General features: G+C 56.8%; 7 protein-coding genes and 1 long non-coding RNA gene across 12 annotated transcripts in view; 5 read left to right on the forward strand and 3 right to left on the reverse strand.

Annotated features, from left to right (window-relative positions):
• Nucleotides 1-920: 920 nt before the first annotated feature.
• Nucleotides 921-3,946, forward strand: LRRC8E (leucine rich repeat containing 8 VRAC subunit E; the record flags this gene model as incomplete). The annotated part of the gene is made up of 2 exons (XM_079702379.1): nt 921-1,058; nt 1,697-3,946. 2 exons carry the CDS (start codon nt 921-923, stop codon nt 3,944-3,946), a joined length of 2,388 nt encoding a protein of 795 aa, XP_079558505.1.
• A 2,451-nt stretch (nt 3,947-6,397) lies between these two features.
• On the forward strand, nt 6,398-14,345 carry MAP2K7 (mitogen-activated protein kinase kinase 7; the record flags this gene model as incomplete). 3 transcript variants are annotated; one of them, XM_079701825.1, is made up of 12 exons in its annotated part: nt 6,398-6,521; nt 8,464-8,511; nt 11,519-11,660; nt 11,840-11,906; nt 12,024-12,137; nt 12,210-12,329; nt 12,476-12,583; nt 12,682-12,861; nt 12,962-13,042; nt 13,165-13,307; nt 13,938-13,983; nt 14,105-14,345. In XM_079701825.1, the coding sequence occupies 12 exons, from the start codon at nt 6,398-6,400 to the stop codon at nt 14,237-14,239; spliced, it is 1,308 nt and encodes a 435-aa protein (XP_079557951.1). In that variant the 3' UTR covers nt 14,240-14,345. The 3 variants fall into 3 exon arrangements, with proteins under 3 accessions (XP_079557951.1, XP_079557952.1, XP_079557953.1); XM_079701826.1 differs by lacking the exon at nt 8,464-8,511 and having other exon boundaries at nt 13,144-13,307; XM_079701827.1 differs by lacking the exon at nt 8,464-8,511.
• A 2,401-nt stretch (nt 14,346-16,746) lies between these two features.
• On the forward strand, nt 16,747-19,321 carry TGFBR3L (transforming growth factor beta receptor 3 like; the record flags this gene model as incomplete). Its single annotated transcript, XM_079703166.1, has 6 exons — nt 16,747-16,816; nt 17,822-17,958; nt 18,036-18,344; nt 18,674-18,815; nt 18,918-19,076; nt 19,287-19,321. 6 exons carry the CDS (start codon nt 16,747-16,749, stop codon nt 19,319-19,321), a joined length of 852 nt encoding a protein of 283 aa, XP_079559292.1.
• Nucleotides 19,322-20,830: 1,509 nt separating this feature from the next.
• Nucleotides 20,831-23,574, forward strand: SNAPC2 (small nuclear RNA activating complex polypeptide 2; the record flags this gene model as incomplete). Its single annotated transcript, XM_079702411.1, has 5 exons — nt 20,831-21,013; nt 21,721-21,840; nt 21,990-22,058; nt 22,352-22,682; nt 22,775-23,574. 5 exons carry the CDS (start codon nt 20,831-20,833, stop codon nt 23,104-23,106), a joined length of 1,035 nt encoding a protein of 344 aa, XP_079558537.1. The 3' UTR covers nt 23,107-23,574.
• Nucleotides 23,575-25,953: 2,379 nt separating this feature from the next.
• CTXN1 (cortexin 1) lies at nt 25,954-26,202 on the reverse strand (the record flags this gene model as incomplete). The annotated part of the gene is made up of 1 exon (XM_079702291.1): nt 25,954-26,202. One exon carries the CDS (start codon nt 26,200-26,202, stop codon nt 25,954-25,956), a length of 249 nt encoding a protein of 82 aa, XP_079558417.1.
• Nucleotides 26,203-27,332: 1,130 nt separating this feature from the next.
• TIMM44 (translocase of inner mitochondrial membrane 44) lies at nt 27,333-46,528 on the reverse strand. Of its 3 annotated transcripts, XM_079701807.1 has the most exons (14): nt 46,416-46,528; nt 41,591-41,719; nt 39,476-39,577; nt 36,523-36,693; nt 35,445-35,525; nt 34,590-34,739; nt 33,444-33,583; nt 33,064-33,149; nt 32,417-32,509; nt 32,196-32,320; nt 30,778-30,828; nt 28,931-29,020; nt 28,203-28,313; nt 27,333-27,884 (listed from the first exon to the last, which is right to left on the reverse strand). In XM_079701807.1, exons 2-14 carry the CDS (start codon nt 41,639-41,641, stop codon nt 27,765-27,767), a joined length of 1,371 nt encoding a protein of 456 aa, XP_079557933.1. In that variant the 5' UTR covers nt 41,642-41,719; nt 46,416-46,528; the 3' UTR covers nt 27,333-27,764. The 3 variants fall into 3 exon arrangements, with proteins under 3 accessions (XP_079557933.1, XP_079557934.1, XP_079557935.1); XM_079701808.1 differs by lacking the exon at nt 35,445-35,525; XM_079701809.1 differs by lacking the exon at nt 32,196-32,320 and having other exon boundaries at nt 27,746-27,884.
• On the forward strand, nt 42,045-43,124 carry LOC307052852. The gene is made up of 2 exons (XR_013810877.1): nt 42,045-42,147; nt 43,084-43,124. It is a non-coding gene; the product is annotated as an uncharacterized lncRNA (long non-coding RNA).
• Nucleotides 46,529-66,546: 20,018 nt separating the features above from the next.
• ELAVL1 (ELAV like RNA binding protein 1) overlaps nt 66,547-67,696 on the reverse strand; it is a gene marked incomplete at its 5' end in the record, with an annotated part of 21,149 nt that continues 19,999 nt past the window's right edge. The window contains one exon of the mRNA XM_079702320.1: nt 66,547-66,920. Within this exon, the coding sequence (XP_079558446.1) occupies nt 66,596-66,920 (325 nt within the window). The 3' untranslated portion in view covers nt 66,547-66,595. The remainder of the gene's footprint in view (nt 66,921-67,696) is intronic.

The raw sequence follows: 67,696 nt of genomic DNA on the forward strand, positions 1-67,696 counted from the left end.
GTGGCCCACGCCTCCGTGTGACTTGCGCCTGGCTGTCTGTATCTGGAATAATGATACCTTGGTCTAAAATGAAAGCCTGGGACAGACAGAGTGGGCTGGCCGCCCAGGAGCCTGGCAGCCCAGCCCTGTCCCAGTCGTAGGTGTCACCCTGGCTCTCTCCCTGTGAGTTTTCCATTTCCTGATCCTCTGCCCCGTCCTCGCGCCCCCCTGCCCCTGCCTCTCAGAGGCCAGGTCTCTGTTTTCTGCCGCAGATCCTAGGCACTTGCCCGCTAGAAATCCAGGTGTCCTAGTCACTCCCACCCCCCAGGGCTGACCAGCCATCAGCTTTGCCACTCCCTGCCCCTGGGGCCCGTAACCAGAACCAGGCTCCAGCCGGCTTTTCCGGTTGGAGGTTGGAGGTGGTGCCCGGAGCGCCCCTGAAGGGGGTGCGGGGCCCACGCCCCGGAAGTCCCCGAGTCTCTGGGACTCTCTCTGGTCCAGTGGTGGAGGGAGCCGGGGCTGGCCGCCTGGATACCGGGTACCTGGGGTCAGAGAAGCAGAGCGAAGTGTTTCCAATTGGCGTCAAGGGTGGGAGGAGATGCCTGGGCTCCGGGAGAAGGCTACACGGGCAAGCTGTGGGGCAGCGGCCCCGTGGACTGCCCCTCCTGAGCTCTGAGAGGGCAAGCAGAGTCCGACCGGGACAGGGGCCCCTGGGAGCAGAGGTGGTGAGGACAGTAGCTGCCCGGCTCCAGGAAGGAGGCGAGGTCTGTGGGGGGAGGGGAAGGAAGCGCACAGCTTGTGGGTTCTGCCAGAGTTTGGCAGGGCCGAGCGCGGATTGGGAGCAGATGCGTGTGTCTGGCTCTTCTGGGGACCCGGCACCAGGCGCCCTTTCCTGAGGGTCTCTCTCTGCCCCCTCCACTTCCTGCTCTCCCACAGGCGGGATGATTCCGGTGGCGGAGTTCAAGCAGTTCGCGGAGCACCAGCCCGCCTTCAAGGTGCTCAAACCTTGGTGGGACGTGCTGGCCGAGTACCTCACCGTGGCTATGCTCATGATCGGGGTCTTCGGCTGCACCCTCCAGGTAAGGGGCGGGGCAGGGGCGGGGTCTCTAGGGGCGGGGTCTGGGAGGTTGCGGAAGTCTTCCGTTACCGTCTCTTAGTTCTGGAGACTGAAAGCCTGAAATCAAAGTGTTGACGGGGTTGGTTCCTTCCGAAAGCTGTGAGGGGGAATGAGTTCCACGCCTCCCTTCTAGACTCTGGTGGCCTCAGCTTTCCTTGGTTTATAGATAACGTTCTCCCTGTATCTTCCAAAGCATCTTCCGTGTGTGTACGTCTGTGTGTCTGTGTGTGTCTGTGTCCAGATTTCTCCCTTTTATAAGCCCAAAGTCCTATTGGATTAGGGCCCACCCCCAATGACCTCATCTTAACTTGATTACATCTGCTCTGGAAAGACTATTTCCAAACAAAGCAACATTCACAGGTATTTGGGGGTTAGGACTTCAACATCTTTTCGAAGGACACAAATCAACCCAGCTCTTTTTTTCAGACAAAGTCCGATGCTCAGAGGTTTATTGACTCTTCCAAAGCTGGGGAACAAACTGGAGACAGTTGGGGGTTGATGGAAACCTCTCTTGCCTTCGGCCTGCTGCCTCCCCCACCCCACAACTTCCCAGGCCGCCCCAGATCCTTCACCATCTGTCACCCTCTCTCCCATCCCCAGGTGACACAGGACAAGATCATCTGTCTGCCCAGTCACGAACCCCGGGAGAACTTATCAGAGGCCCCGTGCCAGCAACTGCTGCCGCGGGGGGTCTCCGAGCACATGGGGGACCTCCGGGAGTTGAGCGGCCTCAGGAACAACCTGGACCTGCAGCAATACAGCTTCATTAACCAGCTCTGCTACGAGACGGCCCTCCACTGGTACGCCAAGTACTTCCCCTACCTGGTCGTCATCCACACGCTCATCTTCATGGTCTGCACCAGCTTCTGGTTCAAGTTCCCCGGCACCAGCTCCAAGATTGAGCACTTCATCTCCATCCTGGGCAAGTGTTTCGACTCTCCGTGGACCACGCGGGCCCTATCCGAGGTCTCCGGGGAGAACCACAAGGACCCTGCCGCCGCCGGGCGGGCAATGGTGACCATGGCAGCAGCGGCGGCAGGACCGGGGAAGGCAGGTGAGGGTGAGAAGGGGAAGATGCTGGCGGAGCCCGAGAAGGTGGTGACGGAGCCACCGGCTGTCACCCTGCTGGACAAAAAGGAGGGTGAGCAGGCCAAAGCCCTGTTTGAGAAGGTCAAGAAATTCCGCATGCACGTGGAAGAGGGGGACATCCTGTACACCATGTACATCCGGCAGACGGTGCTCAAGGTCTGCAAGTTCTTGGCCATCCTGGTCTACAACCTCATCTACGTGGGGAAGATCAGCTTCCTGGTGGCCTGTAGGGTGGAGACCTCAGAGGTCACGGGCTATGCCAGCTTCTGCTGCAACCACACCAAGGCCCACCTCTTCTCCAAGCTGGCTTTCTGCTACGTCTCCTTCGTGTGCGTCTACGGGATCACCTGCTTTTACACACTCTGCTGGCTCTTCCACCGGCCCCTCAAGGAGTACTCCTTCCGGTCCGTGCGGGAAGAGACGGGCATGGGCGACATCCCCGACGTCAAGAACGACTTCGCCTTCATGCTGCACCTCATCGACCAGTACGACTCACTCTACTCCAAGCGCTTCGCTGTCTTCCTCTCTGAGGTCAGCGAGAGCCGCCTGAAGCAGCTCAACCTCAACCACGAGTGGACGACTGAGAAGCTGCGGCAGAAGCTGCAGCGCAACGCCTGCGGCCGGCTCGAGCTGGCCCTCTGCATGCTCCCGGGGCTGCCCGACACGGTCTTCGAGCTCAGCGAGGTGGAGGCCCTGCGGCTGGAGGCCATCTGTGACATCACCTTCCCCCCAGGCCTCTCGCAGCTGGTGCACCTGCAGGAGATCAGCCTGCTCCACTCGCCAGCCAGGCTGCCCTTCTCCTTGCAGATCTTCCTGCGGGACCACCTGAAGGTCATCCGGGTCAAGTGCGAGGAGCTCCGAGAGGTGCCCCTCTGGGTGTTCGGGCTGCGCGGCCTGGAGGAGCTGCACCTGGAGGGGGTCTTCCCCCCGGATCTGGCCCGGGCGGCGACCCTCGAGAGCCTCCGGGAGCTGAAGCAGCTGAAGGTGCTGTCTCTGCGGAGCAACGCCGGCAAGGTGCCCGCCAGCGTGACCGACGTGGCCGGTCACCTGCAGCGGCTCAGCCTGCACAATGACGGGGCCCGCCTGCTGGCACTGAACAGCCTCAAGAAGCTGGCGGTGCTTCGGGAGCTGGAGCTGGTGGCCTGCGGGCTGGAGCGCATCCCCCATGCCGTCTTCAGCCTGGGCGCACTGCAGGAACTGGACCTCAAGGACAACCACCTGCGGTCCATCGAGGAGATCCTCAGCTTCCAGCACTGCCGCAAGCTGGTCACACTCCGGCTGTGGCACAACCAGATCGCCTACGTCCCCGAGCACGTACGGAAGCTCCGGGGCCTTGAGCAGCTCTATCTCAGCCACAACAAGCTGGAGACACTGCCCACCCAGCTCGGCATGTGCTCTGGCCTCCGCCTGCTGGACGTCTCCCATAACGGGCTGCACTCCCTGCCGGCCGAGCTGGGCCTCCTCCAGAACCTGCAGCACCTGGCTCTCTCCTACAACGCCCTGGAGCTTCTGCCCGACGAGCTCTTCTTCTGCCGCAAGCTGCGGACGCTGCTCCTTGGCTACAACCACCTGAGCCAGCTCTCGCCCCAGGTGGGGGCCCTTGGGGCCCTCAGCCGCCTGGAGCTCAAGGGCAACCGGCTGGAGGCGCTGCCAGAAGAACTCGGCAACTGTGGGGGACTGAAGAAGTCGGGGCTCCTGGTGGAGGACACCCTTTACGAAGGGCTGCCGGCAGAGGTGCGGGACAGGATGGAGGTGGAGTGAAGCCAGGGAGGGGCGGGTTGCGGTAGAGTCCCTCCAGGATGCTACCACCCTGGAATCTCTACTGTTATCTTCAAGGGAGGGGGCCAAGTGGGCCCAGGCCAGAAGAGGAGGAGCAGACGTGCCAGGCTGGCGGAACCCAGGCAAGATCCTGGGATCGGTTTGCCTGGGAGGCTGTGGATCTGGGGTGGAACATCCTGGAGGGATTAACTCAGTCATAAGACTCTCAGAGCAAAACCACACCTGTGTCTTTGGCTAGCTGGCCTGCCCCCAGCCCTGGGCCAGAGCTGCTGCTCCCCCAACTCACTCCGAACATTCTGGCTCAATCAATGCCACATATGGGGGTGGGGCTCATCCCAATGGGATTTCAACCCTCTCTTCCGGACCAAAACAGCTTATCTCTGGGATTCTCTCCCAAGGAGGGGACACAGACGCAATGGACAAGCTCCCCCCTCCTCCACCCCCAACTTGGATGTTAATCCCCTATTTATAAGTTGTTTGCTATGGACACCTGAACTCAGAAAAATGGTTTTCATATTTGGCTAGGCATCAAAATCAACATCACCAAAACAAAACATCCCAGGCCCCACCCCTGAAAGACTGACTCAGGAGCTTTGCCTGGAGGCCAGGAACTTGCCGGTAAATATAAGCATCCCAGGTAATTCTGACACAGACAGTCCCAGGCCTGTGTGTTGGGAAATGCTGACCTACAAAGTAGATATCTGGGTGCCTAGAGCAGGGATTCTGAACTTTTTTTTAGATCCCTAGATGCTTTGAGAAATCTGACGAAAGCTGGGCACCTCCTTCCTCAGGAAAATGCTCACGTGCACATACATGAAAAGTTCTGCAAACAACTTGAGGCAATCAACAGATTCCCCCAGATCCCCTAGAGGGCTGTTTATGAACATCCTAAGGATCGGGGACCCCAGGTTAAGAACACCTGCTGTGGAGGGTACATTTTTCTGACGACAGGCTGGGACTTTGTCTTTCAAATGTTCCCTATGCAAGGGAGTGTATATCAGTGGTTGCTTAATAAATGATACTATGAGAACTATAATCTTGATCCCTTCTGTCCACTCCTGTCATAGTCTAAGCCTTCGATTCCACCAGACCAAGTACAGGCAAGTGGCGACAGTCACATTCCAGAATCAAGGGTATGAGTCTATCCCGGAAGCAGAGGCAGAGAGAGACCTCAGCTAACCAGGAGAAATCAGGTGGCATCGTCTGCCTCGCTTTTCTCCTGGAGAACTGCTCTTCCTCGACCTTCCCTGTTAGTCTCCCGCCACCACAGTTTTGGATCTGCTCCACCTGTAAGTTGTCACCAGAGGAGTCGCCACAAGCCTTCAACGCCCATCACAGTGTCCCTGTGCTGGAGCGGGCAGGGTACAGCCTGCCCAACCCTGACCTCCTGGGATCACCACCTCCATGGTGTCTGCAAAATGCGAGCCTCCTCCTGGCACCAGAGAGCAGAGGCAAGGTGCTCTCCGGTGGCCCCAGGGTTCCAGATGGGGGCACTTTCCCAGCACTATTCAGACCAGCTAAAGAAAATGTGTAGGCCGCGGAGGCGCCAGGTAGAGGCACCAAACCCCGGGGCCTATCTTCTGCGTTGTCCAGGAGCTGGGCGCAAATTCTGGGGGCAGGGCAGTTGAGGGAAGTCTTAAATGTCCCACGCAAGTCTGACTTGGAACTCTCTGGCCTTGACCTTGGCCCCCCTCCCGGCCCCCTCCCCGCTCCGTCGCCGAGGTCAGGGGTCACGCCACTGGATTCCCAGCGTCCTGACAGTGGCCCGAGCCCTACCCCGCCCATCCTACATGTCCTCGGCCAACCCTGAGCCTGCTGAAATGGAAAGGGCTTGCCCCGGGTGCCTAATTATGGTGAGGAGGCAGCAATTAAGCGTTAACAGGGATCCTAATGAAGCACTGTCCGAGATGAGAAAGGCAGTTCCGAGAGGGAGTGGGTGCCAGCGATGGCCGGGCCGGGAAGAGAAAGAACGAGGCTGAGGACACACAACCATGGCGACCACCGGGGACAGCGACAGGAAAGAAAGAAAAAAAAAAAAAGTCACGAATGCGCATGCGCAGCAGAGGCCACGGGCGTGACCCCGTCTCCTCTGTACGCTTGCGCGCTGCTTTCTCCGCCCACCGCTCTAAGCGGAACGATGAGTGGGTTTCCACACAGCGCCTCTTGCCGGAGCTCTCGGGAACTCACGCATGCGCCTCACACTGAGAGGATTCGCACGTTGCCAGCAGCGAGCTCTAGGCGGCGTCATCCCTCCGGCCGGGACGAAGCACGCACGCGCGGAAGTTCGCACGCGGGAAGGGCGGGTGTGTACCGCGAGCATGCGCCCTGCTGAGCGAGACGGCGGCTCGGCGGGGTCATCCGAGCGCAGGCGCAGTGCGGTGTTTGTCTGCGGGACTGACGGGCGGCCGGCGGTGCGCGGCGGCGGCGGGGAAGATGGCGGCGTCCTCCCTGGAGCAGAAGCTGTCCCGCCTGGAAGCAAAGCTGAAGCAGGAGAACCGCGAGGCCCGGCGGAGGATCGACCTCAACCTGGATATCAGCCCCCAGCGGCCCAGGCCCAGTAAGCACGGCGGCGTGGGGGAGGGGGCGAGCGGGGCGGGGCGCGCGCCGCGGGAGGCCCCGCCCCCGCCTCCAGGCCCCGCCCCCGCTTCCGGGGCGCTCTAGCTCCTCCTCTCCGACCCGCTCCCCGCTATCGGCCAGCGGTGAGAGGGTCACGGTGACCCGGGAGGCGTGGGGCTCCGCGGGTTCCCGGGCAGCCCTCCCCCTGCCTGGAGGTTCCCCCTTAACGGGGCCTGGGAGCCTAGTTACCCGGCTCCAGGCGAGGCCCCCCCACCTGATGACCCGCCCCCAATCACCGGGATCCTCGGAGCCTCTGTCACCTACCCTGAGCCTTGCTTCTCCTACTTCATGCGACCGTGACCACATCCAGGTCCTCCGCTAACATGTACACGTCCCTTTTCACCAGCTGATTCTACTCCCGCCATTTCAGTGATTGTGTCAAGAGGTTCCCCCACCCCCCCACCCCCGCTCCGCACCTGGGTCCTTGTCATCGGGGTTCAGCAGATGATCCACTCACGCTCACACACGCGCACCTGGCCAGGGGACACCTGAGGTCGCTTGACCATATAACCATCCCTGTGGTTGTGTCTGGTGCTCCATTCTCCCCCCTCTGGGATCTTGTCATTGGGCTCAGCGGACTCCCTCCCACATACAGTTTACCCACATACACCAGGCCCCTTCATACTCCTCTGACTCGTTTCACTGTTGCCATCTTTCTGGCTCTTCCAGAAATAAACACGCAACTCCCAAGCGTGGCGACTTTGTCATTTAGAATCAAGTGACTTCCCCATTCTTACCCACACCCACCCAGCCCGGGGACACCTGAGGCCAGTGCGACTCTATCTAGGCATCCCAGGGCACATGCACCTCCTTTCTGATCCCACAATCCCAGTGCCTGTCTCCCTGGTGTCTTGTCATCTGGAGTCAAGAGCTACCCCCCAGCACCCACACCTGGCTTGGAATCACTGTGACCACATCTAGTCTCCTTGTGATTTCCTGCATGATCCCCTCCCCATATCCTTGAAGCTCAGAGGGAGTCAGATTTTTCCCCTCCCTACAGACCTGATGAACAGCAGCCCACACACATGCTTTCTGTTTTTGTTTTTGGACGCACCGCGCGGCATGTGGCATGTTAGTTGCCCCACCGAGGATCGAACCCGTGCCCCCCGCATTGGAAGTGCAGTCTTAACCACTGGACCACCAGAGAATTCCCCTGCCCACACACCCATGCCTTCTGTGACTCTCTTGACCCAGCAAATTGCTCTCCTTTTTCTCCCCTCTGATATGACTCCTGTGGCTTATGTAGCTCCCTGTGGGGTCATCCTGACAGGATGGGGAAGACACCTCCTCATCTGGGTTCCCCCAGCACTGCCTGCTCACGCAGCCTGGCGCCCCCATCCTTGTGTAGGGTCCACTCCCCATCCTCCCTTTCCTGACCTGGGCCCGTGTGGGTTCCTCACTGGATTGGGGGTGTGTGTGTGTGTGTGTCTCTTGGGGCCCAGAAAAAAACCCGAGGTGGCAGTGCTGGCATTGGACACTGCCTGGGGTAGGAAGCCCAGCCAGGACTGGAGGGTCCCTGCTGGGCTCTGCAGTGCTGCTCCCCCTCCAACCCCAGCGTGGACGAGACAGGCCTAGGTACGGGGCCTGGGGTGCCTTGCGGGGTGGCTGTCCCAGATGCAGAGCGAGGCACGGTGAGACCCATGGCGAGCAGGCCCCGGGGAGCCCCCTCTAGGCATCTGTGTCTATGTCAGCTCCATCCCATCCTCCCAGTTCTCCCATCTCTTGTCGGTTTCTACCCATCTCTGCAGTTTGGTTCCGCGTGCCTCCCCCTCCTCTTCGTTATGATTTGATTTGATTTCTTTTCTTTTGGACAAATCGGTTGTTTCCGTTGTGATTTATCGTGGTGTTGTTTTTTTTTTTTTTTCTTCCTTTTCCCCATCCAGTTATTGTGATCACTCTAAGCCCTGCTCCTGCCCCGTCCCAACGAGCAGGTACCAGCCTTTTTATCATCGCTGCTTGGACCTCTGCACCATTGACCTAACCGCTGCCCCGGCCGCAGAATGCCATCCTCCCCTTCCCCCTCCCACGTGCTCCGTGTGTGCGTGTGCGCGTGCGCATCCCCTCTCTCACCCTCACTCTCTGTCCATCCACACTGTCCACGTCCGGCCCACGCGGCCACTTCCTCTGTCTTCTCACCTCCCGCTCCTCCCTTCCTCTCGGGCTCAGGTTTGGACTCCCTGGAGGAGGAGACAGACTCCCTCACCGGCCGGGAGTCTGTCGCCTGCCAAGGGGGTCACGAGTGTCCGTGCGTGTGCCTGCAGGCGTGTGCATGAGCTGGGGGAGAGAGAGCTGGGCTCTGCGCCTGCTCATCCACCTCAGCAGCCCAGCGGACCCGTGTCGCCCCCTGGGCTGAGCTGTGCTAGGCTTGGACTGAGTCCCTGTCCTCTTGGGGCTGGCGCACCCCAGGGGGTGGGGGGCCCTGGGGCTTGGAGGGCTGTGAGCACTGAGGGCCTCCGGGCGGGAAGTGGAGGAGGCCCGGGCGCCTTGGAGGGAAGGCCAGGTGGAGCAGGGAGCAGGGTTGCGGTCAGGAAGCCTCTGGAGAAGGTGGAATTTGAGCAAAGTCTCCTGGGAGGTGGGGGCAGCACAGGGATGGAAGTGGAGGAAGCAGCCCCCCTAGGGGCGGAGGGCAGGTGCCAGTGGGTCTGGGAGCAGATGGGTGTGGGACATGCCTGTGCAAAGGGTGGGGGTGCTGAGAGAGATGGGGTGGGGGTCTGGCCTCGTTGGTCCTTGTGTGTGTGAGCAGGACTAGGTTGGGAAGTGTGCGTGTGTGTGGGGGGGTGTATGTGCGCGCGCGTGTGTGTCGGAAGGTAAGGGGCTCTGTGGCTCTGCTGGAGACCTTGTGGCATGTCGTCTCCCCATCTGCGTGGTTTTGTGCCATGCCCTGTGTGCGTGTGCCTACGTGTGTCGACTGACAGCCTGGTACGTGTGTGGCTCCTGATGGCCGCATGCTCCCCCCCCGGCCCCGTGTCCTTTCTCGTTCTCTCTCATTCATTCTTCTCTCTCTTTCCCCTTCAGCCTCTCGCTCTCATTCTGCCCTCCTGACCTGCCGTGGGCCTGGTACCACCTCTGTGACTTCTGTTCTCAGGGTCTTTGTCTACCTCTCTCCACCCCACCTTAGCCACCCTGCACCGGCCCCACTCACACGCCTACCGTGCGTCAGTATGTGGGGCCGGCTGGAAGGCTCTGTCGCCCTACAGCCTTGGCCACGGGTTCTGGGGCAGCCCTCAGAGGGCCCGGTGGACTGTGTAAGGGAGGGGACCGACAGGACACCACACCGAGAGGTGTGGGGAGGAGAGGGCTGTGGTCCTCACTCAGAAAGGGGGCCCTGGTGCCCCCAGGGAATCTGAACCTGACAGGGATCCAGGGTCCCGGTGCAGGGGGAGCTCGAGGGTCCTCGGGAGCCCCGGAGGTTGTCCAGCCAGAGAGGGAGGGATTAGGACTGGGATTCTGGCCCCAGCAGAGCAGAGCAGCAGGGAGGGCACGGGAGGAGAGGCCTCCGGGCCAGTGGAGGGGACTGGGCCCAGCCACGTCCCCGGGGTCCCTAGAGCTCTTCCATCACTCCCGCCAGGCCCTCCTAGGACTACAGGCCAGGCTCATAGACCTGCCCCTCGCTCTGGCTGCGGTCAGGGTTGCAGGCCAGCAAAGCGCCCGGGCACCAGGTGCTGCACCATACCCGTTGATCACTGGGCCCACGTCACCAGGTGCCTGGAGAACTGTGGGAGGAGAAGGTGGGCCGTGCGGGAAGTGTGGAGAGAGAGGAGGAGGCGTCAGCCAAGGGCTAAGGAGACTGGCAGGCCCCCAGCTCCTGGCCTGCTCTCCAGGGGAAGGTGAACCTGGGAGGTGCTTGTAGCCTGCAGCCTCCCCAGCCAGGGGCTCCCCTTCTGGAGGCCGAGTGCCAGGGTCTCCGGCGTTCAGGGGTTCACTGGAGGGTAGTCACCCTGGCCTCCACTCCCCACCCTGGGGCCTGCCCAGCCCGGAGGCTCCTCATCTCTCAGGGAATCTGCTCTCCTTTCCCAGGCCCCTCCCCGGCCTGTCTCTGTGGCACCTCCTCTGGGCAGCTGGGCCCCAAGTCTCAGCTCCCGTCTGTCTGTCTCCTGCCCTCCCATCCCCTAATGCTGCCTGCCCGTCCTGGGGTGCCCGCTGCCTGCCCGCTGCCTGCCTGCCTGCCTGTAGCATGCCCGAGCTGTCCGCATGCAGGCTTCTGGAAAGAACCGAACTCGCCGCCTGGCCCGGCCCCTGCCCCCCACGTCCCGCTGGCCCCCGGAGGGGCTATGCCACCTGGATCCCCTCACCCGGAGGACACAGGCCCAGCCTGGGGTCCTGCCCCTGCCTCGTCGGCCCTAGCTCTGCAGGCCAGGCCGGGAGGCTCACCGATGAGCCCGCTGGCCAGAGGGCGGCCCTCCCTGACCCTGAAACAGAGTGCTGGGCGAGGCAGCTGGAAGCCTGGGTCCCATGCCCACTTTCTCCCCAGGGTGGTCCAGCCAAGGTCAGCGCTGCCCACAGCGCCAGAGCTCGGGCTGATCCCAGCGGGCATTCCTGCCTTGTGTGGTCCAGAGTGTGGGCGTGGTGGCCCTGGGCCTGCTTCCCGGGCGGAGGTGGGGAGGAAAGGGACACAGCGGGGAGGCTGCCTGCCCGAGGGACAGCATCCGCCTCTGGGCCTCCGTTTTCTGTCAGGGGAGGCTTGGGGATGAACCCTTAGCCTCTGGGGACCAGCCCACCGCAAGCCCTTCCAGGTGGGAGGAGTGGGCGGGGGGCGGGGTGGGCAAAGGCACTCTAAGAGTGGTCTGGGAGCGGGAAGCTCCTCCAGCCCAGCAGGGCAGGGGGCTGTGCCGCCCTACCTGAGGGATGCCAGGGAGGGGAAGATGAGGGTGCCAGGCCCTTGAGTTGGAGCCAGCTGGGAGCTAACCCCCTCCTCGCCCCTGGTTTTCACCACCCCAGCCCTGCAGCTCCCACTGGCCAATGATGGGGGCAGCCGCTCACCGTCCTCCGAGAGCTCCCCGCAGCACCCCACGCCCCCCGCCCGGCCCCGCCACATGCTGGGGCTCCCGTCAACCTTGTTCACACCCCGCAGCATGGAGAGGTGAGCGGCTAGGGTGGCCAGTGGGAGGGCCGGGAGGTTGGGGCTGGGGCGGGGCGGGGTGCAGAGCCAGCCTCAGGGAGGAGCTGGTGAGCTCTGTGGAACCCTGCGTGTTAGGGGCTGGGGTGGCCTCAGGTTGGTCAGGACCCCCATTCAACGGCACCCACGCTCTGTCCCCTCAGCATCGAGATTGACCAGAAGCTGCAGGAGATCATGAAGCAGACGGGCTACCTGACCATTGGGGGCCAGGTACCGCCCTTCCCTCGGCCCCCCCCAGGGAGGGTGGGCAGGACGCAGCTGGTAGGTCTGGGCTGGGGGTGGAGGGCAGAAGCCCGGTGGACCCCCAGCCCTGGCTCTCCTCGCCAGCGCTACCAGGCGGAAATCAACGACCTGGAGAACCTGGGGGAGATGGGCAGCGGCACCTGTGGCCAGGTGTGGAAGATGCGTTTCCGGAAGACGGGGCACGTCATCGCTGTCAAGGTGAGCCCGCCCCCGCCCCGGGTGGGCCCCGCGCCCCAGGCTCGGCGCTAAGGCCCCTGCTGTCCCGTGCAGCAAATGCGGCGCTCGGGGAACAAGGAAGAGAACAAGCGGATCCTCATGGACCTGGACGTGGTGCTCAAGAGCCACGACTGCCCCTACATCGTGCAGTGCTTCGGGACCTTCATCACCAACGTGAGCCGGCTGCCCGCCCCCCAAGCCTCCCGTGCTGGTCTCTGAGCCAGCCCCGTGCCCCCCGCCCCTCCCCAGGACCCGAGCCTGTCTGGGCTGGGCAGGAGGGTACAGCCACCCCGCCAAGCCGCCACCTGCTGTCCCCGCAGACGGACGTCTTCATTGCCATGGAGCTCATGGGTACGTGCGCCGAGAAGCTCAAGAAGCGGATGCAGGGCCCTATCCCTGAGCGGATCCTGGGCAAGATGACGGTGGCGGTGAGCAGCTGGGTGGGGCGCGGGCGGGCGGGTGGTCCCCCCCCCCCGCCAGGCCCTGTCCCTGCCATCACTGGTGCCCTCCTCTGCCCGCGCCGCAGATCGTGAAGGCACTCTACTACCTGAAGGAGAAGCACGGCGTGATCCACCGGGACGTCAAGCCCTCCAACATCCTGCTGGATGAGCGGGGCCAGATCAAGCTCTGCGACTTCGGCATCAGCGGCCGCCTCGTTGACTCCAAAGCCAAAACGCGGAGCGCAGGTTGCGCTGCCTACATGGCAGTAAGTGGGGCCCAGCAGCGCCCGGCGGGCAGACGTGAGGGGCGGTGTACCCACCCCAGCCACAGGGGTACATCCACCCTCTCCTGCTTCCCACCGGCAGCCTGAGCGCATCGATCCCCCAGACCCCACCAAGCCCGACTACGACATCCGGGCCGATGTGTGGAGCCTGGGCATCTCCTTGGTGAGTTGGGGCCCCTGCTCTCCGAGGCCAGGGGTGGGGTCTTCTCGGAGTACAGAGGCAGGTGGCGGGAAAGGGCAGGATCCTGTCCTTGGCCGGCCCAGCCCTGCCCATCTCTCTCCCAGGTGGAGCTGGCGACGGGACAGTTTCCCTACAAGAACTGCAAGACGGACTTTGAGGTCCTCACCAAAGTCCTACAGGAAGAACCCCCGCTCCTGCCCGGTCACATGGGCTTCTCGGGGGACTTTCAGTCCTTCGTCAAAGACTGGTGAGGGGACTTCCCTGGTGGCACAGCGGTTAAGACTCCATGCTCCCGATGCAGGGGGCCCGGGTTCGATCCCTGGTCAGGGAACTAGATCCCACATGCTGCAGCTAAGAGTTAAAGGCTGCTGAGGAGCCCCAGCCCCACCCTCCGCTCTGGAAGGCAGGGCGAGGTCAGATGTGGCCCTGCACCCAGGCCCCTGGGGAGGGGAGGGGGGCCCCAGGATGGGGTGGGGGCTGGAGCCCGAGCCCCGGGAGCTAGGAGTTGGGTTTGGACTCAGCCTGAGGGGACACCTGGCCCCAGGGGTATTGGGCAGGGTGGCCCTTGGGCTTCACCTTGGGGGAGCTGTGAACGAGCAGAGGCGCCCCAGGGCTAAGGGCTCTGAGTGTCCTGCACCAACTGGCAAGAGCGCACGCGGGACGTCCACATTGGGGCCTCCCGTGGGGGAGCCCACCCACCTCTCCCATGGGCATCTCACAGCGCACATTGGGCTTCTGTCACGGTGGGGGGCCCAAGCGCAGGGCCTGGAGGGTGCAGGCTTCTGCCCACAGATCTTGCAGACCCGACTCAGCCACGAGGGCGGCCAGGCCCCTCCTCCCTGCTCTCACTTCTCTTCCTTTCCTCTTCTCCCTCCAGCCTTACTAAAGATCACAGGAAGAGACCAAAGTATAATAAGCTACTTGTGAGTACCCGGGGCCCTCCCCAGCCCCCATCCTAAGCCCCCGCCACACTGGACGCCGGGCCTGAGCAAGGCCAGCAGGGAAGACGCCCTTGCCCTAAGTGCTCTGCCTTGGGCCCCACAGGAACACAGCTTCATCAAGCGCTACGAGACGCTGGAGGTGGACGTGGCGTCCTGGTTCAAGGATGTCATGGCGAAGACCGAGTCGCCGCGGGCGAGCGGGGTCCTGAGCCAGCACCACCTGCCCTTCTTCAGGTAGCCGCACAGCGGCGGCCAGCCCACTGGGGGCCGGAGGCGTGGCCACCGGCCTCCCCTTCCCCACCCGGCCACCCAGCTGCCCGCCAGGGGAGCCCTGGGACCTGGACGGCCGCCGAGGGCTGAGGACAGAAAGTAGGGGGCGCCGACCCACCCCTGACTCCCTGCCCACCAGCCATGGACAGATGGGCCCGCCAGGCCCCAGCCCTTCCCGTCCCAGGATCAGCCGGCTGTGCGCATCCCCCCCGACAGACACTGTGAACGGAAGACAGCAGGCCGCGAGCAGACTCGCTATTTATTCAGTTGTAACCTCTGGGCTGGGGCGGCCCCCGGGGGCCGGGAGAGAGCCGCCCGTCCTGTCCCCTCCCCTCCACACCGCGCTGTCCCACTGCCGCCTCGCACGCACATGCACCCTGGCTCCGTCTCCCTCTCTCCGTCCCCTCCCTCTCCACCTCTCTGGCTTTCCCTGTCTCCCTCCCTGCCTCTGCCTCTCTCCTGGCCCAGGCCCTGCCACCCCCGGCGGCACCCCTGGGTCCGTTTAGGTCTCTGGCAAGCCATGAGTCAGTTGGCTGGCGTCCTCGCCCTGGGCAGGCGGGCTGGACGTTGTGACTGCAGCCAGACCCGGGCTGGTCTCTCTCTCTTTCTCTTTTTGATCTCAGGGGGTCCTTTTTGGAGTTTATCGTATTTTATTGTACTTGGTGGGGTGTTTGGGGGGTGGGGGGAGGAGAAGAGCTTGTTCTCATGGGGTTTGTCGGTACCTTCAGAAACTTTTACCAAAGTCATGTTTAGCTGCTTGTGGCAGCCCCCCCGATGGCCCATAGGCGCTGGGGGGCTGGGGGCCGAGCCGTGGGGGCCTGGGCCACCCCGCCAGGGAGAGACTAGTCCCAAAGGTGGGCTCTCTGGGGGCGGGGTGCTGCTCCCTCGGGGCTGGAGACTGGCCACAGCTTGTAGGGGTGAGTTGAGGACCTCAGGGGGTGTGGAGGGAGCCCAAGGGGCCGTGGCCACACAGGGTGGCCTTCAGGGAAGGCAGGCGTGGGGCATGGTGGAGGGCAGCAGGTGCCGGTGAGGCAGAGGCAGAGGAGGGAATGGGTGACAGGAGCGGGGCCCACGGGGCCTGGGGAGGCAGGGAGTGAGGGCACGTGGAGTAGACGTGGGGGTCTGAGGATGTGTGACAGGGACAGAGGTGGGGCAGGCCGAGGGCTGGGGGTGTGGAGGCAGTCACGCCCTCGTAGTGGCCCTGAGCACCCCTCGACTCACCCAGAGCTGGCCAGTCCCCAGCCCACGCTGAGGCCCGGGCCCTGACATCCCCGGGGCCCTGGGGAGTAGCCAGAGCAGGAGGGGGTGTGTTTCCTTTTTGTTGGTGATGCATGCAAATCAAGTGGACAACGAAATAACAGAACAAAAAAAAAAAAAAAAGCAAAAAGCAAAAAAAACTCCAGAAAAACCACAAAAAGCAACCAACACCAAAGGTGAGGAAGTTCGCTGGATGTAGCTGAAGCAATCTAGACTAGGCATCACTGTACCCTCCATCTATCCCACTGACTGTAGTTACTACTAGGATAGTCACAAAACGCCGCATGTTTTAAAAAGTACTCGAAGTCATCTTTTCTCTGTCCCCCCTCTGGGGGGTGGCCACCTTCTCTCGCTCCAATCCCCTTTGTGAGGGGAGTGGGGCAGGGTGCGGGGCCAGTAGGCCTGGCCCCGGCCCTCCCTCATGGGCCCCAGCCACAGGGGCCTTTGTGGGTGGCCGGGAAGGTCGCGTGGCTGGCCCCAAGGGCCAGCTGCCTGAGTTTATTTTTATTTAACTTTCTGTTTTGTGAGTGTGTGTCGGCCCGTTCCCCCTCCCCGCCTTCAGTGTTAAATGGGAGCCTCTCCTTCCCCCCTGCCTTTCCCATGTCTCCCCCCAACCCCGCCAGTCACCAGTCACCAGCCATCCCTCTCCATCAGGCAGAGGGTGAAGTGGGCAGGTGGGGGCCTGGGGCGGCCTGGGCCCAGCCCATGGTCCACAACCCCTTCTCAGGCCGCCAGTACTGCCCCATCCCTTTTTAAAACGAAACGCCCTCGTTTGTAAATCCTTAGACGCTTGAGAATAAAATCCCTCCCTTTTCTTCTGCGGTGTCTGTGGTGTGTGTCGCGAGCCTGGCAGGGCCTGGCAGTGAGGTGGGGAAAGGGGCCAGGGAAGGGGTCGTGAGCCCCGACCTTGGGGCTCGGGACCATCCTGGTGGATGGGGCCTCTGCAGCGAAGAGAAACAGGCAGGGCTGGTGGCTGGTGGGGTGGTGTTTGTAGTGACTAGCCCCATATCTAATGGCCAGTGTGAGGGACCTCCCACCAACCCGATAGCTACAGGTCTGGCCAGAGAGCCCTTAATCCCCAGCAGGCCTTGGCCATGGGCTCTGATGTCCGCCCATCAGTGCGCCGCCCCCGCTCCTTGCCTCCCCAAATGGCCCCCCAGCCAAGGCCAGAGCCGCCTGCCCGCCTGCTGGGCCCAGTGCTGCCTCAGCCGGTCCAGCATGCTGGGCACCCTGATCCTGCTTCTGGCCCTGCTCCCAGGGACGACCACCTTGCCCAGCGAGCCAGCTGGTATGTACAAGCAAGGGGATGGGGCCTAGCACACCTCCATTCCCGTGTTACCCTTTCTCAGTGCACCCTCTCATCCACCCCGCCTGGGGGAACGGGGGTGGGTGGGAGGTGGGGTCTGCCCCGTCCCCCGTTTTCCAGGTTCTCTGGGATCCCCAACTTCTTCGAAGTCCCAGCAGCCACGGTGAGACCAAGGGCTGTGGGAGGGGAGCAGTCTGTGCCAATGCTTTTAGGGAATGTCTGTGCTGGTGATGCTGGACATTTGAGAACATCCTTTGATGAGGACCCCAGCTGAGCGCCTCCTTAAGGCAGAGGTCTTTGTCAGTGTGGTGCATGTGTGTGTGATCACACACCCCAGTGGAGGCTCCCCTGTGCCTCTACCCTTTGCCGCTGCTGCCCTCAGCCTGCGAGTGAGTGAGGAACACCGACAAAGGGAAAAGGCCCAGACCCTGGTGGCCGGGCTGGGCCTCCACGATGCCCAAAGAGCTGGGGGGAGAGCACCTTGCTATTCTTCCCTCCCCTTAGAAAGGCAAGAATGGGGCCAGCACCCTCCCCCCAAACGGCCCTGCTGTGACCCCAGAGGAGCCCCTGGTCCTCGGTGCGTGAGCGGGGGGTTCAGACTCCAGAAGGGGAGGACCTTTGACCTCACCCAGGCTGACCCTCCACCATCAGGTGCCCCTCGACCCCTTCCGAGCCAGGGATTCCCTCGCTCACGGGGGGGTGGAGAAGTAAAGGTCTGGGAAGGCGGTTCCTCCCCAGGAAGGCGCAGCTTTGCGCCCAGGCTCAGGGGCTGGGCTGGGCTGGGCTGTCCCCCGGGTCTCCAGGGGGTACATCACAGCTGCTTTTCGGCTGGCGGTGGGAAGCGCGGAGCCCAGCGCGGGTGAATCCTCCACCGCAACTGCATCCATTTTCCAAAGTAGGCAGTGGAGGCGAGGTTGGCTCACTTGCCAGGGGGGCCTAAGGGACAGCGCATCCTCCTTCCCCTGTGCCACCCTTTCTTCCTGCCAGTGTCCCCGTTCCCCGCGGCGCCAGGGCCCAGGCTGCGCCGACCCCTTTTCAGTCTGGAGCTGTCGGAGGCGGAGGACGCCTTCCCGCGCCGCGCGGGGCCGCTGGAGGTCCCGGCTGACAGTCGCGTGTTCGTGCAGGTACGGGCACGGGGCTCACCGAGGCTGGGTGGCAGCCGGTGGGGGCAGCCGACCCTGACCGCGACCCCGCCCCCCAGGCGGCACTGGCCCGTCCCTCCCCGCGCTGGGGCATGGTCCTGCACCGCTGCTCGGTGACACCATCCTCACGCCCGATCCCGGGCCCCGCCCTGGCGCTGCTGCGCGGGGGCTGTTCCGCCGACTCCTCGGTCACCTTCCCGCCACCGCGGCCGCTCCCAGGTGCCGCTCGCCCCGCGCGCTTCAGCTTCCGCCTGCGCCCGGTCTTCAACGCCTCTGTGCAGTTCCTGCACTGCCAGCTGAGCCGCTGCCGCCGCCTCCGGGGAGCCCGCCAGACGCCTGCGCCTCTGACGCTGTCTCCACCGTCGCCGGTGCTCGGGCACGGGGCGGGGAATCTGGGCGCCCGGGCCCGTCGGGGGCTGGGCACAAGAGCCTCTGGCATCTGAGGGAGAAGCCCCTTAGGGTTTGGGAATCTGGGGGTCTGGGAGCTTTGGGACCTGGGGGCGGAGGTACCTCGAAACTGGGAGTAGGCAGTGGGTCTCAGGCTGGGGTTGGGCGCAGGGACGTCCGAAGGGGCCGAATTTCCAGGGGTCTAGTAGTGCGACACCTGGTTGCAATATAGTGCTGGACACTTAGATCTCTTGGGAGCCCTGGGGACCCGCCCCTGGAGCCGGGGCCCTGACGTCCCCGCCTCTTGCCTCCCCCTCCTTCCCAGTGTCTGCCTCGGGATGAGGCGTGCGCGGGCGCCGGCAGTGGCCGCGATGAGAGTCGGGGTACCGACAGCCCTCACCTGCACACGCTGACGCAGCCCATCGTGGTCACGGTGCCGCGGCTGCCCCCCAGTGAGCACGCAGTAGTCCTCAGCCGGGGTCTCTGGGGTCGGGAAGGGGGATGGGGAGGACATCTGAGGCATGAGCCCAGTCTCTGCGTTGTACTCCTCACAGGGCCACCCAAGGGCGTCCCCGGCAGAGCCGTGCGACCCGAGCCTCCCGCGCCGGCCCCGGGGATCCTGGAGCCCGCGCCGGTGGTAGCACTTGTGTTGGCCGCCTTCGTGCTGGGCGCCGCTCTGGCCGCCGGGCTCGGCCTCGTCTGCGCTCACTCAGGTACCAACCTGGGCCCGCCGGGATCTCCGCCTGGCCCCCAGCCTACTATTCCCACGCGTCCGGACCCCTGGTCGCGGCGATCCCAGCCTGCTCGGGCCTGACCATCCCTAGACCTGCTTCCGCTACGCCTGCAGCAGCCCCCCAGGGGGCGCCCTTGCCCCGGCCCAGCGCGCAGCAACCCCTACTCCTCAGCCTGCCTCTCCTCTCCAGCGCCCCCGCCCCCCGGCCCGCCCCCAAGAGCCTAGCCCAGCGGCCCCCCGCCCAGGAGGCCCCAGTGAGGCAGGTAAGTGTTGGGGGGAAGGAAGAGGGGGAGTGTAACCTCGGGCCGGTAGGACGGATGGAGGAGGGAGGTGATAATGACTCTTCATAGCGCGTTCTCTCTGCCAGGCGGAGTACCAAATGTTTTACGCATATTAATCCTTGTAACAAGCTTCAGGTAGATACTCTTATAATCCCCATAACAGATATTTTAAAATGAGGCACTCTCTGAAATTAACTTGCCAAAGGTCACAAAATTTGGTGGAGCTGGGATTCGAAATCACGTAGTGGTGACCCGCGGCCGACTGCGGGCTTAGTGTCGTAAGAAAGGACCTCAACACCTCAGACGGGCACACTAGGCAAGGAGAATTCGGGTTTCAGACCTAGCACCCACCCTCGCCCCGGCACACAGACTGATGGGGCGGCCAATGATCGGTTGGGAAGGGGGTGAGCTGCCGTAGTGTCCTCTCCCCTGCTCAGCCTGAGTCGCCCCTCTCCAGAGATAGCGCGCCCGCAACAGGGTCCGGAGACATACCAGCCACAGCCTTGGACCAGGCCCGCCAGGACCTGTGACTCGATGGGACTAAGATCCCTGCGCCCCGCACCCCCTCTTGCTCCTCCTCCCACCCTCCCACCTGGGCCCAGAATAAACATCTGGCCTGAACTGCAGCGTTCTGAAGTCTGCGTGTGCGCGTGGCGCGGGGGTGGGGATTCCGGGGTGGAAAAGGTCCAGACTGGAGGGGTGGAGCTTTGGGGCGGCGTCATACGCCCTTATATATACGTGTGCGGTTACCGCCCAGGGGAGCCCCAAGGGCATTTTGTCCCAAACAAAAAGGGGACACCCAACCCCACCGGCTTAAATTTAAAAATAAGCCTCGTCTCCTTCTCCACCCCTGCACCGCCCACCTGCCTTCTCAACCCCAGGATTTCTCCGCTCTCCACTCCCACCGCCCGGACCCTGCCCTCGCTAGGGCCTCGAGCTCAGGCCTCTGCTCCAGTCTCCTCTCCGTCTAGCCTAAAGGTCCTTAAATCCCTCCTGCCCGAGCTCCTCCCTCCCCAGAGTATAAACAAAGGAGGGGACTATTAGCTCCATTTTACGGTTGAGGAAACTGAGGTTCGGCAAAGCCAAATCACTTGCTCACCAGTCAGGGCTGGCCGACCCCACAGCCCAGGCTCTTGGCTACAAAACACATAATAGGAGTTTCACAAGACGTAGTCCTGGAACGGAAGGAGGGCACGAGAGATAAGAAGTTGGCTCCAGTTCACGAATGAGATAGAATGCGGGCGGGGGGTCTCGTTCGTCCCCGCCTCAGTTAGATGCCAGTCTCCCCATTACTTCCCGGGGAGGCAGTTCCCTTCGGCCCGCAAACCCAGAGCCACGCCCCCATCTACTTCTGCCTCCGCGCGGGGTCTTTTGGCCCCAGCGGCCGCCGTAACCCCGCCCACTAGGGTAACGGCCCCAGAACGACGACACCGCCCTCACCCGCCTCACCGGCATGAAGCCCCCGCAGCGGCGGCGAGCGGCCCCGGCGCGCTATCTGGGTGAGGTGACCGGCCCCGCGGCCTGGAGCGCCCGCGAGAAGCGGCAGCTGTTACGACTACTGCAGGCGCGACGGGGCCAGCCGGAGCCGGACGCCGCCGAGCTGGCCCGGCAGCTGTCGGGCCGGAGCGAGGTCGAGGTGAGAGAGGTCTCGGGATGGGAGCGAGGCTGGAGGCGGGGCTAGGATGTGTTCGGGGCTGGCGGAGGGGCGGGCCCTGGGAGATGGCGGGACGAGAGTGAGGCTTGGGGGCGGGGCGGGGCCTTGGAGTGGGCGGGTCGAGGGTGAGGCGGGGGCGAGGTTGAGGAACCGGAAGAACGCTGGAGGAGGCGGGACTAGTGCAAGGCTGGGCCTTGTGTGCCTGCGAGAAGCTAAGGGCGGGGCGAGGGCGGAACATAGCCGAGGGGCGGGGCGAGGAGGAGGCAGTGCTGCGGCAGGCTGAGGGGCGGGGCGAAGCCAAAATTTAGGGGCGGAGCGAACTCTGAGTTAGAGCGGAGGCCCCGGACTGGGTGGAAGGCGCAGAGGGACTGGGCGGGAATGAGGTTGAAGTGAGAGTCAGGAAATGGGGCGGAGTGGACGAAGCGGGTAGGTGACTAGGGTAGTACTTAGCACGGGGGTGGGCCCTGGCTGCGGGGAGGAGCCAGAACCGGCCAGGGCCTTAACATCTTTGTCAGGTAGCTGGTCACACCTGGGGCCTTGGCCCAAGACCCCTGGGCAGAGTCCCTATGACCCTTAGCTCCGGGCCAGCGGGAGGCTAGGGAGCAGTGGCCGGCCCTGGAGCAGGCAGTGGACTGCCTAGCCCTGGGCTTCTAGAAGGTCCATTTGGCCTCATCCTCTCACTTCCCCAGATCCAGGACTTTCTCCGGCAGCTCAAGGGCCGAGTGCTCCGAAAGGCCACTCAGAGGATGCATCCAGATGGCCTACAGGGTCCCAGGCGCCGGGAAACACAGACCCCGGCCCCCATCGAGGTGAGGCGGGGCGAGGCTCCCCAAGGCTGGCCCCTGGAGGATGAGGTGGGAGTTGGGGGGATAACCTGGTCAGGGGAGCCCCAGGAGGGGTAGGGCTTGGGGGACTCCTGAGGGTTGATCCGTGAGCACCTTCTGGTTACTTCACCCAGGTGTGGATGGATCTGGCTGAGAAGATAACAGGCCCTCTGGAGGAGGCCCTGACCGTGGCTTTCTCACAGGTACAGCCATCCGCCAGGCAGGATGGGGGTATCCCGGGGACGGGGTCATATATGTGAGTCTAATTAAGCTGAACCTGGTTCCTGGGTCCCTTCCTCTTGCCAGCTCTGTGACTCTGGTCCGTCACCGGACACCCTAGCCTCAGTGTCCGCCCTTCTGAGGCCCTCTGCTGAATGTGACGCCTTCCTCAGGGTGGCAGGGAGGATTTGGAGGTGGAAGGCTGTCTCCTGCAGGGCAGGGGAGTAGCCCACGGGGACACTTCTGCCTTTCCTTGCCTGATCTCTCTGCCTGCCAGGTGCTCACCATCGCGGCCACGGAGCCCATCAGCCTCCTGCACTCCCAGCCCCCCAAGCCCACGCAGGCTCGTGGAAAGCTACTGCTCCTCAGCGCCCCTGGAGGGCAGGAGGACCTGGGCCCTGAGGCTCCTGGCCCCGCCCCTGAGGCCCCTGGACGGCAGGAGTCTCCTGGCCCCGCCCCCAAGACACAAGGCCCTGCCCCTGAGGCATCCTCTGAGTCCCTGGCTGGCCGGTCCGCTGAGGAAGACTTTTCTGTGGACTTCGAGAAGATCTACAAGTACCTGTCGTCCATCTCCCGCGGCGGCCAAGGCCCCGAGCTTTCCGCAGCTGGTGAGAAGGGAGGGGCTGACGATCTGGGGGTGGGAGTCTCCGGCGGCAAGCCCCGCCCTTCCCTCACCCTTCCCCTTTCCATCCATCACCAGAGTCAGCTGTGGTCCTTGACCTGCTCATGGCACTTCCTGAGGAGTTGTCCCGCCTGCCCTGCGCTGCCCTGGTTGAACATATGTCAGATATGTACCTACGCCTGATGGCCCCCCAGCCCGACCCTGCCAGTGGGGGCCTGGGGTCTGGGGCTGAGGATGACGGGACAGGTTCCAGGGGGCAAGAGGAGGCTGGCCAGGCCACTCCTCAGGCCCCCGAGAATGCTGGGCCCAGCGAACCGATATCCACTTGGCAAGCAGCTGGGATCTGCCCCCTGAACCCATTCCTGGTACCCCTGGAGCTTCTGGGCCAGGTGGCCACCCCTGCAAGGTGAGGGGCCCGGCACCTCGCCAGACACACCAGACATCAGTGAGCCCCCACGCCCTCAATCCTGCTTGGGCTGGCACTGGGTGTCATTGAGGATCTTGCCACGGTGGAAGGTCCCCGACGCAGTGTGCAGTACAGGTCGCCTTTAAGATGCTCGATACAGCGTGGGTCTCAGAAATGGAAGCACAGGGAATTCCCTGGTGATCCAGTGGTTGGACTACATGCTCTCCCTGCCAAGGGCTCGTGTTCAATCCCTGGTCGGGGAACTAAGCTGTGCAGCACGGCCAAAAAACCCCCCAAAACCGAAGCAAAGTTGTACAGGGTTTCAGCCATAGAACTGGGATGAGGGGGTTCCAGCCAGATGGCTGGGCTAAAATCACCCTCAAATACTCCCCCCACTGGTTTCTCATCCCTTCTGAAGTCCTGTATCTGGTGTCCTGTAACTGTGAATAAAGTTCTGGTCTATCCCCCTGGCTCTCTTTCTCCTGTGAGTTAAAGGTGGGAGGGGGCCCAGAATCAGAGGTAGGGAGCCATAGCTTGGAGTCCTGGGGACGGAGCGGGGACATGCCAGGGAGGAGGGTGTGGTTTTCGGTAAAGGCCACTGCACCAGGTCCAGTCTGATGCCATCTGGAGCGACCTTGGCTTGGCTGTGGGGGGACCCTTGGTGATTGTTTGGAGGGTCTACGCCTGAGCCTGACCCGTGTCGGGGAAAGGTTTTCAGAGCCCGATGACCCTCCATCATACAGATGGAGGGGAGAGGCTAGCAGAGTGAGGGTGGCCAGGTCGGGGGAGCTGGACTCCTGACCACGGGAGGGTTAAAGGTGGGCTGCCCATGTGGCAGGAAGTTGGAGGGAGGGGAGTGAGTCCCTGAGGTAGCCTTGGGGAAGCAAGTGGGGGAGGGAGGGAGAGCTGGAGGGGCCTTAGGAGCAGGGAAGGGGGAGCAGAGCTGGGTGGAGGAGGGGGCTGGGGTCCTGGCCGTTACCCAAGGTCTCCAAGTCCCAGAGGTGCTGCCAGGTCTCCCTGCACGGGGCCCCCCTCCCTCAGCCTCGCTGAGCGTGTGGATTCAGGGGCAGGTTGGTGAGGGTTGGGTGGGGGGCCGGGTGTCCTCCTACGGCACCACCTTCCCCCAAATCGAACCAGTCCTCTGAGAGCCAGTGAATTTTCTGTTTGCAGAGCCTGTGCATTCACACAGCCTTCCTTTTATAGCAACGCTCGTCTCTCCCCACACACACTGCACACGGCTCCCCCCGGGGGCGCACAACACAGCTCGCAGGCGGGCCGTGGAGCGGAGCCAGCCCACTCCATGACCAAGGCCTCACAGCACCAGCCCCGTGGTGTCCAAAGTGCACATGCTGATGGTGGGACGGAGGGACCAGGCCAGAGAGGTTTGGGGCTGCGGGTGTGGTCACAGTACCAGAAGGCCGTGCCAGTTCTTCGAGACAACCTCCAGGGCTGGCTGAGGGCACCCCATCCAGGCTCCCTACCAGGCTAAGTCCATTCCATGGCCCCCAGAGTCTCCTCAAGTCAAGGGAAAGAAGGGTGGTCTTGGCTGTTCCTGGAGCAAGGGGGATGGATTATGCCTTGGTCCTCCAGAGTGTACATCTGGGTGTTTTGCAGCCCTGGGCAGCTGTTAAGAGTGTGCAGAGGGCTTCCCTGGTGGCGCAGTGGTTGAGAGTCCGCCTGCCGATGCAGGGGATGCGGGTTCATGCCCCGGTCTGGGAAGATCCCACATGCCGTGGAGCGGCTGGGCCCGTGAGCCATGGCCACTGAGCCTGTGCGTCCAAAGCCTGTGCTCCACAACGGGAGAGGCCACAACAGTGAGGGGCCCATGTACCACAAAAAAAAAAAAAAAAAAAGAGTGTGCAGAAGTCAGCCCTGGGTTCAAATTCTAGCCTGGCTAGAAGCCAGCTATAGGCACGTCACTCAACCTGCCTGGACCCGAGTCCCCTGGCCTGTAGAATGAGGATGCTAACAGGGTCCTGAAAAGAGAACAGACCCAGTACAGGAGGAGCTACCTCAGCACGCTGCTTGGCATGCAGTAAGCGCTCAATAATAGCTTTTATTAATACCATGGGCTCAGAGACAGGGAGGAGTGAGAAAGCAAGGGGAGGGCCTGGGAGGGGGGGGCTTCAGGAGGGACCAGGGGGAGGTGGCAGGAGGGCCAATGAGGGGTGGAGGTGGTGACAGAGGGAGGGGCGCGCTGACTTGAACTGGGGCCTGGGCTGGGGGCGGGAGGGAGCCTGTCTGCGCTCTCCCCGCCATGGAAGGAGCCTCGCATCCTGGACACAGCAGCCATTGTCGCTCTTCAGTCTCTGTCTCCGGAGCAGGCCGCGCAGGGCATATTGGTATGCAGCGTCCACCTCATGGGCCCAGGAAAGCCCGCAGGCCCGGAGCCCGAGGAGGGGCTCAACACTTAGGGGGGCGGGCGGCGGGGGAGTGAGAATGGCCAGAGGACAGGGGAGGGAGGGAAAGCGTGACGGGGGTCCCCGAACCCGGGAGCGGACATGACACTCATGCTCGGCGGCAGAAGAATAGCAGAGCCACCTACACGCTGGGGGCGGAGAGGCGGGCGTCCTCTTCCCACCCAGGCTTTAGAGTCGGGGGCCAGCCGGGCCGGTGAGTTACGGAGAGAGGACAGGGCGGGATAAAGGCACGAAGTGGGGCTCCGGCCTGGCCAGGAGGAAAGAAGGGAGGGGTCTGAGGGGGGAGGGGTTGGACTTCTCCTGACGCCCTCCCCCCTCGGGCTGCGAGCTCGGGGGCAGGATCCTGAGCGCGGTCCAGGCCCGGCGGCGCCCCGTCGGATCGGCCCCGGGAGAGAGACCCCGCGGAGGGCCGGCCGAGGGCGCCGCACCGCTCAGACCAGCGCGTAGTCGAACTGCCCGCGCTCGAGCGCCTCCTTGTGGTCGGTCCAGGACGAGGCGGGCATGCGGCTGTAGGGGTCGAGCAGGATACGCACGCAGCGAACCATCAGCAGCACCAGCACCACGAGCAGGCACAGCACGAAGGCGAACACGGTGCGCTGCTCCGCATCCAGGCCCGCGCCCACCGGGGGCCCCGTCGATGGCGGCAGCGGCTCGGGGGACAGAGTCCACGTCGCGCTCATGGCTCACATCGCCGCGCGCCCTGCGGAGGAGGGGGCCCGCCCGGGAGGCAGGGATGAAGCTGCGCCTTCCCGCGCCCCCGCGTCGTCCCCACCCGCCGCCCCCCACTACCCTGCCGAGCCTCAGCCCCCGCCCGCGCCTTTGTCCCCTGGCTACGCCCATGCCTGGCCCGCGGGCACCCAACTCCGGGCGTGCGCGCAGGTGGGGACGCTAAGAGCAAGGAGAGGAAACCCCGACCCGGCCGGCCCGCGCACAACAGGTGCGAACGCGCGGCCCGGGCTGCGTGGTGGGGGGCGAGACCCGGTTCCCCCACCCCGCTCCCTTTGTTCTTGCGTCCTGGGGACCCCCCTCCCCCACCGCCCGCGCCCCCGCCCCGCCGCGCCCCTCACCCTGGCCTCGACCGGGACCGGGACCAAGCGGCCGGCAGCCGCGCTCTCTTCCGGGACCCGCACCCGCTCCTGGTCTCTCCCCGGTGGCCGCGGCGGCGGCCCGGACTCTGCCCACCCCACCCGCCCCTGGAGCGGCGGAGACCGAGGCAGGCGAGCTCCGCGCCAGCCGGGCCGCCGCGGCTGTTCCCATGGCGACGGGGGCGGGGCCGCCGCGGGGGGCGGAGGCTGCGCAGGGAGCGGCGCTCGGGCCCGCGACCCCGCCCCGTCCTCCGGGAGAACAGGGCCCCGCCCAGAGGCGCCGGGGAGACCACCGGCCCCATAGAACCGTCAGCACCGAGGGCCTTGCCCTTCCACCCCCACAGGCACCCCCTCCAAACCACCCAGCCCGACTTAAGCTCCCACAGCCCCATTCTCCTCTGCAACCGACCCCTCAGACTCCCTGTTTGGGGGATCCCAGTGTCCCCAAAACTCATACAGGCGCTTAAGGTCCTCCAGCCTCGGGGACCCCAACCCTCAAGCGACCCCACCCAGGTCACTGAAAACCTCCGTAGCTTTTCCAGTCTCCTTCCTCCCCCCCTCCCCCGGCCCGACAACATACTCAGGGTGGGCAGGGTCCCGTCCAGGTGAGTCCTCCTCCTGCTTGAGTTCCTTCAGTGACCATGACCGCTGCCCCATGACCACTGGGCTGCCCCCCCCAGTCCCAGCTCCCCCCACCCCAGTGACAGACACCTTGGACTACCCAGGTTGCTCTCCTGCACTTTGTTGTTTTATTATTTCCAAATCTCTGCGTATGTATAGGATAATAATAAGGGCACTGTTAAAAAAAAAAAAAAAAGGCTGAAACGGCCTGGTTGATGTGGCCAGTGGGCCCAGGCCGCACCACTGGGTCCTGGGAGGGTACCCCTGGGCTGGGGGCCTCTGGGCACTGCCCGTGGCCTGGGTGCCCGGGGCCCGAGCAGCCCCCATGGGGCAGAGGGGCGGCGCTGGGGCTGGCGTTGTGCACAGCAGCCCCTCCCCTCCCCGCCGCATCCCGCTAGCTCTGCAGCAGTCCTGGCACGGCGGGGGCACAGCTGACAGTCTTGTCCCCAGAGGTCCAGTTGCTGCAGGTGGACACCAGTCCCCCGTGTGTCTGCAGTGACGATCCAGCCCCGAGGCCCTAGTCGTGGCTGCTGCGCTCAGAGGACCTGCTCTGTGCTGGAGGCGGAGATGTCCAAGAGCCGCCAGGCCGCATAAGGGTTGAGCTCGCCCTGGTCTCGGCAGAGAGCCCACACGCACAGCATTCGCAGTACCTTGTCCTGCAGAATCAGGGAAGGGTGAGGGCTGGAGGCAGGGTGTGAGCCCGGCACCCACTCCAGGACGAGTGCAGGGCACGGAGAGAGACACTGCCAGGTCAGGGCACTGGGAGGGACCAGGGAGTGGTGCTGCGGGGTCGGCCTGGGTCTGGGGTCCAGAGCAGAGGCAGGGACAGAGGCTGTAACTCAGGACTTGGTCAAACCGGAGAGATAAGCTACCCTCCGCCAGGCCCAGCTCAAAGTGCTGCCCTGCCACGCCGCATCCCCTCTCAACTGGCCTCACTGCGTGTTCCCGCCCCATCCCCTCCCCCGCTCACTCACCGGGTCACCCTCGACCACCTCGCCTTTGGGATTCTTGATCACCATCACCAGCTGGGCCTGGAAGGTGATGATCAGCACAGGGCCCTGCTCCATCATCTTGCCCATGGCCAACTGCAGGGGCGGGGGGGAGGGGCACGACAGGGCAGGCAGGCCTGAGAATGGTCCCCAGCCCCTTCGCTGCCGCTCCCCGCTCCAGGTGCAGACCCCTGCTTCAGCACCCCAGGGCTGCCACCTCCCACTGGCCCGGGCGGGCACGTCCCAATTGTGAGGCAGAATGTGAACCACTGAGGACCCACACAGGCTCCCCGGACTGAGGCTGTGCAGGCACGTAATGGCCTCTCAGAGCCGGCTGTCTTGCGCACAGGTGTGGGTGTGCCTTCAGCTCCCCACGGGGAGGAAATCGAGGCGATCGTGGCAGAGCAGACCAGTGGGGGGCCTGAGCGGTCCTGACAAAGCCTCCCCAGTGAAGGTGCAGGGATAGCCCTGGCTTCAGGGGCCTCAGGGGACCCTGGCCTGGGCAACAGCACCCCCTGGGCCACCACTTGCCTGAGAATTCCTGACAGCAAGACTGTGGAAACCTTCCACTGAAAGGGACCCTGGAGGCCATTTAATCCAAGCACTAGAACTCCTCCAGGGAGGGGGAGCCCAACCCTCCCAGCTGAGCGCAATTCAGAGAAGCACCCCTGCCCACCCTGGGGTCCACCTGGCCCCCCGGAAGAGGCACTCACATCGATGTTGTCGATGTCCAGGATGCGGGAGTGGAACTGGAGGCCCAGCGCCTTGGCCTGCTGGATCGGGTGGGCCAACTGGCTGTAGGTCTGCAACAAGAAGCCAGACACAACCGTATGGCTGGCCACCTGTGCGTGCGAGCCACGCCAAGGCACTGCACCGCAGGGGAGCCGGGGGGCTGCTGCGGTGTCTCAGGAAGCTCCCTGTGGGCGAGCTCACCATGGGGTTTCAGGATTTCAGCTCTTGTACCTTCCAGAAATGGCTCCCGGCTCCTGGGTGTGTGGCGCCAGGAGTGGCAGATGCCAGGAGCATGGGTCCAAGCAGGGAGGCTGGTGCCACCCGTTGGCTGGCTCGAATCACACACTGCCCTCTCATTATAAAGACAGCACCATATCAACACTATTGAAAGCGGTATTAATCAGCGAGGCCGGTAATTCTCTGGGAACGCGATCTGGAATACACTCCCAGAGGTAAGTCGAGGCCTCTCTGGCTGACCCTGAACATTCCCACGTTCACCTCACTGTGAATCTTGGCCTGGAACCAAACGCTTTTTCTAGGATTCATCCTACCCCATGGCTGCTCTGGGGTGAACTGCCCGGGTCTACCGCCTTGTCACTGACCAGCCCCTGTGGGCGGGTCTCGGCCACTGGCAGCCTGTTCCTCTTACGGGGGCAGTGGTGCCCCAAATGACACCCTAACCCTCTTGTGCCTGCTCCCAGGCCTGGGACACAGGAGCCAGCAGCCTTGTATCTCAACAAGCAACCATGACAGAAGGCATTCCAACAGCACCCACTCTTTATGGAAGTAACTGACTGATCCACCAAGTGAAAAAAAAAAAAAAAAAAGGGGCCAATCTGACTTCTTGTGTGGTTTTCTTAAAGATGACATTTTCAAAACACCCCTGTGTGAGTGGCTGCAACTTCAGCTGCGTTTCCAGGGGCACCAGCAGCAGCTTGCTGGCAAAGGTAACCAGCCACATCCTAATGGTCCCCAAGTAAAAAAAAAACAAAAAACAAAAAAAAAAACCCCAAACCACTTATAAATGCCCGCTGGATTAGTCACCGTGCAGGGGAGTATTTAACAAGAAAACCTGACATCTTCTCCTCTGCTTTTTCAAGTTGTTTGTGAGCTGGGTACAGAATAAAATCAGCCAAAAGAGACTCTGGATTGCTCAGTATCAAGAAGCTGGTGGGGGAGGGAGCAGGGGGAACAAACGCGGTGAAGACACAGGTCAGGGAGTGAGCAGGGTGGGGTGAGGTGGCCTGATGACGGGGATGGGGAGGCTGCCAGGAAGGGGCAGTGCAGACAGCATGCTCCCAAGGACGCCTGAGCCGCCGCCATGCAGCCCAGCAGGCCTGTGGCCCGGGGCCCAGAGCCCCGACTCCAGGAAGCAGCCGGGCCTCGTCAGGACACACGGCTCTTCCCGGGGGGGAATCTATCAATGTCTGTTTGGATGTGTTTGAGGATCTTGCAATGAGAACAGCTAATGAATACATCCAGCGCTGCATGTGCTGGAGCGCTGCCCTTGTGTCCCCGAAGCATCCTCACGACCCCCATGAGATGAGCCCGATGATGTAACTCCGGCCCAGGGAAGGGAGGCTGTGGGGCCTCAAACCCCACTTGCCAGCCAGCACCCACGACCCCCGTGCACTGAGGGAATATCGAATGCACCCCCCGGGTTATCTGCCGTCCCTTTCCGCCCACCCCGACCCCTGGGCCCCCAGCCTGTAGCCACCCCCGCCCCTGACACCCCGCCCTTCTCGGAATGAGCCACCCAAGCAGATCTCCTCTGAACTGTGATTTCTTCTTAGGCCTAAATAAGGGGGGAAAGCAAGCAAGCACTTACAGCTTCGTAGCACCAGTCTTTGAGAATGTCGAGCTCTCCAGAAATCATGGCCTAAAAAGGGAAAGACAAAAAAAAAAAAAAAGTGTGAGAATGAGAGTGGGCTTTTGAGGCAGGTAAACTCTGGAGAATGTTCTCCAGTTAGAACGTTTCCTCTGCAGACCCCCCGCCCCAGCCTCCGGGTCCTAATCTGGGGAAGGGAGACCGGGCCAGGCTGCAGCAGTGGGAGCAGAGCCCCCGCAAGTGACAACGGGGCAGCCCAGGCTGGGTCCCAACGGCCTGCTGGAAGGAAAAGGAAGGTGGCAGCGTTTGGGGCTCTCGCCCTGGCCGGGAAACCGACCCAAGGAGGCCAGGCAGGGCATTCTACCTCCCCTGGGGACGAAGAAGCCTTAGACAGCCAGGTCCACGCGGGACGGGGCAGAGGGGGAGTGCAGGGGAGGGTTCCCAGGGTGTAAATGAGAGAAGCTTCCACAGGAACCCAGAGACAGGGCTGGATCTGGGGAGGGAGAGGGTGGGTTTTGGGGGGAGTGGGGTGGTGAGATGCTGGTGGGAAACCACAGGGAATCTGGGGGCTGAGACAATCTCAGCCCAGAAGATTCTGCCCATGCTTGGGCTGCTGCTTTGGGGAAATGCTACACTTTCACCTCCTCCCAACCCTGCCAAGTGTCCTGAGGGACCTGGGAACTCGGAGGAGGGAGTGGGGGCCAGGGGGAGGCGGTGCGGGAGGAAGGGACGGACATTCACACGGGGCTGGACGGGCTGCCTGCGGTCCCACTAAGGCCGTGCCAACGGCCCCTGGCTTGGCTGGGCTGCAGGATGCCTAGGCTCCAGCCCCAGCTTGGGGGTGCCTAGAGGAGCGTGACCTTGAGCAAGTCGCCTCCTCCTCGTTTATGTGCCAAAAGGAGAGGCGAGAAGACCAGAAGATGGGCTTCAGGGTTCCCAGAGAGGAAAGGCCCCTGGGCTGCTGTGCTGGTCCCGCCTCCCTGCCCTGAGTCATGCGCTGCCCCCGCGCCCTTGAAGCAGCAGCCGGCTTCTCCCAACTCCTGAAGGGCCCCTGGCCCCTGGGAGACAAACACCTGGCCCCTGGCAGCTTCAAGGGAACAATGTCAGGAAGAGAGCTCGAGGGAAACAAGCCACAGGGCTCCAGGCTCCAGTGGGTGAGAAACTCAGTCCCTGGGGCAGACACACCCCATGGGCGAGGCAAGAATGGTCAGGGCACCAGCCCAGGGACCAGCGGGGGCTGCAGGAGACCGCAGCGGCCTGGCTTTCTCGAGCTGCTTGACTAACAAGGGCTGGCCGTGTGGGGTGCTCAGGCCTCTGTCAACACTGGAGCCACCTCTCCACTCAGAAGCCCCATCCACAGCCAAGCGACCCTGCCAGAACTCTCCACGGGGCCACGGCCCTGCCAGCCGCACACGCACCTCCAGGACATTGGGGATGATGTCGTGCTCACACTGCTGCAGGAAGCGGTCCTTGTCGAAGGCGGGGTCCACCCGCAGGATCTCCGTGAGAACCTCTGACATCTCCGTCTTTGAGAACAGGCCCCCTGGGGCAGCAGAGCCAGGAGTGGGGTGAGGGCCCGGGACCCCCTCCCACCACCGGCTTGGGCTGTTGGGGGACGGTCCCGGGGCAGCCCACTCACCCAGCAAGTCTGTGACCTTGTCTGTCAGCACGCGGGACGCCCGTATGAAAGCATTGTCGCTTTCGTCATACTTCATCTTCATCTCGAATAATCCTGTGGCGGGTGGCGGATGGGGTCAGGGGCCCCTTCCGGAGAGACACACCCACTCCATCGCAGCCCCCTCCGAGCCTGCTGGCTGACTCTGGGAGGCTGCAGAGACCCCTCCGGCAGGGGCTGAGGGGAGCCGAGTGAACGCCGGGCGCCGCCCCTGCTGGCTGCGGCTTTCGCTACCGAGGGAACACAGGCCTTTGGACATCCTCAGTGTCCAGGCCAAGTTCTGGTTCTTGGCCTCAGTGTGTCGAGGCCAAGTTCACATGGGGGGGTGGCTGGCACGTGCACCTGGCTGCCTCACAACGATACCAGCTCCAGCCAAAGTGGTGGCCCAGCCCTGACGGCGGTAGCCCACCGCCCAAGAGGTACTGGGCGCTTCCCCTCAGGCCGCCTGAGGCCTGCGCTCCACTGCTCACTCGCTGGGCAACGCTGTGGGAGTGACTGGTCCTCTCTGACCCCGGCCTCCTGCTCTGTCTTGTGCCCGGTCCTCGGGGAGCACTGGTAAGTGTTTGTCACCGGCCTGCCGCCAGGCGGTTCTCTGAGACGGGGACACTCACGATTAAACACCACGTTGTTGTCCCTGAAGTCCTTCCACTGCTGATACCACTTGGAGTCCTTGTGCAGCACGACCCCCAGGGCCTCCCTGGGGAAGATCGGGGAAGCCAGTGAGCGCAGCCCGGGAGCCGCTCCGCGCACGGGGAGAGGGGGCAGCAGGACGGTGTGATGACCCCGGCCTCTTGCCTCCTCTTTCCCCCTTCCTGCCACCCTGCCCTTCCCCTCCCAGTCCTCTCAGGGTGCCTGGGAACCTCGGGCACAAAGAAACCCCACAAACGGACTTGGGTAGGAACCCTCTGCGGGTCCTGGGAAACGGACAGCAGTGCAGGTGCTGCAAAGGGAGGTGGTGAGAGGGGGGCCCCTTGGCAGGTCTGGTACCTACTCATTGGCCTCAAACACTTTCTCTTCCTTGAATTTCTCTCCCGAGAACTCCTTCCTTTTCCTGAGCCGCTCGGGCCGCCGGTAGGGCCCGGTCTGCCCCAGGACGCTCTCGTCGATCTCCTTCTTGACGGACTCCACGCCCTGCAGAGCACAGCCGGCCATGTGGGAGCTGGGGCTCCCCAACACCCCAGACCAGCAGCTGTGGACCCACCCCGGGGCCACGCCTCCCAGGTCTCAAGGTCACGTGACTCGCAGGTGCAGGGCAAGGACACGCCCAAGCCTCGGGGGGAGACACAGGCAAGAGGCAGAGGGGAGACCCCAGCTCTGACTTCTGCCCCCACCCACCCCCCACCAAGAGCTGCCCCCAGACGACCCTCATATTCTGAGGCCGATTCCACACTCTAGCTGGAAACATTCCTTCACGTGGGCCAGAAACCGGACGGGCGTCCTGAGAGCTGCCTCTGCCTCACCACCTCCATCCGAGCTGACCCAGCCTCTGGATCCCACCTCCGCAAACCTCTGGAGCCCATTTCCCTCCTGGCTCCATCACCCAAGACACTCTCCGGCCTCCTCTGAGCTGCTGCCGGAATCCTCACTGGGAGGCTATGCTTTCAGGATGAACCTAAACTCCCCCGCACGGCCTCCAGGACCCTCTGGTGTCCCTGCCACCACTCTGGCCACACCTAGCTGGGTGGGGCGCCCCGAGCTGGTGATGCCCACTCCCCTGGCCTGGCGCCTCCCCCGAGCGTTCCTCTGTCATGTGTTACTTGGAACTGCCTGCCCCTTCCCTGTCCCCATTCCTGTCCCGGGATCCTCTGAGAGCAAGAACTCAGACCTTCTCTCCTGAGGCCCCATGGCCAGTAGAGGGCCCAGCGCGTGGTAAGCGGTATTTACGGAATGAATTCAGGACCTCAAGTGACCCAGAGCCTGACAGTCTCTGGGTTCTGGACGTGAGCTAAGGGTGTCAGCAGCTGACATCGGGTTGGAGGCTCTTGGTTTGTTAACATGTAGCTCCCTAGGGGCTGTGACTTGCCCGAGGCTGCTCAGCCAGGATTGGCTGAGGCCTGGTGTGCCCTGCAGCCCTCGGTGAGGCCTCTGTGGGGCTGAGCCCAGAGCGCCCGCAGGCACGAGCCCCAGCCCAGCTCACCTGGGAGAGGGCTTTGAAGGCGGCGGTCCTGCCAAGCTTCTCCCCACCTTTGGACACAGACTCAGCCGACTGCTTGGCGGTCTTGGCTGCTTCTTCCACACCCTCCTTGATTTTCCGGCCAAGGTCACTTTTACTGACTTCGTCAAAACTCTACTGAGACAGAGAAGAGGAAGGTGTTGGCATGGCACCCGGTGGGGGCCTGCAGGAGCTCCCCCCGAGCTAACAGCAGACTCAGCCTCCAGAGGGCGGGAGCAGGTGTCCTGAGCCCATCTGGCTCATGGAGCCGAGACTGGGGTGCACATGCCCCAGAAGGCTGCCTATGATTTCTGGAGCACTGGACCCTAGGGCTCCGGCCTGTAACAGGCAGGAAGGACAGCACAGGAGCAGCAGCCCCGGGGTCAGGACGAAGGGGAGGTAGGTGAGGCCAGCGCATCGAGGCAAAGCCCTGCCCCTCTCTCCAGCCCAGGAGAAGCAACAAAAAGAAAGTCTCCCAGGCCCTCTAGGAGTCTCACTCCCACCTCTACTCTCCCAGGGGCGGAGCGTGCAGTGTCCCAGACTCCTTCTAGCCTAAGGCAGGAAGAAAAACATCCTCATTTCACCCTCCTCCTGTTCTTGCTTGTAGTTCAGAGGCTTCTAACTTAAGCGGTGACTCGCAGGCCAATGGGTTAGTCTGAGCTCTCCCTCCTTCCCAAAGGCATTCTGGACTTTGATTCCGGAAGCCTCCCGACCAGGCAGCCTCCCCCGCCTGCTCACCCCCGGCTGCCCCCAGCACTGCTCCCCGACTCCTCCACCAGAGGTGAGGGACAGATGGGCTCCGGAGGCCCTAAGGGGCCTTGGGGGTCCGGAGGCCATTACCTCCTTCACAGTGCCGGTCATCTCCCCCAGCTTCTTCCTGATCACCTCGCCCGTCCGCATGGTTTCTGATTCGATGGTTCTCTAGGGTAAAGGATGTTGTATCTTTGTGTTGCGACACACAATCTAAAGAAGCGTTTTCTCAGAAGTCCCTTCCTTCCTCCCCAGACACACCCCGTTCTACCACTCCCTCAGCCTGTCTACCCGTCCCCTCCCGGCCCCCCAGGGTCCCTGGCTGTAGTCTGGGACAGGGACCCTCCTGAGCACAAAGCCCCAGGCCCCGCATCTGTGTCTGGGCGGCAGGGGGTGATCTTGCCCATATGCTCACCAGTGATACACTGGGGGCGGCGCGGGGCATTCTCAGCGTTCTCCTGCCCCTCTCTGCCCCCTCCCCATCACCCGGCCCCACGCTCGGCCTGCGCTGCCCCCGGACGACCCCTCGGCTCACTCCTCTTCCTTAATGAAAAGGAAGGGTGATCTCCCACAGGGTCAAATCCCTCACAGGTAGTTATATCCAAGTGAGTGACTTGGGGAGACTCACGGGGAACAGGCGTCGCCCATGGCCTGGGAGGGGCGCCAACAGAACAAAACCTCCGAGGGGCCTGGGGCAAATGCCCACAACCCCAGGCTCAGCTGCCCACGGGTGAGATGGGGGTGCCACCAGGCAGAGCCCTCACGGGCAGACAAATAAAGGGTGCCAAGCCCATCCACTGGCGGGCGCCTGGCAGCTACTCCGTGAGAGACGGCGGCAGTGATTAATATAATAATTACACCAGCCCCGCAACTCACTTTCTACCCATTTCAGTCAGAGGCCCTGAGGAGCAGCGCATCTCAAACCTAGTGGCCGAGGGACCCGTGGAGATGCAGATTCTGACGCAGCAGGTCGAGAGGGCTCTGAAACCCCGTCAGTGCTGCTGGGCCGTGTGTAGAGAAGGCTGCAGTCTCACGGCTGAACTGGAAGGCTGGGGGCCTGCTCCTGTCCCCTCACTCCCCGGCCGCCCCAGCACTGCCCTGGGAGGGAATTCCTGGCTCTGAGAGCAAGAGTGACTGCCCAGGGAGACGCAAAGCAAAGGGGACTCACGTATTTCCTTCTGGCTTCCTGGAGCGCATCTGACTCTTCCAGCTTCCTGGCCTCGTCTCGGAACTTTTTTATACTTTCTTTCATTTCTTTGTTTTTGGCTAATTCTTGTTTGATGTTATCTAGCAAGCCGGAGAGAAAGCCTTTCCTGTTTCCAGAAGAATAGGATTTGGACTAGAAAGAATGCAAAAGAAACGAAGAATTTTTTCATTTTCTCCTTTCTGTTGATATAGGTTTAACAATCCGCACGGCGTGGCCAAAAATAAATAAATAAATAAAAATTTAAAAATAAATAAAAACAATATCTGGGGAATTCCCTGGCGGTCCAGTGGTTAGGACTCTGCGCTTTCACTGCCGAGGGCCCGGGTTCAATCACTGGTTGGGGCACTAGGATCCTGCAAGCTGCTCGGTGCGGCCAAAAACAACGACGAAAAACAAAACAAAGCAAAACAAAAACCAAAAAAACCCCACAATGAATAGTTATCTCTTTTAGAAGAGTATAACAGACAAAGTAAAAAGCCACCAGGCGGTAAACTGTGGGACAAGATATTATTCAGCAAGAAAAAGAAATGAGTTATCACGCCATGAAAAAAATACAAGAGGAGTCACATGACATGTTATATCAATTACATCGCGATTCAAAAAAGAAACAAAACAAGATGTGAAGGAACCTTAAGGGCGTATCACTAAAGGAGAGAGGCCAATCTGCAAAGGCTACAGGCTGTAGGATTCCAACTCTAAGGTCCTGGAAAAGGTGATACTATGCAGACAAGGAAAAGGCCAGTGGTTGCCAGGGGCTGGAGGAGGGGAGGGAGGGTGGACAGAGCACAGAGGATTTTTACCCCAATGAAACTACTCTGTAACCATACTGTCAACGGTAGATACATTACACATTTGTTCAAACCCATAAAATGCAACACAGAGAGTGAACCCAATGTCAACCACAGACTAAAGTCAATAATAATGTGTCAATACTGGCTCATCAGTTTTAACAAATGTACCGCCCTAACTGCAAGATGTACAACCGGGGAAGACTGCGTGCCCGGTGGGAGGAGAGGGGGACGGGAGGTTGATGGGCACGCCCTGTACTTTCCACTTGATACTCCTGTAAAACTAGAACTGCTCAAAAAAATAAAGTCTACTAAAAAACAAAAGAAAATGCCAGGCCCCTTCTCTCGCTGGGGTGAGAGAAACAGGCGCAGCTTGGAATCCTCATGGGGCCTCACACACGCCCATCCAAGGAAAAGGCCAACACCCAAAGGGACCCTCGTCCCAGGACTAGAGCTGAAAGGACTCTGTGGCCCCTTATTCCAGAAGAGCCGGCCCAGGCCCTACTCCAGGGGCTTCTGGGCCCAGGGTAACTTCTTCCTTTGGGGCCACTCCCGAGTCCCCAGCTGGGCTTTACATGTCACCCAAGGGCCTGGGGACTGGCACAAACCTCCCTCTCTTGGCCCACAGGATCACAGTCACCGAGAGCCGGAGCTCAGGGTCCCCCCTGCAGTCTCCACAGGAAAACCCAATGGAACACACCCAGAGGCCAGAAGACAGCGTGAGGCCCTGCTCCAGGCACTGCCCTACCCGAGACGCAGGCTTCGGGGTCAGACACAGCCGGCTGTAGATGCCTGCTTCGCCCCCTGTGTAACTACGTGCAGGCTCAGGAAAGAGAAAGCTTAAAGACTGACTGTGAGCCAGTCAAGTCACAGGGAAATAGCCGCACCTGCTCAGCTGCCCCCACCACTCCTGCCGGCGTGCGGGGTCTGCTGCAGCGGCAGGGGGTTCACCCTACAAGTTTCAGGGGTGACTGCCTCCCCGGTCCCCGTCCAGCCCCAGGGAGAGCAGCAGCAAGTCTGGGCGCTGCCCCACAGGTGCGGTGGCCCAGCCTGGTAACAGCAGGCTGCTGTCTGGTCCAGATGTGCCCTGACCAGCCTTTCTCCAGGGGAAATCCAAGTTCTAAGACTGTCAGGGACTGCACCAGCTCACGGCAGCCCCATGTCTCACTCCAGGGCTGCAAACTGGGGGTGAGGGCGGGGCTGGACAACTAAGGGGAAGCGCCAAAGGGCATGTCCCAAGCCCACAACAGCCCCAGGACAGGATCTGGGAGATAAAGCATGCTGAGGCTAGAGGGCTGAGATGAGACTCAGAAGGGAAGCGAGGGTGTGGGCTGCCTGAGCATGTGGATTTGGAGACTGTGAGATTTCAGGCCTTCTTCCCCATGGTGGTGAGGCACCAACAGAAACGTGGTTGAAGAGGAATGACAGGGAAGGCAAAAAAGCTCTAGAAAATGCTCTCTGTGAGGAACAACATAAAGAGTAAGGGAGGGGCTTCCCTGGTGGCGCAGTGGTTGAGAGTCCGCCTGCCGATGCAGGGGACACGGGTTCGTGCCCCGGTCCGGGAAGGTCCCACATGCCGCGGAGTGGCTGGGCCCGTGAGCCACGGCCGCTGAGCCTGTGCGTCCAGAGCCTGTGCTCTGCAACGGGAGAGGCCATAGCAGTGAGAGGCCCGCGTACGGCAAAAAAAAAAAAAAAAAAGAGTAAGGGAGATATGGCCTGGGGAAACCCAGCTCCAGGAGATGGATGGGTGACTCTGCTCAAATGCCCAGAGGGCTGTCACCCAGCAGAGGGCACAGACTTGCTTAGTGAAGGACCCACAGGTGGGAGCCACCGGGAGGTGGATTTCAGCTCAGTTAGAGGAATGCCCTTCTAGCCAGCAGAGCTGAGACATGCTACTTTGTGTGAGGCAGGAGCCCTAATCCTAACAGTGTCAAGCACTTCCCGGGATACGAAGAGGACCAGGCCCACTGGGCTCTGTAACTCCGGAAGACCTTGGATGTGGAATGCCTGCCATTCAGACACCCCCAGCAGTGTGGACAGCATCCTGCAGCCCTCTCTCCTGTCAACGAGGTCTGATTTTCACACCTCCCCCTCCTGCCGGCTTGCTTATATCCTGAGTCACTCACCAGGGTCAGCTCTCCACTCGGCCGGGGCATCTGATAGGTACCATGGGGTAGTGGCACTAGGTTGTGGCTGGAAAGAAAATGGACTCCACCTCCAAGGCATCTCTAATTGAGGGAGAAGAGAGAAAGATCCATTTAGACTAGAGGGTGATGAGGAAGTAGGGCACGCTAAAAGAGCAGGGGTCGTCTTAGATTCATTTGACAATTTTTATCACATGTCTGCTGCATGCTAGATGCTTGACCATCTTCCCAAATTCTGAGAAGCCAGTGGAATCTGGTGGAAAGAGAAAACGCTTGATTTGCACATCCGGAGCCCATACCTACCCTCCTGCCTCTGAACGTGGGGGAAACTGATGGGTCCTACGAAATGCCAACCTATGGTGGAAGAAGGCTAAATATGACAGTCTGGCTGGACACCTTAGTCTGAAAATGGGCAGGCTAAGACTCGACGCTGGTGGCAAGCAGTCTTCTCTCACCAGCCCACCCTACTTCTGTCAGCCTTGGAGGACCAGAGGCCCGGGCTTCAAGGGGTAAACACTGCTAACTTGTCCCAGGCACAACCCTGGAATAAAGCTACCATGTCCTGGTCCAGGGTTGAGATGTGAGCAGAGCAACTTAGGGGTGTCACCTGGGCAAAGATGCTGCTAACCTCATGTGTAGCACCTCTTTGGTAAGCATTTCTTCTCCTACAAAATGATGAACTTAAAGCTCCATGAGGGGGCTTCCCTGGTGGCGCAGTGGTTGAGAGTCCGCCTGCCAATGCAGGGGACACGGGTTCGTGCCCCGGTCCGGGAAGATCCCACATGCCGCGGAGCAGCTGGGCCCGTGAGCCATGGCCACTGAGCCTGCGTGTCCAGAGCCTGTGCTCCGCAACAGGAGAGGCCACAACAGGGAGAGGCCCGCGTAAAACAAAAAACAAACAAAAAAAAGCTCCATGAGGGAAGCTCCATGCAGGTCCTGTTCAATGCTACACCTTAGCACCCAGCACGGAGCTAGGTACACTGATGTCAACGACCTGATAGAACCACTCTTTCATTTCCACATCCCCTGGGCCCTTCCTCTCCCCATTCCATGCTTCCTGTCTCCAGTCACTCTAAGCAACACCCCGAACTTACACAGATGCCACACTCTCCTATAGCTACTCAAGAGTAACTCTTGGGAGTTTAACTAACTTGTTTTACTCCTCTGAATGCCTACACCCATTGATCCTGGAGCCACTGACTTCAGCAACAGCCTGAAAGAGAAGTGGATGGTTGTCTCACTGGGGAGAAAAATCCCCCAACAGGACCAAACCTGAGGGTGGTTCTCCTTGGGACGTGCCCAAATCCAAACACGTGTACATTCAACCTTTAAAACCTGCCTCAAAAGACAAGCAAGCCCAGAAAAAAAAGCTCAGTCCTGAGTCAAAAACACCATCTTTCTCCTGACACTCAGATTCCTGGGAGATATTTTCCTTCCTCCAGAGTCTGGCTCTGGAGTCAGACTGACCTGAGCTTTGGACCAGGTCAGCCACCCCAGTCAACTCTTGAGACCGTGCGCAGCTTGCTTAACAATTCTGAGTTCCCAGCTTCCTACCCTGTGAAACAGCGACAAACAGCTGCAACGTGAGTACTATTCTCTGAAGCCGCTTTACACGCCTTGACCCCCAGGGCATCTATGAGCCCAGGCTCTTAGCCAGGGCGACAACTACCTCCCACACTTTCAGAGGATTAAGAGAGGCGATGCAGGAAATGCTCCCGGTAGGGGGACGTGGCATATAAAGGTGAGCTGTGACTGTCACGGTTTTTTGCCTTTTCCTCGCTACTTTTTCTCCACTGAGCACCACGGACACCATTCACTCCTCGGTACACATGGGGTCAGCCAGGAAGTGAGGGGCGATCCGCTCCCGGCCCGGCACGCCCGGCCCCCGCCCTCAGGCCTCGCTTCGGTACCCACGTTCCGAGGCCTCGCTCCGGGGCCCCCGCCCCGGCCTCGGCTGACCCAGCGACCAAACTCCTAGCCTCTCGCCGAGCTCAGGGAAGGGCCGAAGGGATCAAAGGCCTGGGGAGAACGAGGCTCTGGAGGTCACGGGTCCGGAGCTCCCTAAGCCCGCCCCCCCCGGCCCAGCACTCTGCTCACCCGCGGGCAGCGGCACCAGCCTCCCCGTAGCGCCGCCGCCGCCGCCGCCATACTGGAAGATCCCGTGTGACCTTCTCGCGGCGTTATCCGATGGCGTCATCCGCCGCGTCGTCCTAGTACGGCCTGGGCCTGGGAAAAGCTAGACATGAGGGTGGGGTTTGTGGGAGGGAAAGGCCTATCACTGGACAGGGCTCCCAAGGAGGGCGGGGCCGTAGAGGGAAATCCACAACGGGGGCGTGGTCTCGTGGTGGGCGTGTATTCCTAGAGAGCTAGGCCTCTGATAGGGCAGAATTTCGGAAGAGCGGGGACTGTGACTGGATATGACCTGGGGGGCGGGTACTCCTGTGAGGCAGAGACGTAGGGTTGGACAAAACAGCGAGGGGGCGGATCCTGAGGGTGTGGATTCTGTCGCGAGCGGTGATTTTCCGACTGGCAGCTCGGGGTTCGCGTGGCCGGAAGAACGGGTAAACAGAGCGACCCACACCGACGCACCAGCCCAATAGCCACTGACTCTGGCTCTCACTGACAATGATGGACAATGACCAACAGACGGGCAAGTGAGTTGCTTCACGAGCAAGGGCGAATGAGCCCACTTTTGTACAGCACTTTGGGAAGGCGCCTGTTGGTTTTGGTCCAGAAAAGGAACGGGAAGCTGAGACCTGGCTGGGGGTGGACTACTCCTCCCTCCATCGATTCAGTGTGAATTGATACACCTGGCCCTGAAGAAGCTGAAGCTTCTGTCATGTCAGCACCCAGATACTATTTTCCATTTGGAGAATGCCGCCACCAAGTGGCGGTACCTTGACATGGCCATGCAATCTGAGGCTGGGGAGGGGTGGTGGGCTGGTACCGTGGGGAGGGTTAATGTATGTTGCCTTTGCCCTATTGAAACCTTTTGCATTAGTAAACTGTGATAAGGTCTATGGGACTTGAAAGGGAGGCAACATACATTCCCTGGCTTCAGGATTGGACAGATCTGCGTTTTCTGTAACTCAGGACCTCCACCTCGAGGGATGAAGGCTTCCACTCGGCTTTGTTTGAAATGTCTTTACTGGAAGAGGAGCAAACTAGTTAAGAGGTTGGGATATACAGGTTTGTTGTTGAGAAGAAGGTCTGGGCTTCTTAGTTGTAGTTGAAACCGTGGAGTTGGACAAGGGCACCCAGGGGGAGTATGTCAGAGGGGCACATCAAAGCCCCATAGTCAAATGGAGGAAGAAGAGCCCTTAAAGGAGACTGGGAAGGATTGGTCAGCAGGTCAGAAGAGGATCTAGAGGGCCTTGGAGAAGGCAGGTAGAGTAAACAGTGCTAAATGTTGCAGAGAACTCAAGCAAGGCAGACCGGGCCAGAGCTCTATCTATCGTCCTTTTCATTTTGTAATATGGAGGAGGTCCCTGGGGAGACAGGCTAGAGGGTTTTGGCTGAATGGTGGCTGTGGAAGCCAGATTTCAGTGGGCTGAGATTTTTTCTTTTCTTTTTTTTTTTTTTTTTTACAGAGGTGTGCTGGAGCCAGCTTGTACTGCCTGGCAAGAGCCAACTATCAAATTTTCAGGAATTTTGGAGGCAGTTGTTAAACACAGCCATTATTTAAAAATTGATTGTATAAACTTACGATCAACTGGATTATATTAAAACAAAGGTAATAAATACTTAAAACTCAGCACTTCTTAATTATGTTACTATCTATGCTACTGAGGTTATTTGCATATATCACATCTGTAGGCTGGAAATACCATATTATATGCAGTGCATCTCTTATGCATTTTGTCTTTAATGACACCACATTAATAGCCTGAAATTGGCCATGGTGGGAGTATTTAGACAATAGGAATTGAAAAACACTACAGATCGGTAGCTTTCTGGTTTGTTTGGAGGGCCAGTTATTAAATATTTAACCACCACATAGAGAGGGAGAACAGAGATGCCTCCAAGGAATCTTTGCTGTGCTTAGAAGGTGAAATGGTGACAGCTGGAGGGACATATGGGGTAGAGTGAGGGTGGTTTGTGTGTTATTCCCACCTTTTTATTTTGAAAATTTTCAAAGCTACAAAAAAGTTGCAAGAATACTATAATGAACACTCATATACCCTTCACCTAGATTCATTTTACTACATTTGCTTTAGCATTCTTTCTCTATGTATATGCAAACAAACATATATATGCAAACAACTATATATGTGTTGTCAAACTCAAGGTTGTGTGCCCAAGGAACAGTGAGGCAAACAAACCGAAACATTGGACTTTGGAGCAGAGAAAGGTTAATTAGTTGAAGAGGCACCAACCTGGAAGATGGGAGACCTAGACTCATCTCAAATCCATCTTGCTGGCTGGCTGGGAGCACAAGGTTTTTGTTTTTACTGAAGTATAGTTAATTTACAGTATTGTGTTACTTTCAGATGTACAGCTAAGTGATTCAATTATCTACATATATGTATATGTGTAATTATTAAATTTTTTTTTCCATTATAGTTTGTTACAAGACATTGGAAATAGTTCCCTGTGCTATACAGTAGGTCCTTGCTGTTTATCTATTTTATATATAGTGGTGTGTATCTGTTAATCCCATACTCCCAATTTATCCCTCCCCCCTTCCCCTTTGGTAAACATAAGTTTGTTTTCTATGTGTGTGAGTCTGTTTCTGTTTTGTAAATAAGTTCATTTGTACTATTTTTTAGATTCCACATATAAGTGACATCATATGGTATTTGCCTTTCTCTTTCTGACTTGCTTCACTTAGTAAGCTTTTCTCTAGGCCCTTCCATGTTGCTGCAAATGGCATTATTTCATTCTTTTTTATGACTGAGTAATATTCCATTACTTATTATATATACCATTATATATACCACATCTTCTTTATCCATTCATCTGTTGATGGGCACTTAGGTTGCCTCCATGTCTTGGCTATTATAAATAGTGCTGCTCTGAACATTGGGGTGCATGTATCTTTTCAAATTAGAGCTTTTGTCTTTTCTGGATATATGCCCAGGAGTGGGATTGCTGGATCATATGGCAACTCTATTTTTAGTTTTTTAAGGAACCTCTATACTGTTCTCCATAGTGGCTGCACCAATTTACATTCCCACCAAAGTGTAGGAGGGTTCCCTTTTCTCCACACCCTCTCCAGCATTTGTTATTTGTAGACTTTCTAATGATGGCCATTCTGACCAGTGTGAGGTGGTACCTCATTGTAGTTTTGATTTCCACTTCTCTAATAATTAGCGATGTTGAGCATCTTTTCATGTGCCTGTTGGCCATCTGTTTGCCTTCTTTGGAGAAATGTCTGTTTAGGTCTTCTTAAAGGCAAAAAAAGGTAAAAGGGAAGGGGTCTTTGTGATTTCAGCTCCCTGATAAGACCTCAGTTGCAGACTTACCAGCTTCGTCTTGTGACTTGGTGTGTCATTGGTGATTGTGATTGATCTACATGTTCCTGTAAAGCCTACTAGTAAATCATGGTCTGTTGTTGAAGCCACCAGTGGGTGTGGTGTTTTGTTATAGCTGCCCTAGCTGACTAAGACAGTCTGTTCTCACGGATCAGTAGACGAACCCCAGGCTGCCTGGAAACCTTCCCAATGCTGTCCAGTGAGTGTGTGTTACAGTGGGCTGGGCACAGTCAACAGCAAGGCCAGGAGTAGGACATGGACCGAGGCAGTGGGGAGCCACCCTCCAGAGGAGCATCCAGAAAGCCCGTTCTTGGAAGTGTGTACATGGTGTCCCCGGAAGGGCAAAATTTTGGACTAAGATGATCACAGAAAGACTCTTTGTATTACTCATCTACTGCTCTGTAACAAGTTACCCAAAATGTAACGGCTTAACAGAGAGTAGGATGGTGGTTGCCAGGGACTGGGGGGTAGATACACAAGATGTGTGAATTCCAGAGCTCTCTTATACAGCCAGCTTGGTGTCTACAGTTAATAGTCTTGTACTGTGCACTTAAAACATTTCTTAAGAGGGTAGATCCCAGTAAGACAGAGAAAGAGAAATATCATATGATATCACTTATATGCAGAATCTAAAAAAAAGTGATACAAATGAACTTATTTACAAAACAGAAACAGACTCACAGACTTAGAGAACGAACTTATGGTTACCAGGGGGGAAGGGTGGGGGGTAGGGATAGATAGCGAGTTTGGGATTGACACAAAAAAATTGTAAATCACTATATTGTACACCTGTAACTTATATGATATTGTACATCAACTATACATCAATAAAAAAGAAAGTGAAAAAAAAAAGAGGGTAGATCTCATCATCCCCATGCCCCGCAAAACAAACAAACAAATAAAACAAACAAACAAAAAACCACACACAGTGCTTCCCTGGTGGCACAGTGGTTGAGAGTCCGCCTGCAGATGCGGGGGACACGGGTTCGTGCCCCGGTCCGGGAAGATCCCACATGCCACGGAGCGGCTGGGCCCGTGAGCCATGGCCGCTGAGCCTGCGCGTCCGGAGCCTGTGCTCCGCAACGGGAGAGGCCACAGCAGTGAGAGTCCCGCGTACCGCAAAAAAAAAAAAAAAAAAAACAAAAAACCCACAAAACAAAGGGACACATAGAAAACTTTGGAAATGATGGACATGTTCGTAACCTTGATTGTGGTGACGGGGTCTGTGTGCAGATGCCCCAACTCATCAAATTGTATACATTGAATATGTGCAGGTTGTGTATATCAATGGTACCTCAGTAAAGCTGTGTGTCCTCACATGGTGGAAGGGGCAAGCAATCTCTCTGGGGCCTCTTTTATAAAGGTACTGGGGCACTTTGATAAGAAGCATCCAGAAGTTTGCCCCCCTAGGCCCAACTGGGGGAAGGTTCTGCTCCAAGGTCACTCACGTGGCTGTTCGCAGGATTCAGTCCCTTGCTGGCTGATGGATGAAGGGCCTCCATTTCCCACCGACTGTTGCCTGGCGACCCTCTTCAGTTTCTGCTTCCATTATGGCAGTCGGCTCCCATCCGAGGGTGCAAGAGAGGGCCAGCAAGACAGTCTTTTGTAACCAAATCTTGGCTGTGACATCCCACCACATTTGTCATATTCTGTTAGTTAAAAGGGACTCACTAGGTCCTGCCCACCGTCAAGGGGACAGGATCAGACCAGAGCGTGATTATAGGAGGTAGGGGTCCTGGAGGCTACTTTAGAGGCTGTCCCCCACCTACACGCTTCGTAAGTGTTAGAGCAATTTGATTCTATGGCCTGGGGAGGCCAAGACTGAGGGCTAACTCAAATGTTATTTGTTACAGTTGTACCAAACAGAACCTGGGGCAGAAAAAGGACATTAGGGGAAATCTGAGAAAATCTGAATAAAGCATGGACTTCAGTTCATTATAATCTATCGGTATCAGTTCCTTAATTGTAACAAATGTCTCCTACCAGTCTAAGATATTGTTAATAGGGGAAATGGTGTCTGTGTCATTATTTTTTATGAATAGATGCATAATTTTAATGTATTCGCCTTACTAGTCTCAATATAGGCATTAACGTAAAAAAAAAATAATTAGGGACCATTCTTCGTTTTCTGTTGGGTTTTTTTTTCGTAACATAAAACTTTATTTTTTAGAGTTTTAGGCTCATAGCAAAATTGGGCAGAAAGTCCAGGGAGTTCCCATATAATCCCTGCCCCCCAGCCGCCCCACACAGCCTCCCCGCCACTGTCAACATTGGCACCAGAGTGGTGCCTTTGTAACAATCAATGAACCTGCACTGACATATCATCACCACCCAGAGTCCATGGTTTACATTAGGGTTCACTCTTGGTGTTGAACTTTCTATGGGTTTGGACAAATGAACAATGACATGTATCCACCATCACAGTATCAGACAATAATTTCCTTGTCCTAAAAATCCTCTGTGCTCCGCCTATTCATCCCTCCCTGCCCCATAACCCCTGGAAACCACTGATCTTTTTACTGTCTCCATAGGTTTGCCTTTTCCAGAATGTCATAGAGTCGGAATCATACATCACGTAGCCTTTCCTGATGGGCTTCTTTCACTTAGTCACGTGCATTTAAGTTTCCTCCATGTTTTCATGGCCGGATAGGTCATTTCTTTTGAGTGCTGTCCAGATATACCACAGTATTTAGCCACTGACCTGCTGAAGGACATCTTGGTTGCTTCCTTAGTTGGTAATTATGAATAAAGCTGCTGTAAACATACACATGCAGGTTTTTGTGTGCTGGTAAGTTTTAACCTCGTGTGGAAAAATACCAACAGGGGCAACTGCTGGATCAATTACTTCTTTTTTATACACTCAATAGGATGATATTCCGTTCTCACTGCAATTAACGCCTCTGTCAATTTCTTCTATTCCTGACATTTTTTTCCATTTTATTATTGTATTTTATGAAGCCTCTAGGTTTAATAATGCCACAGCTCCAATTTTACAGTAATGGTAACCATTATGTAATCAGGTTCTTAATATTTTCGACCTAATTGATTTTTTTTTCTGAAATTAATATTACTGATCAAATAATCCTTAGAACAATAATAGCTACAATTTGTAGAGCTCTTACTGGGCTAGGCAGTGTGCCAAGTGCTTCACACACTGGTTTAGGGAGGCCCTCTGTGGCTGGAAGGAGCCTGAGTCGGGGGGATGGGCATCTAACCCTGCAGCTGGGCCTCATGGGCAGAACTGAACTGTCCCTCCAGCCTCAGATTGGGGTGCAGGCACTTCGTTATTAAGAGAAATCTGTTGTCTCCAGCCTTCCTGCTCCCCTTCTCCCAACGACCCCCTCACCAGCTGTTATAGGCTGAGTGGTGTCCCTCCAAAGTCATGTATTGAAGTCCTAACCCCAGGACCTCAGGATGTGTGTTTGGAGGGAGGGCCTTTAAGGTGGTAATTACAGTAAAATGAGGTCACTGGGGTGGGACCTAAGCCAATATGACTGGTGTCCTTATAAGAAGAGGAGATTAGGACTCAGACACACAGAGAGGAACGACCATGTAAAGACACAGGGAGAAGACAGCTGTCTGCAAGCCTAGCAGAGACGCCTCAGGAGAAACCAACCCTATAGACACCTTGACTGTGGACTTGCAGCTTCCAAAACGGCGAGAAAATTAATTTCTGTGGTGTAACCTGCCCAGACTGTGGTCCTCTGTTAGGGCGGCCCATACAGACTCAGACAACAGATCCTCTACCTCTCCCCTCAGGCTCGGAGCCCCCGCGCACACCCAGCTTCTGCTGCCCACGGGCCTCCGCCATCTGTCTGCCTTCTACTGGCCTCCTTCCCACTTCTGCTCCCCCTTCTACCCGGCTGACTCTCTCCTCCTTCTCCTGTTCTCCTTCCCCGAGAATAATAATAGCTGCTGGCACTGGCTGTGTGCCTTCCCTGTTCCAGACGTCGTGCTAGGCCCCAGGAAGCGGTGTCTTATTTAGCACCAGCCCACCAGCCTTCAAGGCGGATGCTATCATTAGTGCTCTCGTACAGGCCGGCACCCAAAGCTTGCAGAGGGAAAGGAAGCTGCCCACACTGGCCACGTCTACAAAGAGAATGTAACTGGCCCAGTTAGGGCAGAGCCTCGGACCCAGGTCACAGCATAGACCCCTGGCCCCGTCGGCTGTGCCCAGCCCAGGTGGTGTGAAAGCAAGGGCTGTCTGTAAGACAGGCTTTGAATCCTCCTTAATATCTGTGAAGCTGGTGGCATCATTCCCTTTCCTGGCAAGGAAGGAAAGGCCTCCAGAAGTTAAGTCACTCGAGTGCTAGGATGGGGAAATCAAAGGCGTTTGAAAGAAGCCATAAAGGGCAGCTAGACTAGAAGGCTTGCTGTGGGGACAGCACCAGCAGGGGATGAGGACAGATTGGGGAGATGTCAGGGGGAGCAAAAGAGCTTGGCTGGAGAGACTAGGCAGGGACAAGATCACGAGGGTCACCTAAGCCAGGAGCTCTGGGGAATTTTAAATGGGGCGTGTCGGGGTATTGTGTGAGTCATACAGTCAGTTCTGTTTTGTGGAAAGATCCCCCTCTGGCTCCAGTGAGGAGGCCACTGTGGTCGCTAGGAGATCACAGTGTCCCAAACGAAGGGGACGTGGCAGATGGGCCTGCTGAGCAGCCAGGAGTCAGGGCGCTCAGGACTCAGGGACAAGGAAACCTTTTATGGTGCAGGTCGGTGGCACACCTGGCTGTCAACCTCCAGGCACGGCCGTGGTGCAGGGCAGCGCTCTTGGTCATCGCAGGCGGGTGATCGGGAGGGGCTTCTAGCATCTCCAGTGGCCCTTGAGGACACTCTCTCTCTTTGGAACCACATTTCTCTTCTCACAATTATTTGCGCTTATTAGAGTCTATGGAGGGTGTGGGTGGAACAGTCAGGCAGCAGATGCAGGGCTTCTAAGGCAATCAGGCCTTTCAAAGAACCAGGCCTGACCTCTTAGCAGGGCTGACCTACCTATTAGTTGCCTAGGGCCCACGATACTTTGGGGGCCCTTGCAAATGCTTCACTTTTTTTTTTTAATTAATTAATTTATTTTTTAGCTGCATTGGGTCTTTGTTGCGGCGCACGGGCTTCTCATTGTTGTGGCTTCTCTTGTTGTGGAGCATGGGCTCTAGGCACACGTGGGCTTGGCTCACGGGCTCTAGAGCACAGGCTCAGTAGTTGGGGCACACGGGCTTAGTTGCTCCGTGGCATGTGGCATCTTCCCAGACCAGGGATCAAACCCGTGTCCCCTGCATTGGCAGGCAGACTCTCAACCACTGCGCCACCAGGGAAGCCCTCACTTTTTTAAAAAAATAAGAAGGAAAATATATATAATCTAGCTGGAATTATAGTCATCTTTATGCCAACTTAGTTGTAAAATATAATTTAAAATTTTTTTTCTTTTTTTCGTGAAGGATGGGACCCATGAAGGCAAAAGTGCCTGGGACCCATGAAAGTCACAGTGGGGCATGATTTTAGCATACTTCTTTGGTCTTATTATGCTAAGGTGTGTCTCTTCAGTCTTGGGTGCCATTATCAACTCCTTTGTTACCATGACTCAGGAAGGGGAGGTGGGGAGGGAAGAGAGAAAAAAATAAACAGTGGGACCAAAGGGGTATTGGCACACCCATGTTCATAGCAGCATTATTCATCATAACCCAAAGGTGGAAGCAATGCAGGTGTCCACTGATGAATGAATGGAAAAACGAAATGTGGTCCATCCATACGATGGAATGTTATTCAGCCTTAAAAAGGAATGAAGTTCTTTTCTCTTTCCGTTTCTTTCTTTTTTTTTTTTTTTTTTTTGGCCATGTGGATTGCAGGATCTTAGTTCCCTGACCAGGGATGTACCCGGGCCCTGGCAGTGAAAGCACTGAGTCCTAACCACTGGACCGCCAGGGAATTCCCAGGAATGAAGTTCTGATACATGCTACAGCATGGATGAATCTGAAAACATTTGTTAAATAAGCCTACAGTTTCTGAAATGCACGAAACTCTACATGTAAAGAGCCATTCTCCTCTCAGCATTTGGGTGGGCTTAGAACACAGATCTGGTGGCCTTGCCTCCCCTCCCCCACTTAAAATACAGCATAGACCTACAGTTGGCTTGAATGTGCAGAGTTTTTCTGGAGGGATACACACAGGCAGCTCGAGAGAGGAAAGCCAGGTGGCTGGGAAACCAGAGAGAGGGGGAGCTTTCCTTCACTCATCTTTGGACCTTATATGCTTTGAACAGTGAACACTACTTATTAAGAATAAACACAGGGTTCCAAAGAAGACATACAGGTGGCCAATAGGCACATGAAAAGCTGCTCATCATCACTAATTATTAGAGAAATGCAAATCAAAACTACAGTGAGGCACCAGCTCACACCTGTCAGAATGGCCATCATTAAAAAGTCTACAAATAACAGATGCTGGAGAGGGTGTGGAGAAAAGGGAGCCCTCCTATGCTGCTGGTGGGAATGTAGTAAACTGGTGCAGCCACTGTGGAAAACAGTGTGGAGGTTCCTCAAGAAACTAAAAATAGAGTTGCCATATGATCCAGCAATCCCACTCCTGGGCATATACCCAGACAAAACTATAATTTGAAAAGATACATGCACCCCAATGTTCCTGGCAGCACTATTTACAAAAGCCAAGATATGGAAACAATCTAAATATCCATCGACAGATGACTGGATAAAGAAGATGTGGTATACTTAAACAATGGAATATTACTCAGCCAGTAAAAAGAATGAAATAATGCCATTTGCAGCAACATGGTTGGACCTAGAGATTATCATACTAAGCCAAGTAAGTCAGAAAGAGAAAGACAAATACCATATGATATAATTTATATGTGGAATCAAAAGTATGACACAAATGAACATATTACAAAACAGAAACAGACTCACAAATATAGAGAACAGACTTGTGGTTGCAAAGGGGGAGGCGGGGAGGGAAGTATTGGGAGTTTGGGATTAGCAGATACAAACTATTATATATAGGATACATAAACAACAAGGTCCTACTGTACAGCATAGGGAACTATATTCAATATCCTGTGATAAACCACAATGGAAAAGAATAGAAACAGAATATATGTATGAATAACTGAATCTCTTTGCTGTACAGCAGATATTAACACAACATTGTAAATCAACTATACTTCAGTAAATTAAAAAAAAAAAAAGAATATACACAGGAAATGGCGAGTTAGTGATTAATGGGGATAGAGTTTCAGTTTGGGGTGATGAGGAAATTCTGGAGATGGATGGTGGGGATGGTTGCCCAATAAAGTGAATGTACTGAATGCCACTGAACTGGACACTTAAAAATAGTTTAAATGGAATCTAAAAAGTGACACATATTTACAGAACAGAAATAGACTCACAAACATAGAAAACTTATGGCTACCAAAGGGTAAAGCGGGGGAGGGATAAATTAGGAGTTGGTGGCCAGGGTTGGTCAGGAGGTGGGGGGGTGGAATGTGGGGCTAGCGGGGAGTGTGGGCAGGAGCCTTTATTGTGGTTTCCATGGGGACAAATGGGCAAGGAAGGGTAGGCAGGTTTATGATTGGCTAGTTTGAATAATTTCAGCAGGCTCTGGGTGTAGGGGCTGGCCCTAGTTGTCTGGCACGGGGTGCTGGGGTGATCAGGGCAGAGGAATATTACCTCCTGGAGTGTGAAAGCCTGATAGAGGAGGTGGTTGCCGCTATTGGCTCTGGATTGGTGGATCTGTCCACTAACACAAAAGGTGCACTTGTTGGTAAGTTGCTTACTCTCTCTAGGAATTAGCTAGTCCTGGGAGTCTCTCCCAGATCACCAAGGCCCCAAGATGTCAAATCATCAGAATACAGAAAATAAAGGACACAGTTAATATGCAAGGAAGAGGAGCAGCATTGCCAAAGGACAAAGACAGGAAGGCTGGAGCAGGACTGGGGGCAGGTTCTACCACATGGGTGATGTGGGAGGCTGGGATCGTCAATGCTGGGACTTCCTCCATCCCTCCCAGGCCCTCTGCCTTTGAGCCTTCTCTGGAACGGAGGGACTGAGGGGATTGCCAGGACCAAGCTTTGGGTCCAGGCTCACAATGCCAGCACCACCAGGGCTCTGTCTTCTTCTGGCTTCGCTTACGGCTTCTGGCAGGTGCAGCTTGTCTATGGACGGAGTCGTCCCAGGAGCCCTGCCCCACTGCCCTTGGATTCCTCCTGCCTGGTTCCGCCAATGGCTTCTCAGTCCTCCTCCCTACTCTGACCCCTCCTGATTGCATGAAATCCCCCCAGTTGCTTGAGCCCTCTCTAGATTGGGCCCATCTGCTGTTCCTTCTTGAGGCTCACTGTTTTTCTCTAACAATGTATAGTGAAGCATCAGGTTGTGGTTGTGCTTCTTTTTAAATTTCCAATCTCTTGTGAAGCAACATGCGGTTCTGCTGTATGTGGCCAACACACAGCTGGGAAGGTGCCAAGCGACTTCTAAGATTGGCTTCGACCCTGGGCAAGGAGAAGGATTAACTGAGGATGCGCTTAGAGGTCACAACAGTATCAAACGGCTTCCCACATTTCTAGACACCTCTGCTCTGGTCCTGTGCTTGTTTGCTGTGCTCAGCCTTGACCAGCATAGCACATGCTCAGTGCGGACAGGGACTGTCCTTTTGGGCTCATCTTTGTACTCTCAGAACCAGCGCATTGTAGGTTGTTGTGGGTTGGATTATGTCTCCCCAAATTCATGTGTTGGAGTCATAACCCCCAGGATCTCAGAATGTGACCGTATTGGGAAATAGGTTCATTGCAGATGTAATTCATAAAGATGAGGTCATACTGGGCCCCAAATCTGATATGACTGGTGGCCTTATTTGGACACAGACATGCACACAGGGAGAATTCCATGTGAAGGTGAAGGCAGAAATTGTAGTCAGGCCACCAGAAGCCAAGGTACGCCAAAGATTGCCAGAAACCATGGAAGCTAGGAGAGAGAGATTCCCCCTCACAGCCCTCAGAAGGAGCCAACTCTGCTGACACCTTGATCTTGGACTTCTAGTTTCTAGGACTGTGAGAAGTTTTTCTGTTGTTTAAGCCACCCTAGCAAACTAATACACGTCTTTAGTTAATGCCCATTGCATGCTAATATCTGTGCATGAATAGACTCAATACTCCCTACGTGAGCTGACCGATTTGGAGTGCTGAATGGGGTCCCCACATGGGCTGAGCATGCATGATTGGGTCAGCTGATCTACCACGAATGTCAGACTCTTGGCAGTTGAAAGCCCTAAGGTGATTTTTGGTTTTTTTAATTGAGATAAAATTCCGGTATCAGAAACTTCTATTTTATTCTATTTTGTCTTATTTTATTTTAATTTTATTTTGTCTTATTTTATTTGCTGTGCTGTGTGGCTTGCAGGATCTTAGTTCCCTGACCAGGGATTGAACCCATGCCCTCAGCAGTGAAAGCACAGAGTCCTAACCACTGGACTGCTAGGGAATTCCCAGAAAATTCACCATTTTAAACTGAACAATTCAGTGGACTTCCCTACACTCACAAGGTTGTGCAACCACCACCTCCATCTTGTTCCAAAACATTTTCTTCACCCCAAAAGGAAACCCTGTGCCCATTAAGCAGTAGCGCTCGTCCCCTCCTCCCCCAGCCTCTGGAAATAACTGATCTACTTTCTGTGGATCTGCCTCTTCTGGACATTCCACATCAATAGAATCATATAATAATGTGGCCTTTTGTGTCTGGCTTCTTTCACTGAGCATCACGTTCTCTGGCTTCATCCGTGTTGTAGTGTGTCTGTCAGTGTTTCATTCCTTTTGATGGCTGAATGCTACTCCATTGTGTGGATGGACCACACTGTGTTTATGTTCGTGTGTTGATGGCCCACCTGCCTTAAAATGTTCTACCCAGTGAATATGTGCGGACTGAAAAAAAGAATGACTGGAAGGATAGAGGTTGAGGACCGGTGAGCTGTGGGGACAGAGGCACAGGTGGCCCAGGCCCTGCCGCCCTCCCTCAGGGCCAGGAGTCCAGCGGGGACTCCTAGGTCAGCCAGGGGAGCATGGGAGAGGGGGGACGCGGGGTAGGTGGTGGGGGGAGGGGAGCAAACTTTGTCCTCGCCCAGAGCCGGGCCTGACCTGCTCCCCTCTCCAGGTGACTGTGGCTGAGGCCCCGCCTTGGGGTCCTTCGGTTGGGACCCCAGGAGGGGCAGTCCTCCACCTGCAACACCCAGACCTTGTCAGGAGGGAAGCCAAAATTCTGCCCTTGGGACCCGATCACCACCCAGCTTGCTTCTCTTTGTACCGAGTACGTCTGCCAGCAAACGCACTGTGGATTTTCATACAGAGAGACCTGGGCTGCATCTGTCTAGGTGCTGAAAACACCAGCTGTGGAGAGCAGGTGTCTCCCCACCTGGGCACTGGGGCCGAGGGCGTCTTGGCTGCACTGGGAGGTCTGCTGGCTACACGCAGAGGGGGATGCAAGACGCAGCCAACTGGGGCAACGTCTGGTCCCCGGGCTGGTCCGTGCTCAGTTTCATGCTCTGCTGTTGCCATCCTGAAATTCTTAATACATCTTAAAAAACTTTAAGTGTGGTAAAATACAAATAACATAAAATGCATCATTTGTAAAAGTGCACAGCTCAGCAGCATCGAGCACATTCACACTGTCGGGCAACCATCCCCACCATCATCTCCAGAACTTTCTCAACTTCCCAAACTGAAACTCTGTCCCCAGGAAACGCTGACTCCCCATCCCCCTCCCCCAGCCCCTGGCCCCCACCATCTACTTCCTGTCTCTATGGATGTGACTCTAGGGACCTAGCAAAAGTGGAATCATACAATATTTGTCCTTTTGCGACTGGTTTATTTCACTTACCATCATGTCCTCATGGTTCATCCGTGTTGTAACGTGTGTCAGAATATCCTTCCTTTTAAAAGATGAATAATAGTCCATTTTATGTATATACTAACATTTTGTTTATCTGAAATTCTGAATAAGTTTTACACAAGGGGCCCTGCATTTTCATGCTGCACTGGGCCCCCCAAATTACACAGCCTGTCCAGCTGGCCCCTGTCACACTAGATCCAGTAGGAGAAATCCTTCCAGGCCCAGCCGACAGCTTACTCAGTCCCCTCCTCCCTGAAACTCCCTGAAGGGAACCCAGAGGGGGTCAAACGACTAACTCCCCCCCATACGCTGCCTTGGGGAAGAACTCGGAGAAGACCCAGTGACAAATTTTGAAGGGCCTTTTATGGGTTGAATTGTGTCCCCCCACAAAACATATGTTGAAATCCTAACCTCCAGGACCCCAGAATGTGACCATATTTGGAGATACAGTCTTTCGAGAAGTAATCAAGTTAAAATCATTGTGGGCCCTAATCCAATAGGACTGGTGTCCTTATAACAAGGGGAAATTTGGATACAGAGACAGACATGCACAGAGGAAAGACGACGTGAGGACACAGGGAGAAGACAGACATCTACAAGCCAAGGAACGGCGCCACCCCTTCCGCTGAGGCTCGCATGGGGCAGGCACAGGGAGAACCCAGGCCTGTGTGAACCCACCTGCCTGTGGATGCCCAGGGGCGCCTGGGATGCTTTCAGCCTCTCCCTTCCCTCTGTCCCCTGCCTCCCTGACGGGGTGCCCACACCTTCCCGTCTGATGCAGGATCTAACCTGCACTGGGCAAGGGAGGATTCAAAGGGCCTGAAAAGGGGGAAGGCGAGGAAAGGGGTGCTATACACACATCGTGTCTTTAAATTAAAAATGTTTACAGGTTGCATCTTTGTGTGGCCAAAAGGGTTTAAAAAGAACTTGATAATTTTTTTTTTTTTTTTGGCTGCATTGCCAGTCTTTGTTGCTGTGCGCAGGCTTTCTCTAGTTGCGGCGAGCAGGGGCTACTCTTCATTGCGGTGCGCGGGCTTCTCATTGCGGTGGCTTCTCTTGTTGCAGAGCATGGGCTCTAGGCGTGCAGGCTTCAGTACCTGTGGCATGTGGGCTCAGTAGTTGGGGCACACAGGCTTAGTTGCTCTGTGGCATGTGGGATCTTCCCGGACCAGGGATCGAACCCATGTCCCCTGCATTGGCAGGCTGATTCTTAACCATTGCGCCACCAGGGAAGCCCCGAACTTGATACCTTTTAATGTTCTTCTTCAGTCACAAAAGTAGATGAGCGAAATGCTTTACGATTTTTAAAAATTACCAAAAAAAAAAAAAAAAATAGAGACCAAGCCTTTTGAAAAAGCATATTTAAGGTTTATGCTTTTGGTTTTCTGTGGGTCCGGGGCCCTGATGCATCCACAGTTAACGATCGTCCTCCTTCGCGCTCTAAGAAGCACGTTGATACCTCCATCTGGGTCACATCTCTTTGTAAGTTTCCCTTTATTCATTCACATTTTATTGTCACCTTGAAACGCTGCCCTGTGGTCCATTTGTTCCTTAGCCGCAGGCCTCCTAGGTCAGACCACAGGCACCACCGCCAGATGCCACGTGAAAACTCTTTAGTGGCGTTGCCCCCTCGTGCCCCGGCCCAGTCCACACAGCCCAGGAGGTGGAGTTTACGTTGAAGAGCCGACACGAGAAGGGCAAGGCCACTCCCAGCAAGGGGAACAGCAAGGGCCAGGCCTGGCATCCAAGGAACACGAACCCCTTCACTGCTGGTGTGATTCGAGGCCTCCACCACCTTGACTTGTGAACCTTGAGACAGACACACCCAGTGCCCCGTCCCCGGGAAAGGCCTGCGTGCACATCTACACTGGCTTTCAGGGTCTGCCTTGAGATTTCTGTGCAAGCACACATGCATGGCTCTCTGAGGAGCCCTGGTGTGAATCTTTTGGTTGCCGTGCATCCTGTATGTCAGGTGAGACATCCCCATCAGGCTATTTCCCTGTTTTCCAGGCATGCGGCAATTTTATTGATGTGGACGACTGAGAAAGCTCATGTGCATTTGTCGGTTACAACTGGCTTTAGTTTCAGAGCCTCTGGATCCCAGAGTCTCTCCCGCGGGGCCCTGGAGGTCCCGGAGCTCCAGCCCCTGCACAGACGATGTCTGAGGACTCGCTCTGCCCCGTTCCTCCGTGCTGCCCCGGGGGCTGGCTGCGTGGTGTGGGTCGGGCGGGTGGGTGGTTTACACAGTTGACCCACCAAGCTTCTCCAGGAGGCTTCACTTGACAGAGAGAAGAGGGCATCGTGCCTGTGCCTGCCCAGCCCCACCTCTTGTCCGGGGATTCCTCCAACCGGAAAGGACCCTTCAGCGGGGCCTGCCCCGAGCCCTGGTCCCTCTCCCCGACACCCACCCAGCGGCTCTGAGCTGCAGTTTCTTCCAGGACCCAGGCCCTCACACCGCAGGGCCCAGGTGCCGCTGTGCTCTGACTCTTTAGACCCTGCACCAAATCCTTCAACTCTAAGAAAAGCAGTCAGACGGAAGGCGGTCCTTGGAATGATGGGGAAGGTGGATTTTTTTCTTTTTAATTAATTTACTTATTTTGGCTGCTCCGGGTCTTAGTTGTGGCATACGGACTCTTTTGTTTAAAATTTATTTGATTAATTTATTTATTTTTGGCTGCGTTGGGTCTTTGTTGCTGCACACGGGCTTCCTCTAGTTGTGGCGAGCGGGGGCTGCTCTTCCTCGTGGTGCGCGGGCTTCTCATTGCGGTGTCTTCTCTTGTTGCAGAGCGCGGGCTCTAGGCGCGCGGGCTTCAGTAGTTGTGGCTCGTGGGCTCTAGAGCACAGGCTCAGTAGTTGTGGCGCACAGGCTTAGTTGCTCCGTGGCATGAGGGATCTTCCCGGACCAGGGCTCAAACCCGGTCCCCTGCGTTGGCAGGCAGATTCTTAACCACTGTGCCACCAGGGAAGCCCGGCACGCGGACTCTTAGTTGCAGGCATGCATGCGGGATCTAGTTCCCCAACCAGGGATCAAACCCAGGCCCCCTGCACTGGGAGCACGGAGTCTTACCCACTGGACCACCAGGGAAGTCCCGGGAAGGTGGATTTTGAGACTCCACAGTCTCCAGGAAGCCCAAAGAAAACCAGAAAACTCCTGAACAGAGAGGGTGGCAGGCCGTGGGACCCATGCTTCCACAAGACGCCAAGCTCAGAGGGCCCCACGCCCGGTTTAACGCTCTGAGGTCACCGACTTGAAACTCTTGGTACTTTCTGAACCAGAGGCCCCTGCAAATTCTGTCCCAGTTTGGTGGAGTTTAGGAGAAGCCCTCGGGCTCTCAGAGGACACTGTCCCTGGAGGTCCAGGCGGGGGGAGCTGGCTGTGCGCTCACGATGCAGGGGCTCAAGAGAAATTCCCTCCCTCACTTGCTCTGGGGTGACCGAAAGACCCCCAGGAGAGCTGGGGGCTGGGTCCAGGCCCCTGGCACGTGCCCACGGGCACCTGAGCCCCTCCCCACCCCTGTGCAGTTACACAGGCATAATGTCCCACCTGTGGGAGGCGTTCTGCCCCGTACACACCCCCAACTTCCCATCCCTGGCTGAACCCCAAAATGGACACATTCAGAGGCACAGAGCTAAGGGGCAGTCCAAACTCAGGATGCTCTGTATCAAACCAGTGGGGAAAAAAAAAAAAATGGCCAGCACCGAACGGTGTCTCTTTTTCCAACTGGCTAAGCTTCAGGGCATCACCTTTAAATGAGTACGTGGGCAGTACTAACACCTCGCTCACAGATCAGTGAAGTACTCTGTAAGGTGCACAGCACGCTGGTTGCTAATAGCGATCACCTCTCACCACCACCTCCTGGCTCCTCGGAACTCGCTCCTGCTCGGACGCCCCGCCCCGGAGGGCCTCACACGCCCCGGCACTCGGCACACCCACAGGTCGGATGGGGGTCTTCGGTCTGTTCTTTTGGACCCCTGGGTGGGCAAAGCAAGGCTCTGAACTGGGGAGAAATGCTCCCTGGTCAGCTTGAATTGTGCTGCGGGACTTCTGGGCGGCTTCCCAGAGCCCGGGGCTGCCACTTGTCCAGGCTTGCAGGCCCACGTCACCACCATCTGTCCTGCTCTGAGTGGGCTCCAGGCCAGGGGCAGAGGGTAAGACCCACTGTGCTGTCCCTAGCGCCCCCGACTCCACAGTAAAAAACACTCTCACAGCAGAACGGTCCTTCCTGTCACTAAACAGAAACCATGGTTCTCAGGGACACCACCAGTGTCTATGATTTTCTCCCTTCTCTTTAGGAAATCCTTTGCAATTGTGCTAGGAAAGTACTGAGGTGAACAAACAAAAAGACCCAAAGACAGGGACTTCCCTGGTGGTCCAGTGGCTAAGACTCCACGCTCCCAATGCAGGGGGCCCAGGTTCGATCCCTGGTCAGGGAACTAGATCCCACGAGTGCCGCAACTAAGACTCAACACAACCAAATAAATAAATAAATATTTTAAAAAATATATCTTAAAAAAAAAAAAAAGACCCAAAGCAAAGGGATGCAGGCATTAAGCCCTCAGAGTCTTAACCTTGAACGGAACCGTGAAGACGGCACCCCCCTACCCCGGGCAGGCTGGCGGCAAGAGCCCCCCACCTCGCACGTGGACTCAGCCTCTCAGCTCTGAATCCTGGGGTGGGGGGAATCGGAAGCTGTCCTGCACACCAGACGTGGAGCTGGGGGCGGCAAGGCTTTGTGACAGCACACCCCCACTTACACCACTGGCTTCTTAGAGGGGGTCCCTGGAGCATCGGCATCACTTGGGAGTTGGTTAGGTTAGAAATGCAGAGTCTCGGGCTCAGCCCAGAACTGCTGAAGCCGGATCTGCTTTTGAACAAGGCCCCTGGGGGAGGGGGATGCACACTCTGGTCTGTGATGCGCAGGGAAGGGCTGACGCCCAGACCCCTTCTCCTCAGTGCAGTAGGTGTAGACGGCGCCTGCGGAGCTGCCTGGAGGTCCCAGGACACCCCTGGAGCCACCTCCAGCTGGAGCCCAGCCGCCTTCCCCACGTGGTGCCGGCCTGCCCCTCTGCCAGGGACTCGGGCTGGGTTTTCTGAGGGAGCTCAACGCAGAACCACAAGACACACACACAGACAAGAAAGAAAATCCAGTGACTTCAGGAGAGGCCCTGTAGTGCCGCTGGGGAAGCACGTCCGCGGGTTTAGCTGAGCCCACTGGGTGCGGGGGAGCCGGGGGGGTTACTGCTCTGCCAACCCTAGCCTCTCTCCTTGGATGCGTCTTGGATTCAGAGTGGCTGTGGTGTGGTACCTACTTGATCTGTTTTCCTTTCCACAAGGATCCTATGGGCTGGGCGTTATGGACCCCATTTCACAGCTGGGGAGACTGAGGCTCAGAGTCAGGGGCTTGCCTGTGGTGCACACTAGGGAGGCAGCAGAGTCAGGATTCGAACCTAAAACTCCGACCCTAAGACTCTTATGCTCCGCCCTACCTCTGGGTGAGTTCGAACTCACCTTCCATCACCTGAGGAGATTAGTGTCAGAAGACATTTGGAATGGCCAGGGGCTCAGGTGTGGGGAGCAGACAGACAGGCAACACTCAGGGACAAGACAGGAGGCCCAGGAACCTTTGAACCTGGAGAAGAGGAGTCCCTGGGTCTCCAGGGGGAGGGGGCTGATTTGTGAGTGCGTCCATGGGGGAGGCCAGCATCTGGGCGGGGCAGAGGGAGGTGGGGGAGCCAGTCACAGGGCATGTCCTGGTGCCTTCCTCTCTGTCCTCCAGGGTGGGCTGTCTGAGGGCTCCCTCCTTCCCCACATGGGTCAAGGCCACGGCCTGGCACAGCGCCTGGCAAGGGGCAGCCCACGCTCACCTAGGAAGGAGCAAGTCACCTGTGGCCCTGGCTGGCGCGTCACTCGGCGATGGCTGCTTACAAGTCACACACCATCACCCCTACACCACCGTGTCTCAACGATCCCACTTCATTTATTACCAAAATATCACAGAGGTCCAGTCATAGTTAACATACAGCGTTTAACACAAACCTAATACCTGTGAAAAGAACTAAGTATTCGGACAATCGAGTCGTTTGGAACCGTAACGCCCCAAACCGTTATCACTCCGTACTCCAAAAATACACTTTGAGAGCTTTGGAAACTGAATTAAAATGTCTACACAGCTATGAACAATTGTTTAATAAAACTTTTTCATGTTTCCATTACATGTAAATATATCAATTTGGCATCTCTATAAAAACTCTGAAAATGGTGCAAAAGTTTCATTCTCTTTGAGAAAGCCATTGACAAAAAATATTCACACTTCACTAAAATTTTGAAAAATGGTCTTCTTTCAAAGCTTCTTTATTAATCTGAAATCTTCTGGTTTATCAAAATCTAGGTTTGCTTTTTCCTCCTAAAACACTAAAGAACATTTATTCACAAGGATAAAAAGGCAAACTTGGGGAGATGGAAAACTGAGAAGGACTTTTTTTTTTTCTTCTGAAAAGCAAAAAAAAAAAAAAGGCAAAAAAAGAAAAAGGCAAAAAAAAAAAAAAGGCTAGTTACATAAGCATCCTCCAAAGAACACAATGGGATTCATTTTATTGTTGACTTTTGGACAGCAGTGTCATACTTTATTGAAAACAAACCCATGTAAAAACAAAGTTAAAATGAAAAATGGTACCTGAAAAATAAATTATTTTATATAAAACAAATCAATAACTTAAAACACACTAATATACAAAAGGTCTACCCATCTACTGTACAACATGGGAAGCAGCTGGGAAAGTGCCCCCCAGAGCAAATCACTGTAAACGGAACATTACATGATAAAGAGGTGGCCCCAACCAACAGACAAGCCTTCTCTCCTGGTGGAAGTGAAACAGTCCTCCCGAGTCGCTGCAAACCACCGGTCAGCCTAACTTCGGTCCTCATGGGGACTTACAAGGAGTCATTTATTTATTTATTTTAACGACCAAGCGGAAAACTGAACTCTGTCACCAAAAGGTTGTGGAAAAATACAATCATTAGAAGTCAGAGTCCAATCAAAAGGTGTGGAAATGTGAACCCTGCCGGGAGCCCTACCGCTAGCTACCGTAGGACTGTCCATTCTCGATGCCCCTCGACGGAAAGCACGTGGGGCTTCGGGTGGGGGCCGGGCCTGGGAATCTGACGAGCAGCAGGTGTTTTCCTGAGGAGCTGCCTCAGGGCCCAGGAGGTACCGCGGGTCCTGGGAAGACGGGAAGGATTTCAGGTGGAGGGTTGGGGTTATGGGGAAGAGAGGCCCCCGGCAGCTTATTCTCACTCTCTGTGATCCAACCCAGGATGGGTGCAGAAAGCACAGAGAAGTCCGGTCAGGCTGAATCGGATGGGAAATGGGGCAGCTGGGAGACGTGAACTCTGATTTTCAAGGCCAACAGCGACTGGGGTCAGTCCATGGCCCTAGTCTGGAGGCAAACCAGCGATAAGTTATTGCCAATAACTGTCTTGGGATTCATCTGTCTGCCTGACCCGGCAGGGCTCCCCCCAAGCTGCCAGCTCCCAAGGGGCCGGCTCCCTAAGCAGCACGGTTCAGACCCTGGGTTTCCAGCACTAACGCCAAGTGCAGACTCTCGGAGGTTAAGGCAGCTGCCCTTGGCAAGGGAAAGACTCACCTTTTGGGGGACAAAGGTGAAACCTACCCGGTGCCACGTGCCCACGGGCTGAGAAAGCCCAGCTCCTCCGTTATTCTGGCAAGAGGGTGGCCGTGGTGGCCGGGGGATCACAGTCACAGGACGTGTGACCAGAGGCACAGCCAGTGCAGAAAACCACAGCTTGCCATATCACATCGAAAAGCTAAAGAAAGGCAGAGCCACGGGGTAATAAACAATGGATAACTCAACTGGAACCAGGTTCACAAATCTGGAGCTGCTTAGTGAACAACTATGAGGGGAAGTTACATAGGCCAAAAGAGAATTCAATTCAATCAAGAGAATTCTTTGGTATTTATGTACCAAACCAAAGTTTCAATAAATTAACATCATCTACTCTTAACTTTTTCATCAAAATTCCCAAATAAAAGGAGATCACTCATTTTACGAAATACAAATAAGATTGATGTAAAAAAACAAAAACCCACAACTTTTTTTTAACACGGTTTCTTTTGGATTTAAAACTTTTTAAAAAATGGGATCTTCCTTTTGCAAACAGGCCTAGAGAGAAGATGTAATGAACTTTTTGGACACAGGGCCAGCATCTGGCACTTCCACGGGAGTGACAATTACTTCTCAGGAGTAAAACACGTCAAAGGCCAAATCCTCCCGCACGCTCACAAATTAAAACTCCCAAAGCAGCACATTGGGGTTTTCAGCCAGAAGGATGTTCAAAGAGTGGGGACCATGTAAAACGAGAATTTTACTGAGAAACTTCAGGCAACTCTCAAAGGTCCATATGCGCTTCACGTTTCCTGTTCATCTGTGCCAGCACCAGGATAATCAGTGTGGTTCCAATAAAACAGAGGGGAGGAAATCAGCTGCGGTGCTGGCTGTGAGCCCATCACTTCGCAGTTTAGGCCTCTGACAGAATTCTCATAGGAAATGGAACACTAGTGCAGGCTGGCAGGATGGTGTGTCAGCGAGGAGACTCAAGGATCACTCTCAGGACTGGGCACCTCATCTTCACTGAAATGTCGGCCTGAAGCTAGCACAACCTACACGGCGTATTTTTCCAGGAAAACATCCCATTCCCGGGGTGCACAGCACTCCGGGGCACGTGCAGTGGGGACCCTCTTTGCATCAAATCTGGGCAAACGGGCCTTGGTTCCAGGAAGAGGCACGCAAGCTAGCTTTGACATAGCATCTGGAAAATTCTGCTGCAGACAGGAGGTCCTCCATGGCACTTGGCCAACTTATGAGACAAGGCTTCAAGGTATGAGCTTGGCCCTTTGTGGGAGAAGAAGAGGGCAACATGGGAAATTCAGGAGGACCACGCAAGCAGCTGGCAGCCCCTCAGTGAAGTATGAGGGAAGCAGTGGGGGGGACGGGCAGCCTCAAATGGTCCAGGGGTTGCTCAGAACACAGACCCGCTCTGGAGAACGCTGTGCCTACTGCCCAATGTCTTCCACTTAAATAAACAGATAGATAAATAATGCCGCAATTCCATGACATCAATAACTAAAAAGCAGCTTACTGTTACATGTTTTAGTCTCGTGTCAAGGCTAAAAACTGCTGGTACTAAGTTATTGTGTTTTTGATTCTCTTGCACACTGGTTATTTATAAAAATCAGATCACGCTCCTGAGGCCCAGAGATCGGGTCCTGCCTATTTACTTCTCTGGCCCTCTCTTAGACTCTCCCTGCCGGCTCCCCATTTTAAAAAAACACCATCTGTGATGGCACAATCCTAACGTCACAGATTTGTAAATGCTTTGTCTTGAGGCAAATATGTTTGTTTCTTAAGATCTTATAAATCCTCCCTGAATGCTGGGCTGTCTGTACCTTACCTAGCCAAAAAGAAAGAAAAGGTAAAATAAAAAACAAAACAAAATTCGAGCAAAACAAAATCAAATTTAATGGTCTTAAATGCAAAAGTAAAAACAAACGAAAAACACAAAAAAGCAAAAGAAAATTAACAGAACAACCCAAAATGTCAAGGCAGTTATGAAGAGAACTTTGAAGGTTAATCTTTAAAACTACAAATCAAAGGATTTTTTTTCTTTTTTTTTCTTTTTTCTTTTTTTTTTTTTTGTTAATAGGTAACTGGCAGGAAGTAAGTACTTTTCTGCTGAGTGTTCATAGGAAAGCAAAGTTTCAAAACAAAATCCGACTAAAATAGAAAAAAGCCTAGCGCTCACGAGAAGGGATGCGAGAAATACAATGCTCAAATGTTTCTGTGTCATTAAAAAATAGAGCTATTTTACGCACTGGGGCCGTGTTCAATGCTCTTGGAAACTGGAGAGATGATTGTGAACAACAGTATCTGATGTGTGGAGGCACCATGCATGCAATGTGTGGACAGGAATCGGGACGTCAGAGGAGCGACACGTCTTCAGGCGTGCCTGGAGCTGAGATCTGACTCTGGAATATACTGGAGTTTCCCTGAAACTCTTTGGTCCGTTCCCATTGGCGCCTGGGCTTAGGAAACCCACTTGTGTCCTCGGCAGAGCCTGGCCCGGCCTGGTGTGTGGCCCCCCCTCCCCGCTTGTGGCCCACGGCAGACGGGTCCGCTGCCACTGCCGGGGCCAATCGGCTGAGTGAGCAGGAGGTGGCAATGGGACCTGCTTGGGAAAGCAATTTCCTGTCAACCAAAGCAGAAATCGCTTAAAATGTTGAAGCGGTTGAGAAAACGCACACAAGGCATCTGTCTAACATCTTTAGTTTAAAAACTAAAACTAAAAGGTCATTTCTTTTTGTTTGTTTCTATCCAGTTTGTGGAGACATCGAATGAAACGCGTGTTAGACAGTCTCAGAAGTTAAAGCATGCTTCAGTTTCACCACCATCCCGAAGGACTGGTTAGTCAATGCAGTCTACTTAGATTTCTGTTTAATATATATTTTAAAGGAAATAACTTAAGAAACTTAAAATTGATCTAACATTGTGGGATTTCAAACATTTGAACATGTCGGTTGCATCCCAGAGTATAAAAACCTTTTCACTTCTCATTTAGACTAAGACAAACACTTGTGAAAATTGGCGCAAAATGAGTTGTACACTAACAAAAAAGTTTCAACTTCTTCACTCTTAATTATCTATTCCGTACAAAAAAAAGCATGAGCGAGTTATTTGTGGGACTTGTTGGTTTTGAAGGAAACCTGTAAGATTTTGTCCCCCAGGCGGTAGCCGTTCAGACTTGCTATGGCCATCGCGGCTTCTTCATAGTTTGTCATGGTCACAAAACCAAAGCCTTTGCACTTGTTGGTGTTGAAGTCGCGAATCACTTTCACATTGGTAACTGCACCAAAGGGGCCAAACATCTGCCAGAGGATTCCCTCATCGGCATCTTGACCAAGGTTGTAGATGAAGATGCACCAGCCCGAAGAAGCGTTGCCTGGGACATTGACACCAGAAAGCCCACTCATGTGATCTACACCCATAGGGGAGAACCTAGCAAACAGAGAGCAAGGTCAAGGTCAGTGCGGGCCAGCGAGCTGCACGCAGCCCATGTGAGGCGCTCGGGCTGACACACCCCACTCAGTCAAAATCAGGACTTTTCAACTGAGAGGAACTCAATATGGGGGCGGAGGGAGGGCATGGGCTCCCTGCTCTGTAGGGAGTCGACTCCGAGGAGAGACGCTTGCTGCCTGCAGGGGGTCAGGCCTCAGAGCGATGGCCTCTAGTGGCCTCTGACCAGCCGCTCCCTCCACCCCTCCCACCTTGGTGGGGTGGCCCTGTTTAGTCACACCCGTACTTCCCACATTTTAAGTGATGGAAGCTTCTCCACATCCTCCGAGGTGCCGTTACACCCCCAGCTCTCCCTGGAGGAAACCGTTCCTCATCCTGTGTCTGTATCTGTATGTGTGTTTGCGGGGGTGTGGTGGGGGTGGGGAGAGGGCTGAATTTTTTTTTCTTTCTCTGAATTTTATACCCCATCCCCACCCCCATCGGCACCCTCCCTCTCCGAGGGTTCACGTCCGAGCGGTGCCTGCATATAGCACACTCCCGCGAAGGGACACTGCCAGCAGGGCACAGCTCCGGACACCCTTCCGCTGCTGGCTCTTAGCAGCCCAGAAGGGCCAGGGCTATGAACTCTAAGTCCACCAAGCTTCACCAAAAATGTGGAGCCCCTTTCTAAAGCGCCACTTATTAGTCACATCAAAAATAAGCCTTCTACAAGTCGTGGGCAATAAGGATTAAGGGAGATGACAAGATTGTTACTGAAG

This window comes from Hyperoodon ampullatus, assembly GCF_949752795.1.
Source record: "Hyperoodon ampullatus genome assembly, chromosome: 4".
In the NCBI taxonomy this organism is placed as follows: Eukaryota; Metazoa; Chordata; class Mammalia; order Artiodactyla; family Ziphiidae; genus Hyperoodon; species Hyperoodon ampullatus.

What these genes read in the sequence shown, in the direction of transcription:
- TIMM44 (XM_079701807.1), bottom strand. Translation starts at nt 41,641, where the DNA reads ATGGCGGCGGCGGCGGCGGCGCTACGGGGAGGCTGGTGCCGCTGCCCG. An exon ending in TGACCGGCACTGTGAAGGAG is followed by an intron (nt 34,740 to 35,444) that starts GTAATGGCCTCC and finishes CTGTCTCAGTAG; the next exon opens with AGTTTTGACGAAGTCAGTAA. An exon ending in CAAGGTCACAGACTTGCTGG is followed by an intron (nt 32,321 to 32,416) that starts GTGAGTGGGCTG and finishes CTGCTGCCCCAG; the next exon opens with GGGGCCTGTTCTCAAAGACG.